Raw genomic sequence first — 68,188 nt, forward strand, 5'->3', positions numbered from 1 at the left:
GGAGGCAACTGCTGATAAGGCGCCTGGTCTTGCATCCTCCAGCTGCTCCCTGGCGGGGCCGGGCCGGAGGGACAGCCCAGGGAAACGGGACCTTGGCAGTGGGCCGGCTAGGGCTTGGAGGAAGTGGAGAGGTCTCGGCGCTGCACGGGAAGGCGGGGGACTGGGGAGCTTGGGGATGGTGGTGGAGAGGAGGAGGTGGCTTGGGACTGACAGGATGCTGCAGATGGGATGTAGGGGCGCTGGGTGGGGCCCCATGCCTGGGCTAGGCGGTCAGGATGCCCTGGAGGAGATGAAGCAGGAGTAGAGCCTGTGGCTGTGGTAGGGTTGCCGGGGAAATCCCAGAGCTGGAGTAGCTGGGATTGCTTCAGGCCAGGCCGGAGGGGCATTGGCAGAGCTGGGTGGGAGGTCCCACCCCCAGAAAAGCCAGGGTGCTGCAGGCCAAGACTGAGGAGCATGGACAGTTGCTAACAGGGCTAAGAGGGGGCTGCCGCCTTCCTTTTAAGGGCTGGTACATCCACAGCTCCCGCGGGTAGCAAGCAGGCCCTCAGGAAGTTAACTCAGAGCACCTCATTGGCCCTGTCCCCTCGCCCAGCTCCCTCGGCCCTCATGGCCTCCTTGTGTGAAAACGCCACAGACCAAGCAAGCTGCTTTTCCTCACAGCCTCATTGTTCCGCTGGGCGCCTGTGTCCTGATACCTAAATTTAGCCAGCCAGGTCCATGCTGGGCCGGACGTGACTTCCTGGAGAAGAGCTCCAGGGCCAAGCGCCTCCCCGGAGGTTTTTCTTGCAAAGAAAACTCACGCCAGGGAGAGTTTTTTCCCACCCTTGCGCTCCTCCATCCTCAAGGCCTGACCAGAGCTGGAGATGGCTCCTGGCTCATTGAGAACAGAAGACGACAGCTTTAGAGAGAGGCTCCCGCTGTCCAGGCACACAGCTCCCCTGGGAGAAGGACCAGATAGACGGCAGCTCATGACACAAAGATTGATTCCTTCGGGAATGTCTTCAAACGAATGGGAGACCAGGCTGCTTGATGGCCAAGAATCAGGGCATTTGCTGTAGCAACCGCTGTTAATCAGTACAGTCAACCTGTGGAACTCCTTGCCAGAGGATGTTGTGAAGAACGGGAAGAACAGGGTTCAAAAAAGAGCTAGATAAATTCATGGAGGTTAGGTCCATCAATGGCTATTGGTCAGGCTGGGTAGGGACGGTGTCCCTGCCCTCGGTTTGTCAGAGGCTGGAAATGGATGACAGATGGATCACGTGAGGATTGCGTTCTGTTCACTCCCTCTGGGGCATCTGGCATTGGCCGCTGTGGGCTGGATGGACCTTTGGTCTGACCCAGTGTGGCCGTTCTGATGTTCAGTAGCTATCCCCAACTCCTGGGGTCCACCTGAGGCACCGGTGCTGAGATACCACAACGATGAGGTAAAGATGGATGGTGAAGACCGACAACAGCTCAGTCACATTAGCTCTGAAGGCCAGATCACCCTACGGTCGGCTCCCTCCTACCTCATACGTAGAGCACTGTACTGTGTCAGGCTCCTGCACCCACCACTGGCCCTCTCCCCATCTCGGAGACCCCCGGTTACATCCAGTGGTGAGCAGCACCCCTGGCGTGGCAGGATCGGATGGTGCTTTCTACATGAGCCGCAGGGCTCAGCATGGTCCCCACATGGATCCAGTCAGCCGAGGGGCCAGGAAAACCACGTGGGAGCCCAGAGCTCGTCAAGGGGGCAAGGGCCCCGTCCCAGCAGTGCTGAGGATCACGGACTGGACGGGACCTCACTGGGTCACCTTGTCCAGGGTCCTGCACGGATCTAGCTTACAGGCCAGACTTCAGCATGCAGCCAGGGCATGCCCTGCATCACAGCACGGGGCCTGTTGGTGATGGAGGGCACAGCGCCTTGCAGGGCTTGCTCAGCACCTCACTAGATTGGGCTCTGCAGCTCCAAGGCAGGGCGGACTGTGGCTAGCTCCATGTGCCCGCAAAGGGGAAATGGGAGAGCACCCAGGAGCCTGCTGGGAGGGGGTGGCGGGTTCTCAGCATGGCGCAAGCGAGCGGGACTGCAGGTCCCTGCCGCCTCCTGCCTAGGGGCAGCGGGGGCCGCACACGAAGGCTGGTTTGGTAGGGTTTATTGTGTAGCAGTTAAACATGACCAGCATGGACATTTAAAAAAACAACAACACCCACAACCCAACAAACACACACGCACACACGAGAGAGACAGACACTACGGGGACAGGGCATGGCGTCTCCATGCCTACGGGACATGGCCTCTCACACCACAGGCCTGGCGCGAGGCCGAGGTGATTTAGGGTTGACTTCCAAGCCAGTCCCCTTCCCTTGGGCTGACGGAGGCATGGATGGGAGATGAGGGGGTCAGAGGCAGCTGGCCTGGGGACACGGGAGGTCACCACCTCGTGTTGGTGCCCCTCAAGCTCACATTTAATGGGGTCTGAGGCCCAGACGCTGGCAGCGAGGTACCTAAATTCCTCTGCCTCAGGGCCCGACTGCCCAGAGCTACCCGCTGGCCTGCCTTGCCCGCGCTGGGTGAGCTGGCTGGGCCACTGAGGCACAGGGGCCCGAGTCTCCTGGCATGGGGCGCACCCTGGCACGGTGAAAGGACCCCCGAGGCACACGTGCAGGGGGTGGGGGCCGTTCCAGCAGAGCCAAGCCGCCCGGGGGAAGGCGCAGAGCGAAGGGGGCGCGGGGCCAGCCCTGACGCTCTCTCCAGCACACACCTGGGTGCTCACACACAGAACAACGTTCCAGGCGTGGAGGCCAGCGGTTCCGCGAGGGCTGGCCCCGCGCCGGCGTGCAGCTGGCCGCAAGGCGGGGGAGGCTTTGGCGGAGGCCCGCTGGGCAGGCTCCAACTGGAAACGGCTTTTTCCAAACAAAAGGTGACCACATGGGGGCTGGCGGGGAAGGGGGAGCCTGAGCTTTCCCAAGGAGGGGGGAGGTGGACGGGAAGGGAGCAACGCCTGCTACGCTCTGGGGACCGCAGGCCAGGGCCTGAGACCCGCCTGGCCGCTCTGGATCCTCACACGGCCTAGCCTGCCCATCAGGCAGGGCAGCCTGAGGAGCCCCCCCCCCCATTTCCTCCTGTCTCTGCGCGGGGGGGGCAAAGCAAGTGAAATGAAACAGCTCAGCACTGCCCCCCCAGATGCCTCGAGGCAGGGCAGCAAGATCCGCGCTAGCCCCGTCAAGCTGCCCTGCCCGCGAGGCACCAGCGGGAACGGCTCCCTTAGCCCCCGCTGGCAAGACCTCGCCCGGCCCTGGCTAGCCACTGTGGTGGGAGGGGGCAGGCTGCCAGGGACCTCGCGGTGCCACCTCACGGCAGCGCCAGGCCAGGCCACCCATAGGGGCGATGCTGGCTTACACCAGTGACTTTTGATGGCCTCTCTGTTTCTCTTTCAGCCCAAGCTGCTGTTTGGGCCCTGGGGAGGTGGGGTGCAGGGCACCCCCATGCTCCGTGCCCTGGCACAGCTGCCATGGAAACAGACTAGCCCAGGCCCTGGTTTAATGGCTGGCCGTTGGCCATCATAACAAGCCCCCTGTGGAAAAAGGCAGATTTTGCCAGGCCAGTTCTGGCCCCCGGAGACAGTAAATCCCAGCTGGCGCCCATGGGGGACGCTGGGGTCATCTCCCCGGGTCAGGGCCAGCCAGTGGGTCTGGTGCACGAATGAAGCAGGGAGGAGGATCTGCTGTAGGGACGCTGCCCTCTGGGCCAGAAAGGCCTCAGCTCCCCTGCAACGGCTGCTCTGCCCAAGCACAGTGCCTGTCCCTGGGTGCCCGAAAGCTTTTATCGGGCAGGGCCTCTGCGCTGCACGCCCTTCCCCCCCATGACGGCGCGCTCAGCCGCGAGCACCCGTGTGCGGCTCTGGGGCCTGATGCCTTCCCAGCCCCATTTCCCACAGCCCCCGGGGGACTCTGTCTGTTTGGGAAGTGAGGGGCGGGGGAGGAAACAGCTGAAAAGCAGCTACAGGACTTCCAGCGTCAGAGCGTCTTCCCAATGGACGGAGGCCCCCCAGGGAACCAACCAGCAACAGGCTGGGGCCGGGAGAAAGCTCCTGGCCGGCCTTCCCAGGGCAGGTCTGAGAGGCCTTTGCTATCTTTAGGGTCCTTCTCCCCCTCGGTTCCCAGCTCCAAGCAGTTCAACAGGAAATAAAGGCAGTGAGGTCACCTCCACTGCATCTGCCTGGGCCAGAGAGCTCAGCTCAGCGTGCCTGGCCGGCCAGCCATGCCGGGGTAAGCAGCTGCAGCCTCAGCCGCCAGAGCCCGGCATGGGCTGGCGCAGGTGGAGCCAACTTCTCTTGCACCTGCAGCTCTGCCAAAACCAGGCAGCCCAGTCCCGTCCGTCAGCCCCCCTGGACAATCTTGGCCTGTCCATGTTAAACTCCTGCCGGTTTGGGGGGGGGGGGGGGGGGGGGCGCTGAGCTCATCAAACTCATGTCACCTGTGAGCTGAGCCAGGATTGGAAAGCGGATCTCCAGCTGACACCTGCACCCCCAGCACCCTCCCCCTCGTTGTACCTGGGCCCCGAAACACCCGGAAAGCCTGGATGCACAGCCCAACAATCATAGACTCCTACGGCCGGAAGAGACCTCACGCCACCACGTCCAACCCCCTGCCCCGAGCTCCAAGCAGGACCAAGCCCAACTCAATCAGCCCAGCTGGGCTTGGTCAAGCCGGGACTTAAAAACCTGACGGCCCTGGGGAGCAGCTCCGGGAAGAGCCCTGGGCCCTGCCGCCAGCTGCTGCTCGAGGGGAAAAGCTGCTGCTGGAAGTCAGCACTGAGGGGACAGGGAGTGAGAAGTGGGGACAGGGGGACGGCGTCCCATAACGGCAGGGCAGTGTGGCTGGCCGGGAGGGCCAGGGCTGCAAAGACCACGGACTGGAGGAGCCAGGGATAGGAACGCTTCTGGACAAAGGCGTGAGAGCCACAGAAGGCCTCTGGGCCACGGAGCAGGGATTCTGCTGTGGCGACTGTGCCCGGGAAGAGGCGGCACTGGGGGACTGGTCAGGCACGAGCAACCCAGAGCAGGGATCCCCTCCCTCTTTTCCAGGGACCCCACCCGGACACAGGCACGACCCATGGCCGGGTGCCCAAGAGAAGCAGCCGCGTTGAGGAAGCATTTCGAGTCCTGTCTCTGCAGCTGGGCGTGAAGCCTTCAGGGAGCCCAGCGGTGGCTGAGGGGGAAGCTACCCAGCTGCCCCCTCCACCGTGGGGCTCCACGCTCAGGGCTCTGTGACATGGAGATGGGAGCCCACGGCAAACGCCCCATCCCAGCCCTGCAGCGGGGAGGCTGCAAGGCACCGCTGCGGCCTCCTGCACACAGCGGAAGCACTGGGAGCTAACCAGAGTGGGGGGGGTCTCCCCGCTCTCCCTCAGCAGAGAGGGGGCCAGAGGAGCCCTGGCTCCAGGCACGGGGTGGGGGGTGGCTGCAGGCACGGAGGAGTCGGGGGCGGGGCATCTCCTACAAGCAGACCCGGCCGGGCGCAGTCGACCACATGTGCAAAAATCTCGGTGTAAGGCGACCGGGAAAGGCTCCGGGGGCTTCGTCTTCTCAAGCTTCTTTGTTAGCACCATGGTGGGGGGTGGGGAGCCGGGGGGCGGGCCGGGAGGGTCCAGGCTCAGACCCACTCCTGCAAGGAGCGTTTGCAGTAGAGCAGCATCCGAGGGGCCCCCTTCCGGTGCATCTGGATGATGGCGGAGATGAGGCCCAGCACGCAAAGCAGCAGCACCAGGGGCACCAGCACCATGACGATGCTCATGGTCCGCGTGTACTTGTCGATCTGCACCACGACGTCCACGTCGCTGCCCCGGGTGGGGCCTGCGTAGTCCTCCTCGTCCTCCGCTTCCTCCTCGTCCTCCCCTTCACCCCTCCCCCGGTCAGCGCCCGTCCCCCCGCCCTCCGGGTTGAAGGGAGGCCTGTCCAGGTCGGGCCAGCGGTGCCCGGGGTCGGGCTCCGGTGCCAGGGCCTCCTGGCAGCCCATGAAGTCCCGCAGGATGGACTTGGGGTAGCCCGGCTCCGTCTTCAGCTGCTCATTGTCAAACTTCCAGTACTTGGTGCCTTTGTAGAAATAGGTGTAAGCTGGAAGGGAGCCAGGGAGAGGAGATTAGCACCACCTGCTCCAAACCACTCCCCCATAGTCCCCAGTCTGCTCTCCCGCCCCACCATGTCAGGGAGACCCTTGTCCGATATTCTGCCTCCTGCCATGCCCGATCGGCCCACTGCACTCTCTGCTCCAGTGTCCTCGCCTCTGGTGGAAGCCAATGACCGATGCTTCCGAGGAAGGAGAATAAAACTAATACACTGGCAAATGGTTTGTATGGGGGGGGGGAGGCGGAGGAGGGGTTTCCTTCCTGACCCCTGCAGGGATGGGCGGATGCCCTGAAGCATGAGAGTTGGTTTCACGCAGTGCATACGTAATTGATCGTTTAGTTATGCAGCACCCTCCTTTTGAAAACCCAGGCCCACGCGCTGAGCTGACTGCCCCGAGGAAAAACAACTCCCTTTGCTTAGCAGCGCAGCGCCCGGCTGAATGGAACCGACGAGGGGCAGTCGGCTGAGCCAGGCCACGCCTCAGCGACCAGGAAACGGAGCAGAGGAAATTGGAACTTCCTGTAACTCTCCAAGGAGGGTGAGAAAGCGAGGCCCGTGCCCTCCGGAAGCTCGGGGGAGGAAGGCAGCCTCCACTCCGGCACCCGATGCACCCGGCTCCGTGCCACGCTGCTGCTACAGTGACTTTTGCAGCCAGAATTGCACCCTCCCCGCTGCTGGGAGACACCCATAAGGCACGGTGGTTACTGTTACCCCTGGAGCCCCCAGGCCTGAACAGTGGGAGCAGCATCTTAGACTTGACTGGAGCTGAGCCCCGGTACAGTGGCGGCGAGTCTAACACAGGCGCCAATGGGCAGTGCTGGGTGACTTCCCGGCGGGGGTAGATGGTTCCTACAGAGGGGCTCTTGCATCTCACTCACAGGCATCCGAGCTCAGGAAGGCCCCCTTGGGCGTGGGAGGGATTCCCACCCACACGGTGATCAGTTTCGGGTAGCCCGGGTCCACGGCGTGGGTCTCCTCGTTAAAGCGCCAGTACCTGCACCAGAAGGGGCACCCCTGTGAGCGGGCGATACCCAGGTCCCCCCGCCCTCTCCCGTCAGAAAAGGGGCACCGAGGACGGAGCATGGCGAGGGCACCACCGCCCTTGGCTTCGACCCAGCAGGGGGCGCCCCGCCTGCTTCCACAGCCAGATGCGCAGGGACACCCACGAAACTGAGTGCACTGGGCAGATGTGGAAGGAGCAGCAGCACCCCCCAAGTTTCCCAGGAGGGGAAACTGAGGCATGGAGCCTGGCGGTGCCTTGCCAAAGTCAGTGGCAGAACCCAGGCGGCCTGCCTTCCTGGTCTGTGCTTCTGCCCCAATGCACCAAAAATCACTGGCTCCTGCCCGCAGAGAGCAGACAGCCCCCCCGGAGGTCTGAGCCCCACAGTGCTGCAGAGTAGGGGTGTGGAAGCGTGACGGGGGCCAGTGGCAGAGGGAGCCCTGAGGGGCCAACGCCTCCGGCTTTCACTCTGCCTTCCCATCAGACCAGGGCAGCCTTGCTCCAGCCAGGCACCGGGGCAGCGATACGGGAGGCAGCAAGAATTTATTTTCCCAGATCCCCATTAACGGGCTGGGGAGCAGAGGAGTACAATGCTGTTCTCTCCTCCCTGCACAGCCCCATCCGGCCTGTGTTCCACCTCAAACCTCCCCCTCTCCCATTTCCTGCTGCCCACCCCAGCTCCATCATCTCCCCTTCGTCACACGGCGCTGCCCGCCCAAGACCAACGCCAGGAGAAAGCCACAAGGCTGCAGTAACGTCTCTCAGGAGATGTGGCAGAAGGACTGGGGCTCAGGACGTTACATGTGGGGCTGGGCCCGAGCGCTGGGGACTCTACTGCAGGAAGCAGGATAATAAACGACGCTTGGCACAGACGGGGAAACTGAGGCACAGCACGTGGCCCAAGGATGCCCAGGGAGTCAGTGGCAGATCTGGGAATAGAAGCCAGGGGTCCCCACAGCCAGACTGCTGCTCTGACCCCCTGCCCACCAGCATGGCCCACAGGGGCCAACCCACCTGTCTCCGCGGAAGAAGAAGGTGTGCCCCGTGGGCTCCCACCAGATGGCCGTGTCGATCTTGTCATAGGGGATGCCCTGCCCGTAGCTGGTGAGGGGCTGCGGGTACCCGGGCTCCAGGTTTGCCTCGCGGAAGAGCCAGTATCGGTCCCCTGGGAAAGCAGAGAGGGCAGGAGGGCCACGAGCCACGTGGCTTGCGTGAGACAAGTCACCCTACCTTGCCCAGCATGCTGGAGCCCGCGGGCCCCCCGGCCTGGCACCCGGGCCCACACACTGCTCTGGCACGGAGACACCAGGTGGGCTCAGCTCAGCGCCTGCCTCCTAGCACCCGGCCCTCCCTCCCCGACACACGGCCCCCCAGCAGCAGCACCCCCTGCTGGCCAGCACCCCTCCCTTGCACGGCTACCTCACGGGGCTCCGCCTCGCCCAGCCCGGGGGGTGCTGTCCACAGGCCCTAAGCCCACCATTGGCTTAGCTTGGGGTAGCCCAGGGCTGGGATAGCGGAGTCAGGGCAGCGGGTCAGGATGAAGGGCACTGGTTGGGGGGAGGGGAAGCTCAGGGCTGGGATAGCGGGGTCAGGATGAGGGGCACTGGTTGGGGGAGGGGAAGCTCAGGGCTGGGATAGCGGGGTCAGGATGAGGGGCACTGGTTGGGGGAGGGGAAGCTCAGGGCTGGGATAGCGGAGTCAGGGCAGCGGGTCAGGATGAGGGGCACTGGTTGGGGGGAGGGGAAGCTCAGGGCTGGGATAGCGGGGTCAGGATGAGGGGTACTGGTTGGGGGAGGGGAAGCTCAGGGCTGGGATAGCGGGGTCAGGATGAGGGGCACTGGTTGGGGGGAGGGGAAGCTCAGGGCTGGGATAGCGGGGTCAGGATGAGGGGCACTGCTTGGGGTGGGGGGAGCCCAGTGCTGGGGCAGGGTTGTGGGTCAGGATGAGGGGTACAGCCCAGTGCTGGGGCAGCCGGAGCAAGGCTACGGGTCAGGACTGAGGGGCACTGGTTGGAGGAAGCCCAGGGCTGGGACAGCCAGGGCAGGGCTGTGGATCAGGACGAGGGGCACTGGCGGGGGAGGGGCCCAGCTTGGGGAGCAGCAATTTCTCCCCCCCCACCCCCCCCGGAAACCCCCGCTCTTCCCTGGCCTCTCACCTTTGAAGAAGACGAACTTGCCGTCGTGCCTCTCGTAGGCGGCATCGATGTCCCCCGGGAGGCCCCTCCAGAAGTGCCCGATGGGCATGGGGTAGTTGTCCAGCACCCGGTTATGCCGGACCCTCCAGAACCATCGGCCCTGAAGACAACAGGCCGCCAGGCTGGGTGGGCAGCACAGTCCGGGGGCCCGGCTGCCCCCCCCCCTCCCAGAACCCCCACGCTTGGCGGGAGTTAGCCCCTGCTGCCCGGGACCGCTCCCTGTGCCAGTGCGAACCAGGGCTCAGCCCCAGGCTGGGGCAGCCCGGGACACAGCTCACTGCCCCCTGGGGTGCAGACCGGGGCAGCAGGCCAGGCCCAGGGCTCCCCGGCGTCCCTGGGAACGGAGAAGGGACCGGAGGAAGGACGAGGGAAACGAGAGGATGGGGAGACGGTGCCGGGTACCTTAAACACAAACATCTCCCCGCGCAGCACAGCCACAGTGTCGAAGTCCCCATCGCAGATGTTGGGCCCGTACTGGTCGGGCCGCTCCGTGGTCCTGGGCCCGTCCGGGCTGCCTGGCTTCGGGGGCCGATCTGGTTTGCCGCGGGGAGGTGGCTTGGGGGGTCTGTGGTCCGGCTTCCCCGGGCCACGGGGAGTCACCGTTGGGAGGGGTCGGGTGGGCTGGGGCTGCCCATCGGAGGCACCTGGGAAAGAGGAGGGGGCAGTGAGGAATCCCTCCCCAGGGGCCCAACCACGCTAGCCATGTGTGGCTATTTGGCCAGGCGAGTGTGGGTAGCTGGCTCCCAAAATCATGGACATTTTCAGAACCAGGTGGCTAGTTGGTTAGTGGCCACCGCTTCAGAACTGGTTGCACCCCCTGGGTCTAAACCAACCCAGCTGGGCAGGGGCATATAGGCCGTGCGGGTGCAAATCTGCAGGCCTCTGGGCCCCACCACCCTGGGCCCCCATTTCTGTGTGCTGCACAGAGTCAGCAGGGACGAGATCTCGGCCCTCACAGCTCCAAGAGACAGGCCCTTGTCGCTCCCGGGGAATCACTGACTGCAGTACAGGGCCTATGACACAGCCTGAGCAGGGTACTCCCTAGGCAGGCCCAGGGTGGTGCCAAATTGCGTTGCGACAGGGGACAGATGTTCCACAAGCTACAGCTGTGCGCCTGGGAACACCCTGACTGGGGAGAGAACGGGCCAACTCCTTACTGCCTGTCGCAAACGGCGCAGAGCGTTTCGCTGTCCCTCTGGTGGCTCCGAATGCCTGGCCAGGTTCCCAAACCACAGCCCACGGGAAAGCACCGGCCACGCTGGGCCAGCAGCCCCCAGCCCTGTGCTCCACCCCCAGCGTGATGCTCACTAGGGCGCGGCAGGGTCTGGACCACAGTGGGCTGCCACTTCCAGCCGGGACTGGTGCCGGGAGGCTGCTCTAGATGGAAGAGCAGGGGCCTGTCTGAGGAAGGGGCCAAGGGGCACCTCCTGCCCCGCCCTCTCTGGCCTGGAGAGAAGCCAGGGGGCCCGGCAGCCACTCGGGCTAGCTGCGGCCGCGAGGGGCTAATGCTGTGTGCAGGGGCAGGGGCTCTGGCGCGGCCCCTCACTCACCGTACAGCTGCTGGATCCCCTTGAGGTCGTCTTCAGGCAGCTGGAAGTCCTCCGTGTCCATCCACTGGTAGAAGGGCGCCATGATGGCGCTGGGGTTGCTGGAGTGCTCCAGGCCCAGCGAGTGGCCCAGCTCGTGCACGGCCACCAGGAAGAGATTGTTGCCTGGGTGGGCGGGAGGGAGGGGCGGTTGGACGCAGGTGCCCACGGGGTTCACGGTCCATCGCCCTCACCTCCCTGTGCCAAGGCAGGGGGCGCTGTCCCAGGCTCTAGGGCGGGCAGTCCCTTTCCCATGGCTCTCCCCGACCATGAGCCAGAGGGGGCTGTGCTTGGGGACAAGGCGCCACGGCGAACAGCATGCCCCACGCCTCGGCAACCCCTCCCACCCTCACCACCGGGGCAAGAGACAGCTGCCTCCGCCACCCGGGCCAGCCAGGGCCCCACCGGCGTAACACTCAACTCTGGAGTCCTCGCTGCTACCGCCGGGGCTGCAGTGATCCCCCAAGGGGGCGCCCCTGCAGAAGGCAGGCCAGGAAACGAGCCAGCCCATAGCTTATGGTTGAGCTAGAGCAGGGCTTTTAACGACCCTCCCTCTGAAAAACTCTCCCCGTGTGCCAGCCAGGCTGTGTCTAGCGGCAGCTTCCTGCCAGGCCTTTTCTGGCTAGAGGAGAGAGACAGCCGCACTGGAAATCTCTTCCCAGGGGAGGCTCTTGTACCCATAGCGATCACTTAACCATCTCGTCTCTTTTCCGAACCCTTTCCAAGCTGCCAGCCCGCACGCGCAGCAGAGCAGCGGCAGCATCTCCGTCCCCCCATCCACGTGGCGCCTTTACCGAACGTGACCCCGCGGACCGGGCCCTGGTGGCTTGACAGACACAGCCTGGGCGTGGAAGCAGCAGGGGGCACAAAGCCACACAGGCCCTTCCTACGAGGGGTGGAGCTGGGAGGCCGGGGTGACTGGCTCGCCAGTGAACGCAGGGATGCTAACCGGCCTGCGTCGCTGTCGCCGGGAGGAGTTCTCTAGCCAGCTTAGGATCCGAGAGGCCTGGGAAAAGGAACCCAGGGGCCCGGCCATCTCAGCCGCACGCCTGTTTCTCTTTCCCCGACTCACGGATTCGGCCCGGGATGCGCCCGCCCCACGCGCCCCGGCGCCAGCCTGCCCCACCTGACACGTCCGTGTTCTCCAGCGTCCAGGGCTCGTCCGAGTCGAAGTGCGCGTCCCCGCCCATCCCGGGGCCGGGGAAATACGCGTGGGCCAGGAAGCCCCCCACGCCGTCAAAGGGGGAGCTGTCGCCGTGGAAACCGGAAGCGAAGAGCACCATGATGTCGGCCTCCTTCCTCCGCTTGTGCCGGATGTCATCGTACGGGAGCTCCTGGAAGGCCAGGGGCGTGGCCTGCTCCCACACCCGGAAGGCCCGGCGAATGGCCTCCGACGAGTGGTACCGCCCCAGCTTGTCCATGTAGTTCTGGATGCTAGAGGCACGAAACCGCGTGTTCGAGGGGGGTGGGGGAAGGAGCGTGCAATCGCTGGTGGGGCACAAGGGGCGGGGGCAGAAGAGGGACTGGCCGGGCCATGAGTTATAACCAGTTTCAAGCTCTTCTCCGGCTCCAACGCAGGGGGAACCGGCTCCCGCTGATGTCAATGGCAAACGGGCCGCTGGCTTCAGCGGGGAAGGAGCAAGCTCCCCGCGTCCCCGAACGGCCGCGGAGCCGGGAGCAAGCTCAGGGGCAGCCACGTGGCGTGGGGTGGGACCCAGAGCCGGGCCAGCGGGATACCCCAAGCTCTGTGATACCCTGGGGGCTCATGTCTTTGAGTTCTGCTTGTCCCGAGGCAGAAGGCCTGAGATCGCCGTTATCGCCTCCTTTCGTGCCTGGGGCTCCCTCTCCCAGCACTGCCCCGTGCTCTATAACCCCTTCCCGGGCTGGGGGCAGAGGCAGGAGGGAGCAAGGGAAGCCACAGAGCCCCGGCCCCGGAAGGGAAGCCGTCGTCAGGAGGCCATTTGCCAGGGAACAGCAGCGCTTGGGCAGGCAGCCGTGGCAGCGGCTTGGGGGGCTTGATTTGCAGCCAGGCCCGGACAATGGGCCCTCTGCTGTACGTGCCTCGGCTGAAGTATTGCCCGGGGATTGCAGACTGATTCGTGGTTGCTGGACCCCACCCCTCGGCAGAGCAGATTCGGGGCCCTCCCCCCGCCGCCCCACCTGGGGGGTACGCCCCGGGCAGCACCCCACGGCGGAGCAGGAGCAGCCCCGCTGCCGTCCGTGGGATGAGGGGCCCCCGAGACGGGCGCGAGTGAGAACCGGGCCCCGCAGGCCCGGCCAGGCGAGGGGGGCCAGGCCGTGCTCCCCACGACACGGCTCGCCCGTACCTGAAGGTCAGGTGAGACTGGCTCCAGCGCCGCCCGGTGAGCGCGTACCGCTTCCGCCGCAGGTTGGCTTTGAGCTGGACTCCAAACTGATCCGGGACCCCGCAGCGGGGCCGCTTCATCCACCTGGGGGAGCCAAGCACAGCGGCCACCAGCTGAGGACAGAGCCTGGGACTGGAGCCAGGATGCAGAGACCGGGGGGCTGGGGCAGGAGGAGCCCAGCCCCCAGACGCTGCGAAGGAGATTGAGGGGGCACCCACCGGTTGCCCACGTCCCCCCATTGGGGGGGTGTCCGGCCGTGGGGAGGGTCCGGTGGCAGTTGTGGGTGGGGAGATGAAGGCGAGGTCTGGCAGATGCAGGGCATGGGGAGCTGGGGTCCTCTGGGGCTGCCGGGGGAGGAGGTCAGCACCCTGGGAAAGGGGCCCTGGGCCACTGCCTTGGGCTGGCCCTCCCACCCCCACCTCTGGGACTGCACAGCCAGTGCCTCCTGTGGGCGCCCCAGGCCCAGGCAGGAGGGGAGGGGAGGGGCGGGGGGCTAACGCCAGCCCCTTCCCCGGGCTTACAGCTTGGTCTCCTCATCCAGGACGCCCGTCACCGTGATCCCGTAGAACCTCTGCATCTGGGAGAGCGCGGCGGCGAGGGTCTGAGCCGAGCGCATGGTGGACATCTGCCGGCTGGACTGCGGGAGGTAGCCGTAGAGCCGGAGCCAAGCCTGCAGGGAAGGCACGGGGGTCATAGGCGGAGCCTTCCCCATCCTGGGGAGGAAACGGCGAACCCCCCACTTCTAGCTCAGGCCTCGCTGTGGCTACCAACCTGGTCTGGAGCCAGCCCGTTACCCCGGACGGGAAAGTCTCCACGGCCCCATTTCCCTTCCGGCCCACAGGAAACAGCCCCCTGGGACAGTCCCCCTCCATCTGCCCCACCACCAAAGCAGCAGATCCGCTTTGCCTCGCATGCGCCCCAAGCTCCAAAGGGTCCGGTTGAGCTGCTAGTCCCATGCTGGGAACTGTTCCCCCTAACCCTCCCCCCACAGCCCCAAGGGAGGAACAAGGGGCAGGGGCCCTTTGGCAGGTACTAGGGTCACGCAAATCAGGAACTCCAGAGGCCTGGCCCCCTGCCTGCTGTGGGGGCGGTTTCATTCCAGGCCCAGGCGGCTCTCAGGAGCCGTTCCTCCTGCCCTTTGCTTTTATACCTCCTACCTGCCCCCTCCCTTTGGCACACCCGGCTCTGCCAGGCTGCGGGCCAGCACGGCTCCCCCCCCGCCAGCCGGGATCACAAGCCCGTACTCGGGCCTCCCTGCTGGGTGGGAACAACTGGCAACCAGCGTGTTTGTCAGAGGGAGGGGTGGAAAACCGGGCTCCGGGCCAGTCACGTGGCCGGCGAGATGCCAGGAAGCACCAGCCTGTGGGCATCAGTTTGACGGCAGCAGGCTGGCCGGGGATATCGCCCAGGAGTGGCACACCCAACGGGGGGGGGGGGAGCTGGTTGGGAGGTTACATTCATGGATCTGTGCCACGCCACCCACACCAGGCCGCTGCCTTGAGTCCTGACCCGGATCCCCAGCAGCACGGTTGTTTCCTCACTTCTCACTGGGCTCTCGCCACGCCCAAGAAGCCATCTATAGACCAGAGAGCCCTGCAGAGCTCTGGGAGCTCCCTACACGGGCAGCTTCAAAGGGGGCTGCGTGCTGAAGAGGCAGATTAACGCCTCGGTGAGTGGCAGAGAGAAAACGCAGAGCAAATGGCAGGCTGGGAAAAGCCGGCGTTTGATCTGATGAGGTGCGCCTGACGGTTCACAGGGGGGAGGCAGCGCTGGGCACTAGCCTGGGAGATTAGAGAACTGGGATCTATTCCTAGCCCTGCTGGGGAGGCGCAGCAAAGGAAAACCTGCCCACGCCGGCCCGTTCAGGCTCGCAGGACTTGGCTGCAGGGCTGTTTCTTCGCTCTGACTTACAGGCTTGGCTTCGAGTCCAGGTTCTTGGACCCTGTGAGGAGGGAGAGGAGCCCCACAAGCCCAAGTCAGTTGGCCCGGAGCAGCTGCAGGGTTTTTGTTGTTGCACAGACGTACCCTGGGCATGTCTCTGGCCAGCAGGTCTGGAAATCTGACCATGGAACTGAAAGTCGGGCCCCTTAAAAACCTCCTTTTCAGAAGTGCCGAACCTCCATCCCCAGCTAGGGATGCTCAGCGCCCATGCAAATTAGGCTGCCTACTATGCTGCCTCAGTTTCCCCAGGAGTAAAATAAGGACCCTGATACCTGGTATGGTAACATGCTTTGAGCTCTAGGGGTGGGAAGCAAATCAGAGCCCCAGCCCTGCGCTGAGGGGTTCACAGCCCAGGCTAGACCCCAGGGAAGAGGACAGAGGGAGGACCAGAGGGAGTTCGGGAGAGGGATTGTTTTTGCCCGGGATGCTTCCCATTAGCTCAATTTCTTGTAATATCTGCAGGGTGGTAACCGGCGCCAACACCGCAGAGATGGGAGGGCGGGTTTAAAGGCAGCAGCGGGGAAGGAGGCAGCTGCTTTGCGTGAAACACCTGGCTCCTCTCCTGAAGCAAAAATCATTGGCCCGAATCCTTCCTAATTCTGTCATGGAGCTGCCGGGCCTTGACAAGGGGCCGAGGGCCGAGGCAGCCAGGCGGTGGAGCACCCCCTGCCCCACCCACTGGGTCGGCTGGAGAAGTGCTTGCTTCCTGCCCCCAACCTGCCCGGTGCCGGATCGCAGCCAGGCTCACCCTTTCCTTCCATGGCTGCCGGGGACAGCCCCAGAGGGGCAGGGAGACTGGAGAAGCTGCAGCCGGGATCCGCATGGCGGAGCCACGAGTGGGAGACTGCCACGGAGCTAGCTGCCCGGGAACCGGCCCCCCGGGCCTGGCTCTTTCCACTCTGCTTCGCCGGCCATCCCCGAGCGAGGCGAGCAGCCCGCCCCGCATCCAGGGCTGCCTGGCGACAGCCCAGGCCGGAACAGCTCGGCTTCCTTAACATCGCCTTGGCAGAGCCGAGGGGTCGAGCGCCACGTCCCCCACGCGAGGCCTGGCGGGATCGCAGCGCACCTCAGGATCGGGCCCACCCCACATCTCCATTAATCCCAGTTGCCTGGCAACCGCTCCAGATCAATAATGACCTCAGGGGCCTGCCACAGGAAGGACCCCCGAGTGCGTCGGGGCTGCGCTCGCACACGGGCAGGGTCAGGCCTCTTGCAAATCCCGGCTGGGAGCGAGGGCGGGGGAGAGGCTCTTGGAACCCATTAGGAGCAGGGATCATGTTTCTTCTTGCGCTCGTATGAGACAACGGCCTGCGGGGTTTCTTCCCTGCTACCGGCCCCCCGTCACGCAGGCGGCCAGACCCCTTAGAGCTCCCCGGCGCAGGGCCGTCGGATCCGCAGGCAGGAGGGGTCTATTGCCATTTGCCCCCCGAGGGCCCTGCCGCGAGGCGCCCCGGCCCACACGCTCAGCAAGACCCCGCTTCCCTGGCAACGGACGAGGGGGAGAGGAAAGGCCCAGGCACACAGGTCCCTTGGGGAACGAACGTAGCGCTCAAGCCCCAAGGCCATCGCAAGGGAAAGTGTGCCCGGCCCCTGGTGGCAGGGTGCCACCCCCGGGCTTGGGTCCAGGTTCTAGGACCCTGTGGGGTAGGAGGGCCCCAGAGCCCCACAAGCCCAAGTCAGTCGGCCTGGAGCAGTAGCAGGGTTTTGTTGTTGTTGCACAGACCGACCCTGGGGGAGGATCTGACAGGCTACCCCACAAGCTGGGACAGGCAGTGCTGAAAAACCCAGCCCCCGTTCAGCGAGGCTCTGGGTGCCACCCATGGGCCCCCTGCAGAGAGTTGGCCACTGGGCAGGGGCTGCGGTAGGGAGCTGCTAGCTGCAACGGGAAGGCCTGGGCCTAAGGATGGGGTCTGGGGAGGAGCTCTCTTGCCTCCTCGAAGCCTGGGTGCCAAGAGGTTCCTCCCACCCCGGCGGCCAGCAGGCTCCACGCTGTAGCTGGCCATGGCAACCCGGCCCGGCTGAGGGAAATGCTACCTCTCACTGGCCAGGCTGTGTAGAAATCTCCTGGGCTCAGAGCCACGTGGTGGGAAGGCCAATGGGTTTCTACCCATCACAGACCTTTGGGGGCAGAACCCAGATCACCCGCGTGGCCACGGACTCAGCCTGCAGGCCCACCCGCCTGGGATGAGTGCCCAGGGAGGACGAAGGCATGGGCCCCCAGAGGACAGCAGCCAGGCCAGAGAGCACGCGCGGAGGCCAGGACCGAGAGTAGCTTGCTCCCCTGCTAGCACTGCACTGTGAAACCGGCACTGCATAGCGCCTGTAACCGTCCCTCGCTGTGCTACACCCTGCCAGCCCCTCAGGAGTACGCTCTGCACAGGACCCTTGCTGCAAATGGCAGCCAGTGACGGTCCCAGCTAGAAAGCTGCCAGCAGCAGGTCGGGTTTAACGCCGACGTGCGTGCACCCTCGGGGCTGGGGTATTTCCTCACACAGCTGCAGTGTCGTCCCCCCCCGCACTCGCTACCTCCCTGAGCTGAAGAAAGCTCACGCCAGCCTGCTAAAAAGGGACCTGGACTCTGCCCTGGCTCCAGCACCAACGGGCCGCTGAGAAATCTACCCGGCCAGGGGCAGCGCCCCGGCCACGCTGTGAGTCCCCCTTCTCGCTCAGGCCTGTCTTGCCGGTGCGCTTGACCCCGTCAGCTTAGAGCAAGATCCGAAAGCTGTTTGAGGAGTCTGCTTGAAGAGCCTAGGAGAGTGCAGCCATCGGGCAGATCTGTATTGGGCCCTCACTGTGGGGGGGTGCACCCCACCGCTAAATCCTGCCCAGCAGCCCAGGATTCAATAGCACTGAGCTGAGGTCTGCAGAAGTTTCTCTCATATCCAATACTAGAGGGCACGGATGAATGACATATAAAACTGAATACGAGCACTTGCAGTAGCCCCTTGCTAGTTTATTTATCTGATATTATCCCCAAACTTAAAATGTTAATGTTTTTGCACTGATATGAGGGGGATGGCGAGGGGCCTGCTACCAGGGGTGGGGGCAGCTAGGAGGTCCAAGCACTTCGGCTGGCTGTTTCTGCTAAAACAATCTCTAATGAAATCGATCAAACGGTGATATTTTGATGGCCACCATTAGGCTTCAGGGTTAACAGCCCCGCTCGAAACATTCCAACCTCTCCGAGCTATTGGTGCCGGCTATCGCCAGACCCAGGCAGACCACACACCGCATTGGTGTGTCTGCCATCTGCATGTTTAAAGTTTCCCCTGTGATTGTGAGGACTAGAAGCAGAACCTTCAGTACTAACACATCCCGAACCTGGAGCACAATCCTGCAGCAGGCAGCGGATTCCACGGCAAAGGACCACTGAAGACGGGGCCTTGGGTTGTACACAGAGGGCATTTGATTGTCAGCTGCCACTAGGGGTTGGGATGGCTGTTTCCCACGGATTTGCATTGGAGGAGGGTGTCCAATCCTGCAGCTGGTACTTGTGTGCCCACGTGACTGGATGCTCACACCAGGACACTGTGCAAACGGACTGATGTAACTAAGACCACTTAACTGGGGGTCTGAATCTGAGGGGAGCAGCGCCCTACAAAGCCCCACTGACTCCAACAGGAGCTGCCTGCCTCCTATCCAAAGACTCGCTACTAATACCTAGCTGTTGGAGCAAAGTGCTGGCAACAGCACGCTGTCACAGTGCCTGTGCAGGGCACACCTGCATTGCCATCTCAAAGCACTAGCGGAGTTTAGTCCCATTTGCAGGAAAGAAAGGTACAGAAAGGGGAAGGAGCTTCTGCAAGATCCCACAATGAATCAGCGGCAGATTTCCTGCCACCACTCCTGCTGCTGTGACCACTAGGTAACCCTGCCTTCCACACACCTGGGAAAGGGAAGAGCAGCTTTTGTAGATATACAAACATTTAAAAACTCAACGTGGATGAGGTTTTGTGCCAGATGGGTTGTGGACAGTAAAGTAAAACCCACCCAGGTCCTCCCCTGGGGCACACTGAATACCAAGTGGAGAAAATCAGACTTTATGGTTTTTGTCCTACACGGGGGCTGCATCTAGACTGCCATGATTTTGCGCAAGAGAACATGGAAAAGTTTTTCCATTAAACGTATTTGTGCAAGGGAGCATCTACACTGGCATGTGCTTTTGCACAAAAGCATCCGTGCCAGTGTAGACGCTCTCTTGTGCAAGAAAGCTCCGATGGCCATTTTAGTCATTGGGCTTTCTTGCGCAAGAAATTAACGTTGCTGCCTACACTGGCCTCTCACGCAAGAGGGGTTATCCCTGAGCGGGAGCGTCAGAGTATTTGCGCAAGAACCACTGATTTTGTACATTACAAAGTCCGTGTTCTTGCGCAAATACTCACGGCCAGTGTAGACAGGTGGCAAGATTTTGCACACGAGCGGCTGCTTTTGCGCAAAATCATGCCAGTCAAGACGCAGCCAGGGTGTTTTCACCACCACGTCAGTGTAGAAGCAGCAATTTCCTATGCATGGGAACAGCATCCCCCCTGTATTGTAGCGGATGACAATCCAGTGCAGGGACTCAGATTTATTACTGTTAAACCAGTGTTTAGCTGCCCAGTTGTGCAGCTGCCCAGTTGTGCTGCACATACTCATGACAAGAGGTGTATGCCCTGAAGCGCTTGCACACTGTTATGGACAGGACAGACAGGGCGAGGGAGACTCGGAGAAGTGATTTGCCGAAGGTCACACAGCAAGTCAGTGGCAATGCTGGGACTAGTGCAGTGACTGCACCAGTGGTACGAGTATCCTTAAGGATTCTGGAGAGAGGGGGAAGAAGGAGGTGGGTATGTCAACACAATTGAAATTTGGAGAAAACTGGATTTGTTTTACGTTTTACAGTGCTTTCTTATTTTTGTACTTTTTACACCCCAAAATTCCATCGCCCACCCCACTGTGATTAAGTTGTTTAAACAATGTGTAGCAATAGTAGAAAAAAAGTGTGTGTGCGCGCGTGTGTGTGTGAAGACTGTGGGTACTGGGAGTGTTCCTCTTTTTTTTTTTAAAAAGGGGTACTTTATTAAAAAAAGGTTGAGAAACACCGGCTTAGAGCACGCATTGCGTGACTCCCACCTCGCCGGCCATCTTTGCCTTTCAGCGATCTGACGCAACTGAGCCATGCTCATTTCATAGCCCAAGCCCTACCACAAAACTCCCATTGTAACGCAGCTCAGTGACACCCACGCTGTAATGCCCAGCATTTTACAGCGGGCAAGGGCCGTTGAGTGCAAACACTTGCTGGAGCCGTAACCCTTTCCAGGCACCAGGCCCGATGCTCAGGCAGCTAGTTATTACTTGTTTGGTCTTGATCCATGCCTGCAGCTCCATAGTTCAGCTACAAGGCAGTGTTCCCTGTAAACGGTGCGCTTGGGCCGCCACTCAGGAGAAAGGCAAATGCCACCTAGCTGATTAGCAGTGTGCCCACAGACAGGCTTTTTGTTTCTATTGGTGGTGCACATTCACACCTCTCCCGTGCAAATAATTTATTCCACACATGGATGGACAAAATTAGAGAGAACATTGATCAACATTGTTCTAGGAGCAGTACAAACACAGGTCAAAACAATCCCTGGTCTTCAGAGGAAGAATGGGAGGTTGCACTGAATCCATCTGATAAAAAAACCACTGCTCACTGTGTCCTGCTATTGCTACCGCATCCTAGTTTCTAGTGAACTCCCACTACAATGCCGCTCGTTTTCAATCCAGGCCTGGAGTGAGCATTGTACAGTCTGCTGCCCCCTACTGGACACCTGGCCTCCTGCACGCTGTGAGCTGCCTTTTGGCTGGACGTGGCTGTTAGCTGCTTGCTTTTTGTTTTCTCTGTAATTCATTTAAGATTTGTAGAGGGCGGAAACAGCAAAGCACCTTTCATTTGTTTGACATGAATTTGGCCACTGGGGCACAGGAGAATGAGTCACAATTGCACAGCAAATATGTGCACCGTGTCACGATGCTTGTGCTTGCAGAGGACCACGTGCAATCACTAATTGTGCGTGCTAATCGAACACACATTTTTATGCAGAAAACAAGGCTCTCGGGAAAGATCATAAGCTATCAACCAAAGACAGCCACACGTGCAGGGTCCTCTAATCCCACCCCATGTCTGCCACCCATCAACCGTCACTGCATATACTAGAGGGGCCCTCCGTTCAGCCAAGGTGACCCCCTGAAGCATGCTCTCAAAGGTGGGTTGCTGCCTTGCCTGACAATTCCCAGAGAGCAGGAATTTTGTGCCAGAGCCATTGTGGGTGGCAGCTGGGAGCTGGGTGCTACGGAACGCTGCTGCTGCTGACCCTGCAGCTGAGAAGGGCTCACTATGCTCTCCCCCCTCGCCATGCTTCCCGCAGCAGTGGAGGCCAGACTGACCGCTGGGATCCGGCCAGTGACAGGAACTAAGTGAGCCCCACTGGAACCTCCAGGGTTCACGACGAGTTCACCCAAAGGATGGGCAGAGATTTGGTAGATTCCTGGCACGGGTTAGGGCTGGAGTCTATCCAGACTCCTAAGCACTAGTCCCCGGGTAAGGGCAGGTTCGGGCTCTGTGCATTTCCAGAGTGGGCTGCGCTCCCAGGCAGGGCTAAGTGACAGGAACCGGCTGGGCGGAGGGGGAAATCCAGCTCTGTAATCCGAGCCCGGTAGGAATTCCCTGCCCTACCCAGCCCAGCTCATGACAGTCAGGTCAGGACTTGGCAGCTGCTGGGCACACCGGTCCAGGAGTCTCAGAGTAGGGCCCCAGCCAGAGCAGAGGGAAAGACGCATCCAGATTAGACTGGAGACAGGCACAGCTTGCGAGCGGTGATCTCCCTGCACCAGCCTGGCGTACGCTCCACGCACACGGCTCAAGGGCAGCAGCCAGCCAGACACTCGTCCCCAGGGAAACGGCTCTATGCACCCATGTGATCCTCACGCAGGGCCCGTCTCTCCTTCCCCAGGCTCTTCAGTTGCTGCTTTCCCCAGCCTGGCCAAACTCCGAGGCGCGTGCACTGGTGTTCTGCCCAGATTGAAGGATGGGAGCGTCATGCCAGACGGACTCCCGCTCGGTGCGGCCACAGAGCCAGCGCAAGCGTCCCCTGCCATGCCCAAGCCCAGTTATCCCCCGCCCCCAGCGTGAACCGGGACAGGACAGCTCCATTTGTAGGCCCAGCCGATCCTTTGCCTCTCCCATGTAACCACCACCAAGGGGCCAATGTGCTCGGGGCACCTAGTCATTAGCTCCTGGCCGGGAAGAACGGTACGGGCACCATGTCACACAACTACTGGTTGGCTGCTAACGGGCAGGTCGCTAACCCGCCTGCAGCTGGAGCGTTCGAGAGGCCTGCCAGGTGAACGACGCTGGCGGCTGTTCCTCACCCCAAAATGAGTCCCCCACCCTCCTCACAAGAAGGGTCAAAACATGATTTTTTAAAGTCTTATTTCCTTACTAAGCCCCTGCTCTCAGGGCTGTGGGGGAGGAGGAGGTGTGTGTGTGTGTGTGTGTGTGTGTGTGTGTGTGTGGGGGAAATCAGAGCCACGCCGTGGATCAGCCTGGGCCCGAACTGCAAACACATCTCGCTCAGCTCTACTGCCTCACGCCACACATCTGCTTGTGAAAGACTCCTCCCCCCCACATCGACTTCCCTGCGGTAGAAGGCTCCCCTTGAACTCAGTGGCGAAACTGCCACACATTTGCCCCGTGCTCCTTGTTTGAGTCTCAGGGGCAAGAAGGGAAACACTTCAGGAGGCACCGGCCTCGCTCCCGGCTGCTGTGACTTTTCGGAGCTGGAGGGTAGAGAGCAGAGCCCCTTGGGCAGGGCGAACCTCTCCGGGGGTGGGCAGGACAAGGGACTGCACCAGTATAAATCCGGAGGAATGCTTCCTGCCTGCCCCAATCCCCCCTTTGATTCTCCTATGCACAGGAGGACCGTGGGGAAAACAGGACACTGCCCTGAGCCGGGAGAGGCCGGTGCCTACAGTCATTCCCCGGGGCAGCTTTCGCCTCCCCTAAAGTTCAACCATCTCGGCTCCATCCAGCCCCTTCCTAGTTTAGTTGCGGTCTCATCACAGCTCCCCCAGCAGATTGGAGTCCTCGTCTACAGCAGCCCCTGCTACTCCAGTGCCCAACCAGGCCACCCCTCGCTGTCCCAGTCCCGGCCCTGCGGCACCTCAAGCCTCTGCCTGGCCCACGGTGAGAGACCATCATGATAGAAGCCAGCCAGCACAAAGGGAGGGACTACCAGACTGTGTCCTGGTTCCCTTTCAGACAGCCACCTCCCATCTCACCCAAACACCACCCTGCTCCATGGAACCGGAGCACGAGACTAAATCCAGCCAGGCGGGTCTGGTGCACGGCCACGTGCTTCTGTGGCCGACCACCTTCCCCGATTAGGCCACATGTCAGCACGTGGTACGGATCCCTTCCCAGAGCCCCGTCGGCACCTTCTCTGCTAACTGCCGGAAGGGGTCCCCCTGGTGAAACAGAGCTGCCACCCTCTTGCAAGATCAGCTGCATGAGAGCTCGAGGCTGAGACCAGGACATGCCCTCTCCCCTCCTGCAAGGCAGCAGCTTCTGCCTTTGTCTCTGCACCGGGAGCAGGTTGACTTTTCTTGTGCCACTTGGCTCACACCCCCCTCCCTGCGCACACATGCCCTTGCGCGAGTGATAGACAGGAGGCTGGGAAGAGACTGTTCACAGCAGCTCACAGCTGGTGCAAAGGTGAGGAGGCGAAACTGAGACAGGGGAGTGGCCACCAGCCAGAACCCTGCGAAAGTAGCATCTGCCTGGGAAGAGCGAATCCAGTGAAGATGGGATCCAAAGGTCTTGTTACAGCTACACACAGAACTATCGAGGGGATCGCCCAAGGGGGCAACAGGCTGGAGACGGGAAACGTTGACAGACAGACACTGGGGCAGCGCAGGGCGTTCATCCCCAAGGCCCAATCAAACCCCAGGACCCGGTTCTTTTCCTTTGTCTGTCCATAATCATTCAAAACTCCACTGGCTTTTCACGGATCTAACCCCCCAGCCCTGGCACAGCGACTGCCCGCCACAGGTCTCGTGTTGACCGAGCGCTGGGGCCAAGGAGACCGGCCGGTCGGGGCGCTGAAGCCGGGCTCGCCCACCCTCGCTGCTGCCCAGGGAGCTTGTGTAATGGGTGGGCAGAGCGGAAGCAACAGGCAGGGTCCCAGCACAAGTGCAGGCACATCAAGGCGAGCCCGGGAGAGGGGCGAGTGCCGGGCGCTGCGCCGGGCAGGGCGCACACACGTCGGGGCTGCCCGCCCCACACCCGCAGTCCCTCCCCAGGAGAGCCAGCCCCCGGGCCACTCCGCCACGGGCAGGCGAGCGCCCCTTGCGCCCCCGGGGCGAAGCAAGGGGGCTCCCCGCTGCCCCTGCCCTGCGCCCCGGGGCCCTACCTCGGCGCGGACGTCTCCATCCCCCGCCGCCTCGCCGCGCCCCACGCTGGCCAGCAGCAGCAGCAGCAGGCTCCAGCCGGGCAGCCCGGCGCTCCGCAGCCCGGCCCGGCGGCCCATGGCGCTGCCCGTCGTCCCGCGCCCCCGGGGGCCAAGGTCGCCGCTGCCCGCCCGGCCGGGGGACGCCGCGGGAGGCTCGCCGGGCCCCATGGCGCGGGGCCGCCGCCTTTGTCTGCTGCTCACGCGCCCCGCGGCCGCTCCATGGGGCCGGGCCGGGCCTCGCCAGGCGCCCCGGCTGCAGCGCTCGCGGCCTCCGGCTCCGTGCGGGCGGCCCCGCCTGCCGGCCTGGGCGGGCTCTTAAAGCGGCAGCCCCGAGCGGGCGGGTTACCCCCGCCCCCGCCCCGCCGAGAGCCAGCGGCCCGCCCCCCCCCCGCACCCGGCCACACCCCGACACAGACCCCCCCCCCCCACTCAGCCACACCCCGACACAGACACCCCCCCCCCGCACTCGGCCACACCCCGACACAGACCCCCCCGCACTCAGCCACACCCCGACACAGACCCCCCCCCCCGCACTCGGCCACACCCCGACACAGACCCCCCCGCACTCAGCCACACCCCGACACAGACACCCCCCCCCCCGCACTCGGCCACACCCCGACACAGACCCCCCCGCACTCAGCCACACCCCGACACAGACACTCCCCAAACTCGGGCACACCCCGACACAGACACCCCCCCCCCGCACTCGGCCACACCCCGACACAGACACCCCCGCACTCAGCCACACCCCGACACAGACACCCCCCCCCCCCGCACTCGGCCACACCCCGACACAGACCCCCCCGCACTCAGCCACACCCCGACACAGACACCCCCCAAACTCGGGCACACCCCGACACAGACACCCCCCCCCCCGCACTCGGCCACACCCCGACACAGACCCCCCCGCACTCAGCCACACCCCGACACAGACACCCCCCCCCCCGCACTCGGCCACACCCCGACACAGACCCCCCCGCACTCAGCCACACCCCGACACAGACACCCCCCCCCCGCACTCGGCCACACCCCGACACAGACCCCCCCGCACTCAGCCACACCCCGACACAGACACCCCCCCCCCGCACTCGGCCACACCCCGACACAGACCCCCCCGCACTCAGCCACACCCCGACACAGACACCCCCCCCCCGCACTCGGCCACACCCCGACACAGACCCCCCCGCACTCAGCCACACCCCGACACAGACACTCCCCAAACTCGGGCACACCCCGACACAGACACCCCCCCCCCGCACTCGGCCACACCCCGACACAGACACCCCCGCACTCAGCCACACCCCGACACAGACACCCCCCCCCCCCCGCACTCGGCCACACCCCGACACAGACCCCCCCGCACTCAGCCACACCCCGACACAGACACCCCCCAAACTCGGGCACACCCCGACACAGACACCCCCGCACTCAGCCACACCCCGACACAGACACCCCCCCCCCGCACTCGGCCATACCCCGACACAGACCCCCCCGCACTCAGCCACACCCCGACACAGACACCCCCCCCCGCACTCGGCCACACCTCGACACAGACACCCCCCCCCCCCGCACTCAGCCACACCCCGACACAGACAGCCCCCCCCCGCACTCGGCCACACCCCGACACAGACACCCCCCCCCGCACTCAGCCACACCCCGACACAGACACCCCCCAAACTCGGCCACACCCCGACACAGACACCCCCCCCCCCGCACTCAGCCACACCCCGACACAGACACCCCCCAAACTCGGGCACACCCCGACACAGACCCCCCCCCCCCGCACTCAGCCACACCCCGACACAGACACCCCCCAAACTCGGGCACACCCCGACACAGACACCCCCCCCCGCACTCGGCCACACCCCGACACAGACCCCCCGCACTCAGCCACACCCCGACACAGACACCCCCCCCCCGCACTCGGCCACACCCCGACACAGACCCCCCCGCACTCAGCCACACCCCGACACAGACACCCCCCAAACTCGGGCACACCCCGACACAGACCCCCCCCCCCGCACTCGGCCACACCCCGACACAGACAACCCCCCCCCCCGCACTCGGCCACACCCCGACACAGACCCCCCCCCCCGCACTCAGCCACACCCCGACACAGACAGCCCCCCCCCGCACTCGGCCACACCCCGACACAGACACCCCCCCCCGCACTCAGCCACACCCCGACACAGACACCCCCCCCCCGCACTCAGCCACACCCCGACACAGACACCCCCCAAACTCGGGCACACCCCGACACAGACACCCCCCCGCACTCGGCCACACCCCGACACAGACCCCCCCCCCCCAGACACCACCCCCCACTCAGGCACACACTCAGCCACACCCCGACACAGACACCCCCCAAACTCGGGCACACCCCGACACAGACACCCCCCCCCCCCCGCACTCGGCCACACCCCGACACAGACACCCCCCCCGCACTCAGCCACACCCCGACACAGACCCCCCCCCCTCCGCACTCGGCCACACCCCGACACAGACCCCCCCCCCCCGCACTCGGCCACACCCCGACACAGACACCCCCCCCGCAATCGGCCACACCCCGACACACAGATCCCCCCCGCACTTAGCCAAACCCCAACATCGACACCCCCACATTCGGCCACACCCCGACACAGACCCCCCCCACACTTGGCCACACCCCGATACACAGACATCCCCCCCACACTCAGCCACACCCCGACACAGACACCCCCCACACTTGGCCACACCCCGATACACAGACATCCCCCCCACACTCAGCCACACCCCGACACAGACACCCCCCACACTCGGCCACACCCCGACACAGACCCCCTTCATGCACAGACACAAACCCTCAACTCAGACACCCACCCACCCTCAGACATGCTATACACAGTCACTGCCGTACACACAGGCACAGTCTAGACCCCCTACACACATACTCCCAGTCACAGACACCCATACCCACACTCTGACATACACAAATACACACTCACACTCGCCCACAGACATGCACACAGCGGCACCCTCAGATTCACACACACATACACATTGAGACCTCTACACACACAAAGACACAGCTCCAGCAAGGCACACAACCAGAAGCACTTACAGACCCTAGTCACACACAGCCAGATCTGCAGAGTCAGTCAAATACACTCCCCATCCTGTCCCTAGACCCAGACACTAGCTTACAGGCCGACACATGATGTACACATACTAGCACCCCCTCCAGTCACAGAGTCAGTTCTATTCATTGAGGATGTATTGGCCAGCCCTTACACTAGGTAAATGCTTTTGTGGACCCCTTGGGAGGATGAGCTTGTCATTTCATTCATTCTGACTGCTGGGAGATTCCTGCTAGATCCTATCAGCAGCAGCTCTGCAGACAATCACACTGCTGCGGACCACTGGTCACTCTCAAACACACGCACCCACCCACCGACAAGTCATGCACAGAGCTTCCCACATGTGCATACAACCACAGCTATGTGCAAACACACAGACGGGTAGGCTAGACCAGAGAGATACTGTACCAGAGCTGGGCTACACTCAAAACCTAGGTGCATATAACTATGCCCTAGCTATACCAACAGGTGCTGGAACTGGGCGTGTTACTGCTTCCCCTCTCCCGATTTGAAGTGATTCCCATCATATACAGGGTTTACAGTTTGGCTCAATGGTTCTCAGCACCCCCCACTATACAAATTGTTCCAGCGCCCCAAAGCTATGCTGACCTATTCCACCCTGACCCCACACCGTCTGCTTCCTTCAACCATCGCCCAGGGAGGAGTGTCTACAGCGAGGGAAACCCCCTTTCCTGAGGTCACAGTGGCGTAAGGCTGATTGAGTAGCTCTCCGGTAACACACGCGAAGGAGCCAGTGAGGTTCGTATAAACTAGCCAAAATAGTCTGATATTTGGGGCTATCTGGGGCCTGATTTTCAGCGGCACTGAGCATCCAAAAGTCTGGGGAAGTCAGGGAGAGCTGCCTGTCCTCAGCAATTATGGAAGTTTCTCAGCAAAAAACGCAAAATGCAGCAAAAAACGGAGGCCTTCAGTACCAGGGCTCACGTTTCACAACAGCAGTCAGTGTCTGCAGAACATTACTTGCCTAGGTATTACGGTGCAGCAAGCATGGCCCGCAGTAATGAAGGAAGCATTTCCATTCCAAGCCTTTGTCGTGGGCATCAGATAACTTAGGCTAAGACGTGCCAATTTCCTTGCTCTTTCTAAGGTGAATGCTCTTGAAAATGTTAAAATTCCATCAAGATGAGTGTTAAGTTGTCTCCATGTGGGCATGGGAGGGCGGAGAGGTGTGAAAAGGGTCTTCTGGCTGTAGAGGCTGTTTCTCTTTGGCTGCATCTAGATTGGCATGATTTTCCGGAAATGCTTTTAACGGAAAAGTTTTCCATTAAAAGCATTTTTGGAACAGAGTGTCTAGATTGGCACGGACGCTTTTCTGCAAAAGCACTTTTCGCGATCGGGGCTTTTTTGCGGAAAACAAATCTGAGCTGTCGACACTGGCCCTTTTGCGCAAACGTTTTGCGCAAAAGGACTTTTGCACGAACGGGAGCAGCATAGTATTTCCACAAGAACACTGACAGTCTTACATGAGATCGTCAGTGCTTTTGCGGAAATTCAAGCGGCCAGTGTAGACAGCTGGCAAGTTTTTCTGGAAAAGCGGCTGATTTTCCGAAAAAACTGGCCAGTCTAGACACAGCCTTTGTGCATATCGTCCGCTATGTATTTTAAATGCCTGGACTGTGTCCCCCATACAGGCCAAAACCTCTGGGGTGTTTGAATTTGGTTTAGAAACATCAAAGGTGTAGGGTTTGGAAATCATGCACCATTTGTTAACTAGATCATTTGAGTTTAGCAGCCCAATTGGGAGGCTGCTAAAATAAACCTTGCCCATTTCTCTCTTTCTCTTTAAGGATTTTTGCCTTGCTCTCCATCACTGTTATATCTGGGCACCGCCCACAAAAATAGATTACCAACAGCAAAGTACTGCAGATTGAATGGAGTCTCTGGCTTGTTCTCCCTTTTCTGGTTCTCAGAAGCTCTGCTTGGGATAGGGACTTCGGTTAGCAGGGAGCAAGGCAGCAGCTGATGCAGTGAATGCCTCTCTGGTTACAATGGTAAAGCTTCAGTTTTATTTCATTTTAATGTACGTCTCAAGCAGTGTCCCTATAATCTTTTCCATCCATGTGCATATTTTTTCCTTCCATGTGCGGAATACTTTTATGCACACCAAGACATGTGTGAATGTGCACCACAAACACAAAACCAGCTGGGCGGCATTTGAATTTCTCCTGGGCAGCTGCACAAGCACAGAGCTTACAAGGAACACAGGCTCTCAAGTATTTTTTCTCAGGGGATCTCAAAGCACTTTATAACCAATAATGAATTAAATCCAAGGCAGAGCCCCTGAAGCAAGCTTTTGGTGATCAGGCCCCTTGCATGTCTCTGGTCTGGAAATTCTGGCGCAGATTCAGACAAAATAAAAATGATATTTTTATATATTTAAAGTTATATATATTGAAATAAATATAAGCTTGAATAATACAGTTCCTCTCGAATTGCTGCTGGTTTGGAGTTTGATATTGGAGTCCATTTAATGTATCCAGTCCCCACAATTTCAGTTTGAACTGGCGATAGGACTGTGTATTGAAAATGCAGAGTTGGAGAGTGGTGGTTGTCACAGGGCAAAGTGTGTGTGTGTGTCAGTTGTCTCAGGATAAAGTGTGTGTAAGTGCATGTGTGTGTGTGTAGGGTTATCACAGGGTAAAGTGTGTGTGTGTGGGGAGGGAGGGAGGGTCATTTGGTACTGTCAGGTTGGCCATTTCTGCTAAAAAGTTTGGCAGTGAAATAGTTAACATTGTAAAGCATCATTAATATGTTCCAGAGTCAACACCCCAGTGAGACAAATGGGAGTTGCTCACACCTCCCTGGGCTATTGGCTCAGGCTCTCTGCAAATTCCCAGGCATCATTGCATCCCTCACACTTGGGTCACGGTTGGAAGATTTTGCTTCTCAGCCGTCAGGGGTGGGAACGGAGCTTTTAATAAAACGAAAGCTGAGACGCGGGAGCCCAAATCTGCAGGAAGCCCCTTAGCCAAGGCCGAAGGAGGCACCGGACACGCCTCTCCGCACAATCCTTCTGTTTCTCGGGCTACCAGGGACGTCCTGCTGGGCTGTCTCCCAGCAGGTTTATTTCCGTGTGTGATAAGCTGTGGCTGCATCAGCTCTTTACATCCAGTTACTGCCCTTGCTGAGCCAATGACATCCCCAGCATACCTGCCCTGGTGCCTCCCCGGGATGTGTTGTTAAAGGGGTGATGACTTGAATGCTCTTTCTGGAGCATGAAGCTCCAAGTGGCTGAGCACGTCACTCCTTGGCAGGGATGAGAACTCCTCATCCCTCCCCCGAGGCAGCTCCTGGGAGGGACCCCCACAGCCTTCCCAAAGCTCTGGGGGAGAACGCTGATCTCTCCTAAATGGGGGAAGGGGCACCCGATAACAAAAGGAGCCGCGTGCTCTCCGCACTGGTGGAAGCCAGAGGGCGAGGATGCTCAGCCCTGTGTGTGCTGGAGCCCGAGGACAGCCAGGAGAAAAGAGAGAGGTCACAGTCCGAGCCATTCAGTCATCTGGCCCCCGGCGCTGGATGTCCTGAAAGTGCAAGGCGAGCCCCCGTCCGGCCACACTGCGCTCTGCCCGTCGCACCACCAGGGCTGGACTCAACGGCGGCGCCCCTGGGTAAATCCAGACCATCTCCCTGGCCTCCCCAGACATCACTCTCTGCTTACCGTGTGCCAGAGCGGGCAGGGCTTCTGCCGCACCTGCGAGAACCCGCCACGCTCACAAAGAGCAGAGCAATCAGACAGGGAGTGCTTCCGGAGACTCGTTAAACGGCTGTTTCTCCAGCTGGAGGAGGCACTCATGAGGCTGGCGCAGACAAGGAAGCAAAGACGGGAGCCAGGTTCGTTCCAAGGGGAAAGAAAGCCTTGTTTGCCAAGGGTGGCCCAACCTGATTTCCTGGTCTGATCCTGCTCGGTTTCAGCTGATTCCCATGAACGCCGTCACAGAGTGAAGGCTGGAAGGGCCCACTAGATTAGCGAGTCTGACCGCCAGCATTTCACAGGCCACTAAGCAAGACCAGAGATACGGACCTCTACCAAGCCAGCCTGTCCCCACCCTCCCTGGGTCTCTTAGCTGTCATACCCGGAAAGCTCTCCCCACTCTTCTCGCAATCCCGCTCCCATCATGCCTCCTGCCCCGTCTACATGGCACGTGCAGCCCTGGTGACAAACACCCCCCACCCCCGGAGTTCCGCACGGACAACAGCCGCTTTTTTCACCAGTGACCTTGGGATGATCCTGCCGTGCCAAGCCCGTGGCTGCCTACCTGCGTCAGTACTGATGCATGCTGGGAAAGCTGGCCAGGGAGACATGCACCAGCCACCTGTGGAGCAATGACCTCTGGGACGCCCTACCACGCAGCGAGCTGGGAGAACAGAGGAGGAGCCAATCTGTTTACAGAGGCAGACAGGGAATGCTGCCCGCACTGCAAAACCAGGACAGGAAGGCTCCATGTGCTGGCATGATGCTCTGGCCAATGCTGCCAAGGTCACCAATTGAGCATTAACCCCAGTAAGAGTGGAGACAAACCACGAGGAAAGCTGACCAGGAGCAGACTGTTCAAAAGTGACGGCAGATCCGCCATCTCCCTGAAAGTCAGGGAGTCTTGACTGCTACGTGGCTAATACACTTTGCAACTAAGACACAGGGGCTTTTTACCCCCCTGTCGCTAACGGGTTACAAACGAGGCCAATCAGATGAGGGGGAAAAGGCCACGAAATTAAACTCCAGGAGTGGTTGATCTGGGCAGAATTCCTAGACCTGCAACTGATTCATTGGGAGACACTGGGAAAGTTACTTCGTCCAGTCTCTAAGGATGCTCATCCATGACCATGGTGTGAGGGGGCGGGGGTTAGTTTGGTATTATTGTGTGTAAAGCACATTGAGATCTGCGAATGGCAGAGCATAGAAATGTACAAAGTATTTCCACCCCCGACACCAGGGAAGTCCTCCCACGTTCCTCATCAGGAAGTCCATCAGGTCCTCCTTTCCTCCCACCTTCCTGATCAGGGCAACCTCCTAACATCACCAATAGTGCAGAGCCATCGATGCAGTTGTGCATGACTGTGCAAGCCGCACGCACGTGGACAGAGCGCCATGCTGTGGGCATGGGTTGATGCCACCACATTCTCTCTGTGATGGGGCGGGCATACTCCGCACTAGATTGGGAGGGGTGAAAACCCTGTGGGCGGAGGAAGTCCCGCCCCTCCAACCCGACTGGGCATGCTCCAAGTGCTGGGGCAGTATAAAAGGCCAGGGAGCAGCTTCACCCGGGCTGGCCAGCGAAGGGGAAGGTTCTCTAGTCTAGATGGAGCTCCAGTGTGGTTACAGCCTGCAGTCCAGATAGAAGGAGCTGAAGGGCCCGAAAGCAGCGATTGCTCATCCTCCTACAGAGACCCGGGGAGAAGCAACTGCTGGGGAATTGGGAGACCCAGTAGCTATGTGGGATGATGCCTCAATGGGACCGGTAGGAAGCAACCCAGGGAGGGTGCAGGAGCCAATACTCCCACCCAGGTATCCTCAGCATGTTTTGGCCGGCGCCCCCACTCATAGAGCCCAGAGTCGGGACCCGGGTCCCCCTACCAAGGGCAAAACCCCCACCTCTTTGACTCTGGCCATTGGGCCCTACTGCCCCGCAACCAGGGGCACTCTTCTGTGAAAAGGATGTGTTAAGGCCCACCCAGTATATGTCAAATGAGCACTAATTTAGCTAGGAAAGTAAAAGGAAGGCAGCATTGTCAAGATACAGGAGATGTAAGCAAAAACCCAACATTTGATTGGATAAGCAACAATAATCCTCTTTTAGGGAAGTAAAAGTAGACGAAAACTGAAAAAGCAGCAAAGTACTGATAACCCCACTTTTAGGGAAATAAAAGTAGACAAAAGTTTTAAAAAATCCCCAACCCAGCTCCTAAAAAAGCAGCATAAGACAACAAAAACTAACGTCAGCATAGCCAGGCAAGAGGAAAAATACTGAAACAGGGTATATTAAGGTTGAACTAAACAGACCAAAAATGGACAGGTTGCGAATCCGAAAAAGCCAGGTCTGATCCACCAGGGCTCCCTCCCAGGCGCTGAAACTCACTGCCGCTCCGAAAGGGGAACACTGGTCTTAAGTTGCAACGAAAAATCCGAAAGGAAAAACATAAGAATATCTCCTGATTCTAAACAATGCTTCTATCCAGCTTCATGTAAGTATTATATAGGTATGTCTGATAACTCCTCAAACTGTTCAAAGGTACAGCTGCTCCCCGAGTTACGACCACCTCCACTTACGCCCATCCGCACTTACGACCAAAGCGTTCATAAATATGGATCCGAGTTACGAACAGCGATCCGTGCTTACGAACAGCGCGGTCGCCATGTAACTCTATGGGATCCGAGTTACGAACACTTCGAGTTACGGACCAAGTGTTGGTCCGTAACTTGTTCATAACTCGGGGAGCGGCTGTAACTTTGGAGGATATAACTGCAGGAGGGGTTATTGTTCTCATCTTAGTTGTACTGTTTTTTCCACTAGTTGTATGTTACGCTGTCTTAAAAGAATTAAAGATAGTCAATTGATTTAAATGAAAAATTAATTATAAAAGTAAATAAAAATAAAGTCTTTGGTTAACCCTAAAAGAAAGCATCCCTCTGTCCGTGGTTTCAAATCCTTTAAAGAATCAATCACCGGTTACCAAAATCTTCGACTCCGGCCATTAAGCCTTGCTGCCCCTGAAGTAAGGGGCATGCGGCGACCGAACTCTGGAACAGTTCTATTCCTGTGATGGGGTGGGCAGATGCCACCGCACCATCCAGCAGGGCCACGCTCATCCCGTCGCAAGGGTGGACTAAAATGCTCGTGTCACCGAAGCATTCACAAATGATTACTACACTAGAGTCCGGATTATCCGACCTTTGGTGATCCGACATTCCGCTTTATCCGACCCTGCAGCTCCCGGGGACAAAGCGGTGCTGGCAGGAGCAGCATCAGCGGCTCCAGGGCACGAGCCGGGAGAATGGCCCCGCTCGCTGCCTAGTTGCTCTCCTGGAACCGCTGATGCTGCTCCTGCCAGTGCTGCTTCGTCCCCGGGAGCTGCAGGCATCAGCGGCGCCAGGAGAGCGACGGGGCAGCGAGCGGGGCCGGGCACCCGGGAGCTGCAGGGAGGGAAGGCGCCAGGGCCAGGCAGGGGTGGGGACCAAGTGGCCCCAGCTACAGTAGAGTCCCTATCATCCGACATTTTTGGTAATCTGACTACCTGTCGGTCCCGTTTAGGTCGGATGATAGGGAGTCTACTGTACATGGAGTGGTGGTGGTGGTGGGGGGAGGGGCAGTGTTCCTGCTAGCCACAAACAGTGACGGAGCATGACCTCCCAAGGTGTCACTGTTGGGGAACAGCTGATCGATCCCGATCCCTGGATTATTTTAGGGAAGAGAGTTGATCTGTTTCCCACTCAAGGTAGCTGGCATAGCTGCACGCCTGGGGTGAAATCCTAGCCTGCTAGAGGCAAATCTTCCACTGGTCCCCAAGGTCTTACCCTTAGACTCCGTGGACCATGCGCAAGTAACAGAGCACGGCTGCATAGGCAACGGTGATCTTTGGCAGAACTCGCTCTCAAGGCAGATTGTTTACGGGCTTGGGAGAAAGTGAGCGCGTGTTAGATTTCAGTTCGTATGAAAACACAGGCACCAGAGGCAGGAAGAGAAAGGTTTATTCATAAACGTTTTGAAGCTGTGAATTTCATCTTCTGGCCCCTGCAAACCCAGCAGGGAACCTGTTAAGAATTTTTAAAATTGAATACTGCAGGTAAGAAGTCGATACACGTACAGGGTGAGATTTTAAATGGCAAGGAGTCCCGTGATACAGGATTCTCTCAATGCCACGTTGGTCAGGGATACCACCCCCCTGCTGACCCTGCCCTGGAGAAAAGGGGCACCGAGGGGCGGATGCTCAGAAGCGCTCGACAGCCACAATTTCCTTGGAAGTCAAGGGCAGCGGCAGGTGCAGAGAATATACCAGGAAAACAGCTTTGTGGCAGCTACAAACCAGCGTTGATTCTAAACACAAAGCTTCAGGTTCTGGCAGGCAAAAATGGGGTGAGGGATACCAGGCCAGAAGGCTGGAGAGGCCAACCACCGGTCAGCCGAGGGCAGGAAAACACAGGCTGTTCGCAGTCCAGGGCTGTCCTTCCAGGATGCAGAGAGTGGAGGAGGGGCTGGAACAAGGTACCTCCCGCCCTGCCCCGGAGACCGATGTTCTTGGCTTGCCCAAACCAAGTTAAACAGCAGCCCGTGATTCTGGGTTTGGGTAGGAGCCACGGGCTGCCAGATGCCCTTATTGTTAGCCAGCTCATGCTGCAAAGTCAGGGAGCAAGAAAGCCAACACTGCCCTCCTTTGGGCATCTGGCAGTACGACAAGCCTCCCGCGTCAGGAAGAAAATCTGCCCTTTAAAATAAATTCTCTTAACAATCTGTGCCCAGCTGCCCTTCTCCTCCCCAAAGGCTCTCTGGGCATCGGCTTAAAGCGGGGATGGGCAAACTGCTTGGCCCACAGGCCACGTCTGGGGAGGGAAATTACATGGCAGGCCATGACTGTAGGACTGGGGAGGGTTAGCGTGTGGGAGGGGGGCTCAGGGCAGAGGGTTGGGGAGCGGAATCAGGCCTCTATCTGGGCACCCCTTACACTGGGCGGCTCGTGGGTGGGAGCAGAGCAAGGCTGAGGCAGGCTCCCCTCCAGCCCTGGCAGAAGCGGCCGGCAGGTAGGGGGCTGGTCTCACCTACAGGCGCTGCCACCACAGCTCCCATTGGCTGTGGTTCTCCGTCCGCGGCCAATGGGAGCTGCAGGGTTGGCACCTGCTGGTGAGGGCAGCATGCAGCGCTCAGGGACCACAGCGATGTCCCGGCTGCCAGAGAGGTAACCCTAAAAGCCAGATTAAAAGCCCTCTTGCACTGCGGGCGGCCCACGAGCTGTCGTTTCCCCACTCCTGGTTCAAACTCTCCGCTTGTCCCGAACGGGAGGGAGACTGTTCAGCAAGGAAAGTCCAGAGCCTCCCCCCCTGCCAGATTTAACCCCACCCGGACTTGGAGCGAGGGTCTGGCATTCAGATTCGCCAGTGGGGCCATAAAAGCTTTGGGGAGGAGAAGCCTTACTAGGGGGCGTGTTCCCACTGAGCTGCAGGCAAAGCGATTCTCCGGCTGTCCTGAGAGAAGGATTTCGCTCCGCACCCATGGATCTTGTGGTTAACAGCCAAGGGCTCAGGACAGTGGCGCTGCTGTAGATCCCCATACGGCTAACGCAGCGCCATTTCCAGCGGTGTGACACTCGTCCTCCATCGACCCACACGCATCTTCACGGGAGGGTGACTATGGCTTAAAACACCAGGCCTCTGGCGACCACAGGGTGGTCTGTGCTGACGGCGGCCTACGCAGCACAGTAACTTAACCGCCTCATGTACACGCACCTCCCGGGTCCAGCGCCTGCACACACAGGCGGCCCGGCTCGAGGCGCCCAAGCTCCCTCGGCGGAGGAGCTGAGAACAACTGGGCGCAGGTGAGTGACACTTCAAACTGTCCCACGGTTGGTGGAGGCGCCCGGGCGGCTGGCTTCCTGTCTCCTACTTCAGGGGGAAGGAGAAGAACTTGTTCCCCGACTTGCAGCCGATCTGATCCCCCTGGAACCGCAGCGGGAAGGCAGAGTCCTCAAATCCATCCGCAATCCCCTGGAACACACACCCGGGCCCGTGAGGGAAGCGTCAACGTGCGTGAGCAGAGGCCTCCCATGGGCCGGGCCGGTCGCTCACAGCACACGGACCACGGCTCCCGTACGGAAGCAGTGCAGAGACGAGGCAACGGTAGCAGCGGGGTCTCCTCAGGCGTCCCAGGCGGCTCATAGAGAAAGCACCTGAGAGGGGCGGAACTGAACTCCAACTCCCACCCGAAAGGTTCTCATCCCTTGTCTGAGTTTTACAGGCCAGTCACCTACAGGCTGCTGAAGAGTTACCCAAATCCCTCCCCATCCCTGGAGACACGGGGGCCAGTGGCATAGCGGAGGAGTTCGGGAGGGGGGCACTTGTCCCTGAACACCACGCTAGGGGGGTGCCAATTTAATCCCCCTCTGCTCTCCTTGTCATCCCTCGGCTCGCCTGCTCCTCCTCTGCCCACTGCCGGCGGCTGGAGCCTCCTCCCTGCCCCCAGCCCGACCCTCCTCCATCTCCACCGGCCTCCTCCCAGGGTCGGGCTCAGCTGTGCACCAGGTTTGGGGCCCTGCCGCACAACAGTGGTGGTGGGGGGGTCAAATTTTGCTGTTGCCCGTGGGGACATAACACCCTCGCTACGCCTCTGACTCGGGCTGGCGAGTTACTTGCATCCCCTCCCCCCACCGCCGTGCTTTCCTCGGAGAGGGCTCCCTCTGGAGTTACCTGCAGCTCCTGGAGACACTGCCCTTCCAGCCGGTCGCTCAGGTCCCCGGCACACCAGGCCAGGCTGATGTGGAAGGATGGGTTCTGCACAGAGAGACACAGCAGCTCAGCCAGAGGAAGGTGCAAGGTGGCGGTCACGTCTGGGGGCTGGCGTAACGCAGCCCTGCAGGGTCCCACCACCCAGGGCGCTTTCCGGGCACGAAGCCCCGCAAGGCGCTGACACAGGGAAACGCCATTAGCGCCACTGTGCAGGCAGGTCCCCGAGGTGAGTTGGGGACAGGATTAGCCACCGCGAATCCTGGCTCCCTGTCGGCCTGCCTGGCCTAGCGTCTTTCGATGTGCTCCTGACTGCGGGGAAACGCCTCCCGCACTACACAGGCCTCTGAGTGGAGGTTTGACGCCTCCCAGCCGGACACACGCTCCCAACTCAGCCCATGGACCAGAGTTTATTTAAAGCCCTTCCCCGAACCCTGTCAGTGAGTTTAGGCACCAGGGAGAGGATGCTGGGTAGGCAGCTCAGGAGACTGTCCAAGAAAGGGACCTTCCTGCACAGCACCCTGCCGATGAGCCTCAGCCCCGACCGAGCCGAGACACTCCATGGCCCCCACAACCAGAAGCCCTTCTCCTGCGAGCAAGGTGCCTAGGAACGAGGCTCAGAGCCAAGCCACGCAGCTCACAGAAGGGCCATTGGAGGTAGAGTCCTGGGTTGGATGCTGACGTAAAAGCCTCGTGCTCTCCTGTGGAAATGGTGGCAGTAGAGAGAGGGGACTGGAGCAGGAGGCGAGTTCACATTTCCCCACTCCCCTTTTACTGGCTCCTTCTCAAGGTCAAGCCTCTTATGAACCTGTTCCCCCGGGCTCCATACTGAAGCCAGCGGAGCAGCGCAGAGCCCTGGGCGCCTCTGGAGATTTTGGAGAGGAGGAGACAAAATTGCCGACAAGAACCGAGACATTACTTTGTAGAACGTTGGGAGATCAAACTCCTCCATAACTTTATCCACCTCTGAGGCCAGATCCAGCAACTGAGAATGTCCACACGAGACCTCCAAGCCCACAAAAGTCCTGCACAGAGACCGGAGAAAGACCTGAGTGCTGGCAGATCTGCTAAGGAAACCTGTCCCACAGGAAGAGCAGTATTAATGCCCTACATGAGAGTCCCCCTGATGCATTTGGGCAGCCTGTGGAACTCCTTGCCACAGGATGTTGTGAAGACCAAGACTAACAGGATTCAGAAAAGAGTTAGATAAATTCATGGGGGTTAGCCAGGATGGGTAGGAATGGTGTCCCTGGCCTCTGTTTGTCAGGGGCTGGAACTAGATGACAGGGGATTCCCTGTTCTGTTCACTCCCTCTGGGGCACCTGGCATTGGCCGCTGTCGGCAGACAGGACACTGGGCTAGGCGGACCTTTGGTCTGATCCAGTCTGGCTGTTCTTATGCCTGTCCTTCTTACTTGTGTGCTTTGTTCAGCAGTGACACTGTTAACTATCTCAACACTTTAAATCAGTGTTGTTAGCTTCAGAGTGAACACGCAACAGAGATGACTGAGGCAGCTCTTCCTTCGGTCAGGGCTGTTCATAAAATCGTAGAGCTGGAAGAGACCTCAGGAGGTCATCAAGTCCAGCCCCCTGCCCAAAGCAGGACCAACCCCAACTAAATCAACCTGGTTTAAGTCTTGTCAAGCCGAGACTTAAACACCTCTAGGGATGGAGGTTCCACCCCCTCCCTAGGGAACCCAGCCCAGCGCTTCACCACCCTCCTAGGGAAACAGTTTTTCCTAATATCCAACTTAGACCTCCCCCACTGTAACTTGAGACCATTGCTCCTTGTTCTGCCACCTGTCACTACTGTGAACAGCCTCTCTCCATCCTCTTTGGAACCCCCCTTCAGGAAGTTGCAGGCTGCTCTCAAATCCCCCATCACTCTTCTCTTCTGCAGACTAAACAAACCCAAATCCCTCACTCTCTCCTCATAGGTCTCTCCTGTTGTTTCAGGCTCTCTGCAGACTCAGGCAGACATCAGTGCATTACACTAAAGTCACCTTTGGCTAGAGACAGTTTTTTTTGTTAACAGGTGGAGGCTCTGCAGTGCAAGGTGAAAGATACCAGCTCAAGGAGCTGCCAAGAACTGGCCCAGTCAGGTAACTGGATTTGTTGATGTATTTTGGGTTGCCAGTGGTTGCAGCCCAGGATCAAAATGTACCATCTAGGACTATGCCTGGCAGTGATGGGGGGGCTGGGAGGATAGCTCTGAAAAGCAGCAGGCTTTTGAGACAACAGGATATGACACGTCCATGGCGGGGCTTTGATTACGGGGTCTGTGCACAGCACGAGCCGCTTCCCGTCCACCCCTCCTCCTGCCAGTTTTGCCCTACTCCCCAGGGCTCTCTACAGCTAGGCTGCTGTGCTACTCACTCACCTGGTTTTGTACTGGTTGGTGTACGCCTTCACCTGGCTGGCCGTACAGAAGAACCTGAAACAGGGGAAAGAAACAAAGGAGGAGAAGTCTCAGAGGGGGCGTTGTGTTTGTCTGGAATAGAAAAACCTTAGACAATGAATAGTCCTGCAGCACCTTAGAGACTAACACAAAATGTAGACAGCATCATGAGCTTTCGTGGGCACAGCCCACTTCTTCAGATGTCTGGAGTGTTGGATGTCTAGAAACAAAATAAATGAGGGAAGAAAGGGGAGGGAGGAGGGAAGAAGAAAAAAATGGGGCAGAGGGACAAAGAATGAGGCAGAGGGTAGATAAGTAAGTATCAAAGAGAAAGCTGAGTATGTATGTAACTGGAAAAGGACAGATAGTCTAACAGAATAGTCAGTTTCCATGCTACATGAAGAGGGGTTCTACGTACTCTTAAGTACCTGGTGTTTGGTGTCATAAAAGGCCAAAACCAGGTACAGGCAGTCCCCGGGTTACGTACAAGATAGGGACTGTAGGTTTGTTCTTAAGTTGAATTTGTATGTAAGTCGGAACTGGTACATATTGTAGAGGAAACTCTAGCCAAACATTTCTCCTGAGCTCAGTTTTATTCTCCCACACCTCACTTCCCTCAGTCCTTTATTCTCAAGCTGAGGTGTCTGCTGAGAAAAGCCGCCCCGCATCTCCCTGGTCTGCTGCGGGGGGGGGGGGGGGGGGGGGCGCGCTAGCTTTGCGTCTCCCTGGTCTGCTGGGGGGAAGCAGCTTGTTGCTGGGTTGCCTCACCCCGTTTGTAAGTAGGGATCCGATGTAAGTTGGATCCATGTAACCCGGGGACTGCCTGTACTTAAGAGCAGTGTTTCTCAACCTTTTTGTACAAAGTACCACTTTAAGAAAAAGTATAAGTACCTCCACTACCTACAGTTTTCAGACACAATTTTTTTTCTACCATTACAACACATTTGTTTAAACAACTTAATCATAGCTGGGCAGGCAATGACATTTTTGGGTGTAAAAAGTACAAAAATAATAAAACGCTGTAAAACTTAACACAAACATTCAGTTGTCTCCGAATGTCAGTTGTGTTGACGTACCCCCCAGACTTCTCTCAGTACCCCTACGGGTGCTCGTACCACTGGTTGAGACACACTGCTTAAGAGTACTTAGAACTCTCTCTCTCAGCTTCAGGTAGCATGTAAATTCTAAAGGAGAAAGGCAGGCATCACTCGTCCTCTGTTGCAGAGGGGCTTCCCTCTTGCTGGCCAAGCAAAGGTCTGTTTCTATCAATGGTGAATCTGTACAAACTGAACACCCTTGGGGGGTAGATCAGTTGTTACCCCCCCTCCCTTGGCTGCCACTCTACTGTGCACTTCCTCGGCCCAGCCACCAACACAGCATGGGCCTGGGCAGTCTCCAAGCCAGTGGTAAGCACAGAACTCACAAGAGACCTTTGAAAAAACCAAAAATGGTCTGGGAGCACTTTATATACTAACAAAACATGTAGGCTGTGTCTACATTGGCGCGATCTTGCGCAAAAGCGGCCTCTTTTGTGCAAAAACGTGCTGCCTGTCTACACTGGCTGCGAGTTCTTGCGCAAGTACACTGACGTTCTACTGTATGAAATCAGTGCTTCTTGCACAAGAACTCTGACGCTCCCGCTCAGGAAGAAGCCCTCTTGCACAACTGTTCTTGCGCAAGAGGCCAGTGTAAACAGGCAACATGAATTTCTTGCGCGAGAAAGCCCTCTGGTTAAAATGGCCATCAGAGCTTTCTTGTGCAAGAGAGCATCTACTCTGGCGTGGATGCTCTTGAGCAAAAGCACATCTCTTGCGCAAAGGCACATGCCAGTGTCGACGCTCTCTTCTGGAAGAGTTTTTGCACAAGATCATGCCAATGTAGCCGTAGCCGTAGATGGTATCATGAGCGTTTGTGGGCACGAAAGCTCACGATCCCATCTACATGTTTTGTTAGTCTATAAAGTGCCACCAGACCATTTGTTGTTTTGGCCGTAATAGACTAACTCGGCTACCCCTCTGAAGCAAGAGACCTTTGGTCAGAGATTTACAAGACAATACGCACGCTCACTGCTCTTGAACCCAGAGCCCCCTGCGTCTCAGCACAGCATCTGGGCCATTGGCCTCCTGGCCAGATTAACAGGGTGCCAGGTCCCGCGTCGGTTGAAATCCAAGGAAAAGCTCACACTGATTTCAGTGGGAGCAGCATCTCCCCACTGCACAGGGGTCTTGGGAGCAGACACTGGATTAACTGGGATCCAAAGCATGTCGGGGGAGTTGCTAGGGGTCACCGAGCCAGAGCAGGTTGCGGGGGGCTGGGGTGGCCCGAGGAGAGAGGGACAGGTGGGAAGTGTGCCCGGGGCTCCGCTGCTCCTACCTGTTGAAGGGGGCTATGCGTTCCTTGAGGGACTGGATCAAGGGGTTTATCCAGTGGTAGCGCAGCACCACGCACTGGGAGAGGCTGATGTGGAACTCCTCCATGGCGGTGAGCGACACCGTGTACCGGCGGCAGTGGGAAACGAGGAGCTCTACCAGCTCCAGCACCCCCTCCTGGATTTTACCTGCCAGGGAAAGAACAGCGGGATTAGGGCCTGACCCTCCCTCACAGCACCGGCCCCAGCAGGGAGGGGCTGGTCCCTCTGCCTGGCAATGACGTGCTCCCCGGATTCCAATGCCTGTCCCACCGCCCCTGTGGAAATGGGGACCATTCTTATCCTTATTCTCCATGCGGAAACGAATAGGCACAGACTTGGGAATAAAACCTGGGAGTCCCCATTCCCAGTCTGCAGCTCTAACCATTGCACGGTGCTGCCTCTTGGCAGAGGACTCCTCTCTTATTTTAGACAGGGAACAAGCACTGACCTAGGCAGCAATGAGTAGCTATTGCCAAGCTGCCGACCTGGTAGAATACACAGCCAGGAGGTACTTGGCTATGCGCACACACGCCTCTCTTTTGAGTCCTGCGGCAGACCCGAGGCCTCCGACCCGCTCTGTCTGAATGGGCAGAACAGCAGGGAGTGGCAGCTCTAACAGCCACAGCCCTGGGAAGCAGCGGGTGTTAGACCGAGACGGCGGACGCCATCGTGGGGAATGCGAACGCAGGGCGTCCCTGCCGGCTGGGCTCTCTACCCGTTTGCAGAGACAGGTGTGCACAAGATTTGCCCCACAGGTGATGTACGTGGAGCCCTAAACCCGGGCTATGTCACTCCCCCTGCTCCACTCCCATGGGTCTCTGTCCTTCATCTGTTCCACCAGCCTCACACTGGTACAGAGAGCTCCTGCTCTCACCCCAGAGCTCTGACATCCTCCCTTGCTCTAGAACAGCGGTTCCCAAACTTTTCAGCATCATACCCCCTTTCTGATTTTTGAGAAACCCTCAAGAGCCCCCCCCCAAAATAGCAGCAAACCTTGAGAAAAAAAAGTTGCCCTTTTAAGAGCAGAGCTGGCATTGCCTTTTTAAAGTGGCCATTTTGAAGTCTGCCTGGGACACTCCATCCTCCCCCTGCCCCAGTGCGGGCACGGGAGGGGGGGGGATGATTGACAGGGGGCTGGGTCGCCTGGAATTTCTTCATGCCTCCCCCTCCCCCCCCGGGAACCTATGCTCTAGAACTCACTGTTCTACCCGAGGGGACAGGGTGGTGGGTGACAGTAAGGCTGGGGGAGGCAAGCCCCCAACCTCACCCTGAGCCCCGCCTCTTCTGCCCCAGGACGCCCCAAGCATCCTGTGCTGGAGGATGGGGAGGGTGGGCGCTTGCGAGCTATAGTCCTATAGTAGGCGTCCGGGGGCAGAGTATAGGCGGGGCCGGGCTGGCAGTTTGGGAAGTTAAGATGTGGGTATATGACTCATGGTGTAATCGATACAATGCTTATCAACGACACAATCAGTCGATAAGGGAAGGCGCTCAGTCCCGGCTCCTGCCAGCTCCGGGAACTACCCCCACTGCGGCTCCACAATTTAAATGTAGTAAGTAGGGATGTGAATGATGAGTGGACTAGTCACTTCCCCTCCGCTTGCTACCTCTATCGGAAGGAGGCAGCAAGGGGGAAGGGAGGGGTACTTCAAAGCGGCAGTGCCGCATGGAGCCCGGGGTCAGCTGGGGACTGCTTGAGTCCCCCACTGACCCCGTGCGCCCCACAGCGCTTTAGCCCTGGGGCTGTTGCTACACTTCAAAGGCAGAAGTGCCCTTATTGACTAATCGAATAGTCGATGCAAATTGCGTCAATTATTCAATTAGCCAAAGAATCGAAATTTTACATCCCTAGTAGTAACAGCCTGGCTGGCTGGCTGGCTGCAGAGGCTTTGCGCCTTCCCCTCCCCCCGCGTTACTGCCTCTATGGGGGGAATGTGGCTCTGGTTCCTGCTTCCTCCCCTTGATTCCTGCTCCCCCCCCCCCGATACAGAGGCGGTGGGGGAGGGGAGAGGAATGTGAGCAGTCGAGTAGTCCAGTGTGTCTCAACCAGTGGTACAAGTACCCATGGGGTACTCGAGAGAAGTCTGGGGAGGAGGGTACGTCAACACAACTGAAATGTGGAGAAAACTGAATTTGTGTGTTAAGTTTTACAGCTTTTTATTATTTTTGTACTTTTTACACCCAGAAATGTCATTGTCCAGCCCGGCTACAATTAAGTTGTTTAAACAAATGTGTTGCAATGGTAGAAAAAAATTGTGTGTGTCTGAAACTGTAGGTACTGGGGGTACTTCTAATTTTTTTTTTATGGGGTACTTTATAAAAATAGGTTGAGAAACACTGGAGTAGTCGACTTGACCGCCCGATAAGCCTGTACTTGACTACTTGCATACATCCCTAACCTAGACAGGGCTGAAGTTACCTACAGGGCAGGTAGACGTATGTTGCCCAGTTGCCCCGCTCGTGGGGAAAGTTGCGTACTCGTCCGCCATGCTTGGTGTTGTCATCCGTGAACTCCTCTTCCTGGTCCCTGAACATGTTTAGCACGCTGTCTGGCACCGGGAGGCGAGGAAGCGGCATGCTGCAGGAAAGTTGGGGGGAGAAAGGAGGAAATTAGCGAGCATGGCCACCCTGAGAAACACGTGTCCTTGGCCAGGTGCACCACAGACAACTGCGGGTCCTTCCCCTTTTGCACAGACATGCAAAGGGTTCTGGAGCCAGGAAGGGTTCCCCCTTTCTCAGTGCCAGTCCCCTGGTGCGGGGCAGCTGACCTGTCAAACCTACTCAGGACACAATCGGGCACAGCCATCAGGCCACCTTGCCAAGATCCAGAAATAAACTAGCCAGGGCCATGGGGGCTGGGAAGGGGGAGTCCAGGCCTAGCTTAGGAAGTCCTGCCAGTCAGGACTGGGGAGGGGCCAGCAGGTCTTCCGAAGTGGATTAAAGTGAACGCCACAAGGGTGCGCCCAAGAAGAGTGAGGGCAGGGGGCGTGAATAGATACCGCAGTGCTCAGTGTGCACCCAGCTTATTCCACAAACCAATCCCTTGTAGACAGGCCTTAGATCGGCCAACCTGCAGCGCCTCCCGATTCCCGCAGGCCCGGACTCGGCTACTACACACCAGCCAGTAGGGGCTAGGGCCCGTGTAGACAAGGCTTAGCGCGGGCCCAGGGCAGCGCACCGGCCCCGGGGGTCCGGCCTGAGGGCCCGGGCAGAACCGGGAGGGGCCCAGGGGGCGGGGCGGACCCGGGTGGGAGGGGGGCAGCTCGCGCTCTGCCCAGCTCCTCGCGAACTCCGGTGTCACTCCGGAGCCGGGCGGGGAGCGATGCGCGCAGGGCCCAGGGCCGCTTCGCTCCACCGCGCAGCCAGGCCCACCTGGCTCCGGGGGGCGCCGCCTCCCCCGCCGCGGGCTCCGGAGATTCATCCTCGGAGCTGCTGCTGCTGTAGCCCACCAGCGCCGCCCCGCTCATGGGGCCGGCTCCGGCGCCGCCTCGCTCCCTTCCTCGGGCGCGCCCCGTGCGGCAGCGAGTCGCGTCCCCCGGCTCGCCGCGCTCCGGCCCCGCTGTTCCAGCCCAGGCGGGGCGAGGCCTCCGGGCTGCAGGGGGAGGCGCTCGCAGGGAGCGGGCAGGAGGCGAGAACCCAGAGCGCGTGGGGCGCTGCCGCGGGGAAGCGCCCGGCCCGGGGTATCCGCGGGGCACCGGGCAGAGAGGGGCTCGCACTCGAATTTTAACCCCCCCCCCCAGCACTGGGCTAATCCCACCAGTTCGTCCAGGCTGCTCTTGTCCTGCCCATTGGGGTGCTTGGGGAGGGGGGCGCTGTCCTGGTCGCAAGACGCTCACAGGGTGGAGGGTCTCTTCCTTGTACCTGGGGGCACCTGAGCCGCCCAGCAGAGCTGCAGACACCTCCCGGGGAGCTGGAAGGCAGCTGGTGGGAGCCCTCGCAGTCCCCGCCCCCGTGGTACCACCCCCTGGTGAGGGGAGCAAGGGGACCCAAAGCCAGACCTGTGCAGGAGAGCGGGGGGGGGGGGGAGGGGGAAGGTGTTTCACGACTAAGCTGTGATCTACTCAAGAAATCCGGCCAGCCTCGGCCTTGGCCCCCAATTGATATGGGGCGTGGGGAGTGGGGGATTTTGCAAGGAAAATGGGACAGATGAAACGGGGCTGAGATGAGCGCAGACCCCTCTAGGGCCATGGCATCAGAGCCAGCTGGTCCGAGTCTGTCCACAGAATCTGTCTAGTCTAGCGGGGAGCCATACACCAGCCGCCCCCCCCAGTCTGTCAGGGGCATCAGCCCTCCCCCAGTCTAGCGGGGCAGCCATACACCAGCCGCCCCCCCCCCAGTCTGTCTGGGGCAGCCATACACCAGCCGCCCCCCCCAGCCGCCAGTCTGTCTGGGGCAGCCATACACCAGCCGCCCCCCCCCAGTCTGTCTGGGGCAGCCATACACCAGCCGCCCCCCCCCAGTCTGTCTGGGGCAGCCATACACCAGCCGCCCCCCCAGTCTGTCTGGGGCAGCCCTGCATCAGCCCTTTCCCCTCCCACCCACTCTGTCAGGGGCAGCCCCCCCCCCAGTCTAGCGGGGCGGCCATACACCAGCCCCCCCCCCCCCCCCCACCAGCCGCCCCCCCCCCCTGTCTGGGGCAGCCCTTTCCCACGCCTCTTGGGGCCAAGGCTATAGCGGCTCCCCAGAAGTTCCCGCCGCGGTCCGGCAGGGGGCGGTGGTGCGGGGGCGCAGTTCCCGCCGCGGTCCGGCAGGGGGCGGTGGTGCGGAGGCGCAGTTCCCGCCGCGGTCCGGCAGGGGGCAGCCCCACACCCGGCCCCGCCTCCCGCTCGGCCTCCCTCCGTCCCGGGGCTCGCAGCCGCCGCCCAGCGCCGAGCGGGCCCCACCCGGCAGCGGGACCCCAGCGCCGCCCGCCGCCGCCTCGGCCCCGCCCCGCGGGTCGCGCCGCCACGCCAGCCCGGGGATCCGGAGGCGCCCGCAGGCCGCGGCCTGCCCGAGGCCGCCCCCCGCCGGGCCCGGCCTGCAGGTGAGGGGAGCCCCCCCCAGTGCCGGCGGGTCCCGGGCCAGGGGCGCTGCGGCCCGGATCTCAGGCGGGTCCCCAGCCGGCGCTGCGACCCGCTTCTGCTCCGTCCGCCCTGCCCCCCACCCCCGGGGGGCCCCGCAGACCGGGCCCGGGCACCGAACCGGGCCCCTCTGCCTCGGCGGATCCCTCGTGGCGTCTCGCTCCTCTCCCTTCCCCCGCAGTTTTGTCCCTTCCCACTGGAGAACCCCCCCCCGGGACCCCGTCTGGGGGGAGGGGAGCGGTTACTCCTAAGGACGCCAGCCCCATTTCTTGTCTGGTTTGCAAGTGACACTTGGTGCTTTGGGTGTCTCCTCCGAGGGTCTGGTGGTGCAGGGGGCGTGATAGGGATAGGGCAGAGGAGGACGCTGCGGGGTTATTTCCTGTCCTGTTTCTAGGCTTTATTACAAAGAGGACTTTCAGTAGGGTATTTGTAGCGTTTCTGGCTTCTTTTTGCCTATTTTTTACCTGTCCGGCGAGTTCTCCGTAACGGTGTGGTTTGTTCTAGTGAGCAATGGTTTGCCTATGACCCCCCCGGGGTGAAGGCTGGCTAGAGGACTCTTGTATGGGGTAGCTTGTGAATTATCCACTAAAAAAGTAAAGATGCCTCTGAGGAACCGGTAGCAACTGAGGGTGCCTGGTTTTGTCTAAAGATCTAGCTGTATCTTCTGGTGGGGAATGCCTGGAGCTCACCGTTAACATGCTTGTTAAATATGTTTAATCTTAAGGTTGTGCTGCAGGCTGACGAAAGCCAAGTCATTCAGAGGAACACTTGTGCTGGAATTAATTGAGGTACAGACTGTTCCTGTGATTTCTTCTATGCCCTGTGCTGCTGTAATCTCCTTGGCTTGGAGTCTGAACCCTTCTGTCTTGCCTGTCACCTCTGCTTTGGGCCTGCACTCAGGAGTTATTCTTCTCTTCCTGATGTTTTGTTTGGTGCTGGGATTGCGACTTGGAAGCTGAGCAGAAATGAGCTTGGGCCTGCAATGGAAAGGTGGTGATGAGAACACAAATAGGTTCGTAACAGACAGGCAAGAGAAGTGATGTGCAGAAGGTGGACCAGACGATGATTCACAATCTATATTCCCTCCTCTTCTCCACTTTTGAGAGTGCTTCTCATTCTGGCACGCTTGTTAAATTGTCATCCTCTTCTGTGTCCCACCAAGGGACCAGCTAGATTGAAAGGCTGCACTAATTTGCTTATGTTTATGTATATAGTGCAGTCTGTAACGGCTTTGTTTATGTGGGTATTACCTAGCAGTTTCCATGCTGCATCCGACTATAGTCCACGTCTCTGCCAAGTGCTTATCTATGAAACCGCACAACAGCCAACTACAGAATAAACTTGCCTACAGGGGAAGATTTTTTTTTCTTCTCCCTGGGTAATCAGTGGTTGCCTTATACCCTGAAACATGAGTCTCTTCTTAAACTCTTACTCTAGCTAGTGTAACTGCAGATATTCTTTTAGTAGAAATCGCTCTAAATTAATGCTGGGGATGGAGTGGAATATGTGGGACTGGAAGAGGAGTTTTCCCTGTGAAGTCGCCAGCCCTAAGAAGTTTGGTGGCTTTCCTGAATTAAATATTAACTGTTAAATATAGCGTCGTAAGGCAAATTGGTTAGTGAAGCATTCTATTGATATTGGAGTGTCCTGTTGAGTATCAAAACAGTGCAACTCTGGGTGAAGTTTTGGGTTGATTTTTGACGCTTGTCCCTGACGTCTGAGACGTTTCCAGCAATGAATGGGAGCCATCAATTGCTGCTGAATCCAAAGTCACCTCTTAATGAGAAAATAATATGAAGATGAAGCTTTTGAGTGGGGCCTGGGATATGGTCCAGTAGGAATATTGCTACCCGTAGAATTCTTGCCAGGGGATTGTCTATTCCTGGGCCTTGCTGTTATCCACCATCCTTCTCTTGTATCTGCTTTTGGCTCAGGCTTCGTACTAGAAGGTGTTTGGTGCGTTTTCTTAGGCCCCTGTGTTATGCATCTGGAAGGATTACAACTCCTGTTGCTGCTTGATTGTAAGGTAAAAAACATGATAACGTTCATTGGGCCAGTGAGTAAATTCTGCACAAGTTTTTAGGCTCCAACGATCCTCCTTTCAACAGTTTGCGTCTCTGTAATCAGCCAGTCGCATTATCTACTGAGGCCATGTTCGCTAAGAGACCTATATAGCTACAAACTCTTTTGGGTTCTTTGATCTGTCTGTAAATGGGTCTCTGACTAGTCTAATTGGTTAATGTTGTGTGGCCCATTATGAACAAAGTATGTTCTTCCTAGCTTTTTCAGATAGTATGCTGCAGAAGATGTTTTATTGACTTGGATCTGCTCTGGAGTGAGGCTGTTTTATTTCTACAGCTGGGGTATCGGGTTCACTAACAAAGCTGGGGACTGGAAGTATATCCTGACACCTCAGAGGTGGTTTACCCAATTGAGCCTTTGGTACTCTGCCAGTCCTAACTGGATCAGACCAGCCTCCACTTCCCCAGGGATGCTGTTGTTCTGTGTAAAATTTGATTGGCTCTTAGCATGCAGCAGTGTGTATCTACCTGCACGATAGGGACACCGCATTTTGGTATTAGTAGATGAGTAGAACCCCAGGAGTTCCTGTCCCGCTCCTGTGCAGAGACCTTTTTGTGAAGAGTGGCATTTTCCATCTGACAAGGGACTGCGTGTCATCTTGAGAAGGTTGGGCTTGCCTTGTGGTTAACAAGAGACTTCACCATCTCTAGCCAATGGATTCTTAACTAGTGTCTGCCCTGGGAGTTGAAATTAAAATACAGGTGAATTTATTGCAATTGACTATGTGCTCAGTTGTCTTTGAGAATTTAGGGAAGAGATGGTGATGTTCTCAATGTGTGCCCTAAATTTGGACAAAAGAACCTCCAAACTCTTCCTAAACGGGAAGAGCCACTAGACGCATATACACATGCTTCCCTTTCGGGACTATCATACTTGATTGGAAATGCAGAAAGCCAAAAAACCAAGACAGACGGTCATTAGGAAACAGCCTGTTTTAACGGGGTTAGGTATTGTGAAGGGGCATATGACTGTCACGGAAGGATGTGGTCTCTACTGGTCCTAGGTCAAACTTGCCCCGGGTGGGTCTGGTTGCAGGTCTCAGGAATGTGTTCCTCCTGACTCAGTTAGTTTTCCCCTTTTATGTTACGTGTGGCTTGCATAGAACTGATTATTTTTAATCTGCTCCAGGGGTCTGCAACCTATGGAGTTCTCATCTGTCCCAAAATACATGCAACTTTTAAAATTAAAATGAAAAATTAATTCACAAATTTAAAACCACACAGCTACTCATGTAGCCTGCCTGACTGCATGCATGAACCTGAATTTGACCGGTTATGATGCAAACGTCAAAGAAATGCGCGGAAAGATGCAGCAGCCGAAGTCCCATTAAATAAAATCTGTGAGTACGTTTCATTGAGGCTGTTAACCATCGTGTCAATTATCAGTAGTATTAAGCTGTACATTTTCAGTCCTGCAAATGGGCATCCTTAGGCGGCTCTTGGTTCACCGCTCGTTCTGACCGTCGATGTCGTTTGGCTCTTTGGTTTGAAAAGGTTGCCGACCCCTGGACTCAAGGGTTGGACGTACGGTTAGCTTGCTTGCCTGTGGGACCTGACGTGAGCTCTCTTCTTTCCTTGCAGAGTTGCTCCTTGGCGAGTGTTCCCCTCCTCTTCAAGCGTGCGAGCGTTGGCTGAGCATGGACAAGAGCCTCCGGTTGTCTTCAAGACACATTTTTGCTTCCGGTTTCTGTTGAGTTTGTCCAAAAACCTCTTGAGAAATGGTCTAACAGAGCCGCCTGGCATCTGAGGTCCACAGCCTGGGCTGGATTCTTCACCCCCAGTTCAGGCCAGCCGCTTGGGCTCGGTATCTCGACAGAGTCGGTTCCCTCGACTGGGAAGCTGAAGCTGTGTCTGCTAAAACCCCATTTCTTTTTCCCAAGCATGTCAGAAAGCTGGCAGCAGCCCCCACCACAGCAACCGCCAGCCCAGCAACAACACCACACGGGGGCAGCAGCCCTCTCCGAGCACGCCATCCCGTCGAGCACCGCCGAGAACCCTTTGGGTTGCGCCGTCTACGGCATCCTGCTCCAGCCGGACCCCAGCCTGCAGCACCACCAGCACCCCCCAGTCCAGGCGGGAGAGCCGTCCCACAAATGCGGGGTGTGCGGCCACGACCTCACTCACCTGTCCAGCCCACACGAGCACCAGTGTCTGCCAGGGCATGACCGCTCCTTCCAGTGCACCCAGTGCCTGAAGATCTTCCACCAGGCCACTGATCTCCTGGAGCACCAGTGCATCCAGGTGGAACAGAAGCCCTTTGTGTGTGGGGTCTGCAAGATGGGCTTCTCCCTGCTCACCTCCCTGGCCCAGCACCACAACGTCCACAACGGCAGCGCCATGAAGTGCTCCATCTGTGAGAAGACCTACAAGCCGCCCGAGGCAGAGCCCTCCCAGGCCCCCGACCCCACGGAGAAGCCCTACAGCTGCTCCATTTGCCAGAAGACCTTCAAGCACCTCTCGGAGCTCTCCCGGCACGAGCGCATCCACACGGGCGAGAAGCCGTACAAGTGCACCCTGTGCGACAAGAGCTTCAGCCAGTCCTCGCACCTGGTGCACCACAAGCGGACGCACAGCTCGGAGCGGCCGTACAAGTGCACGGTGTGCGAGAAGACCTTCAAGCACCGCTCGCACCTGGTGCGCCACATGTACGCCCACTCGGGCGAGCACCTCTTCAAGTGCAGCGTCTGCGAGCTGCACTTCAAGGAGTCGTCGGAGCTGCTGCAGCACCCGTGCACGCCCAGCGGGGAGCGCCCCTTCCGCTGTGGCGCGTGCCACAAGGCCTTCAAGCGCCCCTCGGACCTGCGGCAGCACGAGCGCACGCACAGCGAGGAGCGCCCCTTCAAGTGCGACCTCTGCCAGATGAGCTTCAAGCAGCAGTACGCCCTCATGCGCCACCGCCGCACCCACAAGGCGCCGGAGCCCTTCAAGTGCAACTTGTGTGAGAAGGGCTTTGTGCAGCCTTCGCACCTGGTCTATCACCAGCATGTGCACGGCATCGAGAACCTCTTCAAGTGCAACGTCTGCCAGAAGGGCTTCAACCAGTCCTCGGAGCTGCTGCGGCACAAGTGCGTGCAGAACGCGGAGCGGCCCTTCAAGTGCACCGTGTGCAACAAGGCCTACAAGAGGGCCTCCGCCCTGCAGAAGCACCAGCTCTCGCATTGCGCCGAGAAGCCGCTCAAGTGCACGCTGTGCGAGAGACGCTTCTTCTCCTCCTCAGAGTTTGTGCAGCACCGCTGCGACCCGGCGCGCGAGAAACCCCTCAAGTGCCCGGACTGCGAGAAGCGCTTCAAGTACGCCTCCGACCTGCAGCGGCACCGGCGCGTGCACACGGGCGAGAAGCCGTACAAGTGCCCCTCGTGCGAGAAGGCCTTCAAGCAGCGCGAGCACCTCAACAAGCACCACAGCGTGCACGCCCGGGAGCAGCAGTACAAGTGCATGTGGTGCGGGGAGCGGTTCCTGGACTTGGGCCTGCTGCAGGAGCACAGCGTCCAGCACACGGCCGAGGGAGCGTACCAGGTGGCTGCCTGCTTGCCGTGAGCCTCCGCCGCGGGCTTCAGCTTGCCTGCAAACTTCCTGGAGCAGCCCTCTCCCCTCTCCCGATCAGACAGGATTCACGCCCGCCGGTGGGAGCAGAGCCGTGCGTCTGCTTGGCAGAGATCCGGCCTCGGTGTTCTCTCCCAGCCGTACTAGCGTCATCGTGATTGGACGGACCCCGTGGGAGAAGGCCGGGGGGGGTGGAGGAGAAGGGGAGGAAATATCGACAGCAAATCGCGCACTTGCTTGTCCTTTTCCAGACTGCAGTTTGCACTGCCCCTGCAGTTCAGCGCGCCGGGAGCGTGCGGGTCTCTGTCCCGCTGCCCCCGGGGACTCGAGCCCTCGGTCCCTTGAGCGAGCCGGCTGCCTGGCTCAGGAGCAAGCCAGAGCCACCGCCAGACTGCAGTGCTGGGAGCCGTCCGGCTTGTTAGTTCAAATACAGCAAAGTTGCTTACAGGCAGGTTTGGGTCACTAGCACTGGTTGACCAAATGGGCCTTACGGCAACCCAGACACACTTCAGTAGAGTGAGCGAGGGGAGGATGGGGGACGTTGGCTTGTCCCAAGCCCACCGCTGCTTTTCCAGTGCCTGCTGGCTGGAGAAGTCTGCACAGGACCCTCTCCGCTCCCGCCAGGAACACTGAGGGTTACCGGTGTGCTGCGTGGGGTTTGGAGAAGTTGGCTAGGCCAGGCCTGCAGATGGCCACTATTCCTGGCTCTAATTGGCCGAGCACCTTAAGTTTACAAGCTGCTCGCCTGGGGAGAATTTCTGAATTTGCTGAGGGGCATAGCTCTGCTCTTGAGTCTTAAATCTGCTGCCAACGCCAGTCCTTCTCGGGTAGTGATGCACTTGTGCTGGGTATGTACTGCCCGCCGCCGGGGGCTCTGGGCTTCAGTGGAGAGCTCTCGGGGTGGGGAAAACACTATTCAACCACAGCTTGGAAAAATCGGCGAGAGAGAAGCTTGTTTCAAAAATGAGGGTTTGGGAGCTAGAAGACTGTAACCCCCGTTCCGATTCTATGGCATTAAATTGTGATCCTTTGCCGCATAGCCTCTTTATTCTGATCGTGCCGCGAGGAGCAGAGATTTCGTTCTCTCCTGTGTAAACGGCGTCTCGGGAAGGGCAGGTTAGCAGAGGGTCAGGGAGGAATGCCTTCTCTTCTGGGTGTCCCTGTGGAGCCCTCTCATCGGTCCCTTAGCCTACCGGCATCCTTCGTGGGAATTGCATCTGTACATTGCATGTTCAGAATGGACCTCTCTAGTCCAGCGCCCTCGGGACCTGACCAGTCCCGGATGAGGGATTTTGCCGGACCAGGAGAGGTCATATCTGGCTCCCTTGCTACTGGCTCCTCCCAGCCCTGGACCAGCCACCGGCTTCCTGACTGACTCCCCCTTGCCACCAGCCTCACTACCCTGCCAGTGTGCCCCCCCCCCTTCCCTGCTATGCTGGGCAGTTGAGTTGCCTGCATGCTTGTCCCCTCCGGGCTGCCCCGCTACAGTGCACTGAGCTCCTAGCCCCGCTGGGCAGCCCCTTTGGGTTGGGCCTGGCTGCCCAGATGTGGCGCACCAGGCAAGCCCAGCTGCCAGGAGCCTAGCCACCAGGAATATCTGGTCCTGCCGGACGACGGATGTTGCCGGGCCAGGGAATCCTGGATAACAGAGGTTCAACCTTTTTTACAGCAAATCTCCAGCCTCTGTTCTCCCATTTGACAAAGCTGGTCCAGCCCCAGAAGCCGTCTGGAGAATACCGTTGGCTTCTTACGCCCAAGGGTTCTTCCGCTAATGCGTGGCCCTTCCTGCGCATCACACACAACCCTTCCTCTGCCTCCAGCTCGGGGGCCTGTCGGAATGGGGGTTGTAACCAGGGAGAGCAGTGGTGGTCACATGTCCCACATGCTCCCCAAATGGGCAGAGACACCAGAGCGGTTCCATTGTAGGGGCCAAACACCCAGGTGAGCCATGTGAAGGTTACATCCTGCTTGCTTTCCCTTAAAGGATCCCCCCTCCCTGTCCACTTCCAGCACCATAAAGAGGAACAGTGCTGATTTCCACTGGGGAGGTTGGAAAAGCTGAATGAACAGGTCCTGGCAGCTTTAAGGCGTTGAAATGATCCCTGCCGTCCGGCACCCCTGGGGGAGGGACTGATGCTCTTCATGTTTCATTCTGCCTCTCAGATGTAGAACCGATTTCTACTGAGCTTTCTGTCTGCGTTTTTTTCTATTTTTTTTTAAAGCAATTTGTTAAAATCCATTAAAAGCAATCCTGCCTGGTTTAATCGGATGTCATTTTGCATCTTTCAAAAGAGACTCCGTTCTAGGTGGCTGTTTGTTGATGTGACTATGTCGAGTTCAGTGTCTTCTTAACTACAGGAGTAAAACTGAAACAAGCAAGAAAAGCTCATCTTGTTCAGGGTGTCTTTATGAGTGGGGAAGCTTGGGGAGGCAGAGGAAGCTGGCTTTGGATGGGACATGGCTATTGGAACTTTAAATTCAGGATGTGTTGGGGTGGAATTAAGGAGCCAAATTGTTCAACGTGCAATACAGGCTGTCCTCTCTGGCAGTCCAAGATACGTTCCAAAAAACTTGGACTTACAGCGAAACAAAAGCGGGGAGTTGTTTTCCCGTGGCTGACTTCCATTGGTGCAAATTGGGGGCTTTTTGGCGCGACTTCAGAGTGGGGAAGGGGAGGACTTCTAGCGCATCAGTTCCTACAAGCGTCAGCAGTGTTAGTGCGGAACGGATGTATCCCGGGACGCCCTGCACACTTGGGTATAGAGACTGTTTTTGTTCCCTCTACAGAGCATTTTACCATTTGCACTAAGCGCACGGGGCATCCCTTGGGACCCACCGATGCTTGTGAGTTGGCTCTTAAGATAACACACGCCTTTGAAATTAAAAATCAAGAGGGTCTCCCAGTGTCACGCTGTGACTTACATTGACGGCCAGAAGTATTGATAGTTCAGAACCTACAGGTAAACGTGCTGCTGTGCCCTAAGGAGCAGTAACAGACTTTCTCTCAGTGCGCCGCCTGCGATTGTATTTAACTCGGTCGACGAAAGAGCAAACCATGGATTAGAAAGTTTCGCTGTAGTTAAACAGCAAGCAATATTATGGGTGGCTGATATATCACATCACACCCTGCTCAAGAGAGGAAGAGGGATTCTGTAGAGGTGGATCTGAATGTACAGTCGGCAGCAGAGGTATGGCATTCACAGTCTCCAAATGGCTTTCAAGGAGGGAGATAAATTATTGTCCAGCTACTCAAGCTCCCTTCCTGTTGCAACTCAAGTTAGTTTCCCCTTTTTCCTCTGCTCCCACTCTGGTTTCTGTTAGGGATGTAACAGTGTAGTTGATTGGCTGTTAAGCAAAAGCTCATTGGTTAACGCTATAGTGTTTCTCAGCCAGTGGTACGAATACCCTTAGGGGTACTCGAGAAGTCTGGGGAGGGGGGAACGTCAACACAACTGAAATTCGGAAAAAACGGAATTTTTGTGTTAAGTTTTACAGCGCTTTATTATTTTTGTACTTTTTACACCCCAAAATTTCATTGCCCGCCCAGCTATGATTGAGTTGTTTAAACAAATGTGTTGCAATGGTAGGAAAAAAAAATGTCTGAAAACTGTAGGTACTGGGGGTACTTATTATTATTATTATTTATTATTTAAAAGGGGGGGTACTTAATAAAAAAAAGTCGAGAAACGCTGCTATAGACTATGTGCACCCCACCCACTGCTAGTACATTTTTTAGCAGGCTGGCCAGCAGCCCAGCTCAGTCCTGGCTTGCGCCGGGTCTGGCAGCTCAGACCCCCCCCCCACCAGGACAGGGGCTGCTGCCACCCTGTGCTGCTGCCTCTGTATCAGAGGCAGCAGCACCGAGTGGCAGGGGGCTCCTCCCAGTGAGGCTGGAGCACACTGTCTGCTGACCCCGCCCCTGGGGACAATAGACTAGTCGAGTAACCAATAAGATTTCATGAGGTTAATCGACTAGTCAATTAACCGATATTTAACATCCCTAGTTTCTGTCTTGCCCATTACAGAGCAACAGCTAGCTCTGGATGTGCAGGGTCTGCACTCAGCTCAGCACCTCTCTTGCTTTGGAGCAGTTTTAAAGTATGTGAACCCAGGCTAACCCAGGCGCTGCTGCGCTCTCATGCTGCGTTTAGCTGTCGGTTCCCGCCAGGAAGGCAATGGCTGCCGAGCCAAACCCTCACTGATGTGGCCTCTGACTGAGAAGGAGAAAGATCCTCCCCATGTTCCCTTTGCACCCCAGGACCTAGGCTAGTAGATTTCATGTGCTTCAGCCCTGGGGTGCGGCAGCAGGGGGGCTGGAGCGCCAGCGCGGGCTCCCCAATGCTAGAGGGAAACCCTGAGCCTCGGGGGCCAGATCCAGGCAAGCTGGGGGCCGCATGTGGCCCCCGGGCCTGAGGTTCCCCACCCCTGATGTCTGCCTATAATTGCCAAATCTCAGCGGGGTCGCCATGTGAGTCTGTATCTGCAAAAACGATGACGAGTCCTGGGGCAGCTAGAGGCTACTAAAAGCTTATGCCCAAATAAATCCATTAGCCCTTACAGTGCCACGGGACTCCGTGTTTTTATAATTGCCAGAGAGTCTTCCTTTGTCAAGTAAATAGCTGGTAATACCCAACAGAGGCCCGTCGTGAGGCCAGTGGTACAAGAGTGTTAGGCTTGTTCAGAGCGGCTAGCTGAGGGGGTTACTCATTTCTACCCCCTTTAAGGCCCTTCCGTGCTGCCAGAACCGAATCCGGTCCAGGATCTCTCGAATGTTTGCAATATGTGGAAATGTAGTTTGTAACTACAAGCTAGAGAGCTGCATTTCTTAGGTCTGTACCCTGCCAGGGCGGTTACCCAGTTCCCTGGGGTAACGAGGGTGCATACCGGGAGCCTGAATACTAAATGTGCAGGTGACAATATGACGGCAAAGGTTTGGGGATGGTGTGTGTGTGTGTGTGTGTGTGTAGCCGATCAAAAATGGAATGAATCAACAATATGATCAAACTGCAAAACAAGGGATACGCTACCGGGGTGTGCTACGCAAGACACAGGAGGTAACTGTCCTGTTGTCTCTGCTTAGGCCCCAGCTGGCGTATTGTGTCCAGGTCTGGGTGCCGTGCTTTGGAAAAGACGAGGGCAAACTGGAGAGAGTCCAGGGAGAGCAACAAAAATGAAGTTTATGAGACCTGACACGGAGAGAGGTTAAAAAGCCCAGGCACGTTTAGTCTTCAGGAAAGGCTGAAGGGGGGTTGAGGGGAGGATCTGAGTCTTTGGCTGTGTCAAGAGGCGCTACAAAGCGGATGGTGACCAGTTGCTCTCCATGTGCCCTGAAGGGTCGGACAAGTTATGGGCTTGGTCTGTGGCAAGGGTGATTTTAGGAAAAGCTCCTTTGCGGTGAGGGAAGTTTAGCTCTGGAGTGGGCTTTCAAGGGAGGTGGTGGAAGTTCTCCAGTTTGGACAAATACCTGTCGGGAATGGCCTAGATTTAGTTGGACCTGTCTCTACCAAGAGGTCTGGATGAGATGGGCTCTTGAGGCCCTTTTCCCTCCTCGACTTCTGAGTGTGGCTTCAGGGCTACCGTTAGCTTGTTCAGTTTGGTAACTGCCATCCAATTCCACTTCCCTAACAGCTGATAATGGGCTGTGTTGTAGGAGCCAATTATCGGTCGGTTCTCTGTGGCTGGACCTTTGGTTGCAGCGTTAAAATGCTGTCCCAGAGAGGAGGTCAAGGCGAGGCCAAGTTGGGTGGCAGAACTGATATATCAACCACGGGTTTTTACAAGGCAACGAAAACTTTGTCGACAAGCTGTCCCATGAAAATGTTTTGAGTGGGGAGAAGAGGACTGGTCTGTAGCACTGTGCCTGTCGGTGTCTGATTGTTTCCACCTGTGGTACAACACTAGAAGAGACCACCCTGGTTCCCCCGTTGGAGGCTTTTGCCGCGGTACAACAGCCGCCGTTCTGAAGGAGGTTCCGATGAAGCCATTCTAGTGGGCGGAAGGGCTCGTCCTTTGTTGACTGTTGGCGTTTAACTTTCAAACCAAAGAGCATGTGTGTGGGTGGGTGGAGGGTAGCCCCACACAGCCGCTCCTTGTCTGTTCACGGTACCTAACAGGCCTCGCCAGCTTTATCGCAGCCTTCCGAAAATGTGGACTGCTGAGGTTTCGCTGCCTAGAGTGTGGGATGTTTGACCTGGAAAGCCAGGCCCAGGCGCTGAACAGCTGTGAAATGTTATTGGCTGAGTGGGCAGTGGTCCGTCTTAGGTGTGGCTGTGTGTTCTAACGTGAAGCCCTAAAAAAATGGAAGAATAGGAATAAAAAGATGAAACTTTTGGAAACTTGAGAAAAGATTGGACGGGTAGGGCAGGGGGGAGGGGTAGAATCCTAGGGCTGGAAGAGACCTTAGGAAGTCAACGAGTCCAGTCCCCTGCCAAAATAGGATGAACCCCATCTAAATCAGCCCAGCTAGGGCTTTGTCAAGCCGAGACTTAGAAACCTCTAGGGATGGAGATTCCACCCCCTCCCTAGGGAACCCAGCCCAGTGCTTCCCACCCTCCTAGGGAAATAGTTTTTCTTAATATCCAACCTGGACCTCCCCCACGGCACCTTGAGACTGTTGCTCCTTGTTCTGCCACCTGTCACCACTGAGAACAGCCTCTCTCCATCCTCTTTGGAACCTCCCTTCAGGAAGTTGAAGGCTGCTACCAAATCCCCCCTCGCTCTTTGCTTCTGCAGACTAAACAAACCCAAATCCCTCCGCTTCTCCTTGTAAGTCATGCGCTTCAGCCCCCAAACCATTTTGGTTGCCCTCCGCTGGACCCTCTCCAATGCGCCCACATCCTTCCTGTAGTGGGAGGCCCAGAATTGGAACCAGTCCTCCAGATGTGGAACCAGTCTTCACCAGAGCCGAATAAAGGGGAATAATCACTTCTCTAGATCTGCTGGCAATGCTCCTCCTAATGCAGCCTAATATGCCATTCGCCTTCTTGGCTACAAGGGCACCCTGTTGACTCATCTCCAGCTTCTCATCCACTGGAATCCCCAGGCCCTTTTCTGCAGAACTGCTACCTAGCCAGTCAGTCCCCAGTCTATAACAATGCTTGGGATTCTTCCGTCCCAAGTGCAGGACTCTACACTTGTCCTTGTTGAACCTCATCTGATTTCTTTTGGCCCAATCCTCTAATCCGTCTTGGTCACTCTGGACCCTCTCCCTGCCCTCCAACGTATCTGCCTCTCCCCTGGTACTTGCGTCGTCAGCCAGGAGACGACCTTCCAGACAAGGTGTTCTGTTCTTCCCAGCTGCATGTTTGTTTCCAGGAAGAAGAGTCGTCCTTGTTCATCTTTCTGCCCTTTTCCTTTCTACACATCCCCAGGATGCCTCCATCTCTTTATTTTCTCCCTCTCGTGTCTCTTGTGCAGACTTCATTACCGCCTCTGGGTTTCTTTGCACCTCTTACATTGGCTGTGCTCTCTGTGAACGATGGTACAGTCTTCCCTGTTGCCGGATTCTGCTATGGATTACCCCTAGGAGAGGGGTGGTAGTTGTCCTTTCCCGAAGGCCTCTGCAGGGGGGATTTTGGAGGAACCTGATGGGTTACGGTGCCATTGAATTCCACGGGGATTTGAGCAACTAATTCACCTGCGGCCCATCACGGCAGTGCATGGACTGGGGCAGCTGGCGGAAGGAAAGGGTTTGTGCAGCTGCGTTCGTTCAGGGGTCCGTTCCATTGTGGGCGCACCCGGTCAGCCTGCGATGGGGCAGGCTAGGGGGTATTGGCAGTACAGTACGCTGCCCGGGCAAGTGGTGAGAGTGACTCGTTGGAAGCTCCTGGGATGGCTGTGATGAATTGGTGGCATCTAGTGTGAGACGCTACGGGTGTAGGGAATTTAGAAACGTCAATCTCTCCTTTAAAGGGTGGTTCCTACTACTGTCTCTGGGACTGTGGCTCTCGAAAGGCTTCACCCCGATGTCATATGTACCCCCTACGTGTCCCCTTTCCGTGCCCTGAGGCCAGTCGTCGGGTCTCCGCCCCATATTCAGTGGTGGTTTCGGGGCGTGATGCGGAGGGAGTGTGTCTCTCTCTGAGCTGGTCTCCTGTGGAGGCCCTAGGCTTGTTGGCTTGCTGTGTGGCTACTAGAGAAGTTGGTGCTGATGACAGTGATCAATTAAGGGAGAACTGGAGGATGGCTGAGGATGGGTGCGGCCTGGGACGATGGGTTGGCACAGACTCCCCTGCAATTGCTTGACATTGTGGGGGAACAGAGCACTTGATTTCCTTCAGGCATTTCAGTTGAACCGGGACTGCAACCGGTAACTGGATATTAACGAACAAAGCAAGGAACGTAACCCATAGCGTTCATTATCTTGACCAAGCTGGGGCGTGCCGAGTTAATTCGCAGGAAGATTTCTGTTCCTGTCTGGGCACTAATGCAATAATGACAGCAAGGAGGAATGCTGGGATTCCGCTCCTCTGTGGAGTCGGGCAAATTGATCTTCTCCTGTGACTTGGGATTCACTTTGTTCCTGCATGGCGCTTTCTGAAAGTGCATTATGGTCATCTAAGAACTGAACCTCACAACAGCCCTGAACTTCGGAGAGTGACTCCCTTTGCCAGAACTCCAGGGTGGAATTCTAATCCCAGACTCCAGGTGCTTGTCACTAAAGTTTCATATGATCCATGGGTCTGGCTCCTTTTCAGGGGCAGTTCTTTGCTGCAGTGGAGCCAGGTCAATAGTAGAGGTCCAGCCATGGTCTCTGATGGGGTGAAGTTACAGGCGGAGCCGCATAACCTTTGGTTTTGACTCCATGCCTGGGAATTAGCAGGGCTGTGTGAGATCGTACCCGTGAGCGACGAGGCTTCTGTGGGGGTCGCAATGCCTTTAACACTGCTCTCTGTGTGCTTATAAGCCAGTCTCCCATACGTGTGTGTGAATGTTTGACTTTACTAATAAAGTAAAGTGTAGGTTTTGCTTTACTAATACATTTATTATTATTTATACCTTCCTGCGGATCTGTACGGTTTCTAGAGGGGGCAGGCATTTACTCTCTTTGTATATCTGTTCCTGGTGCTGCTTCTGGTTTTGAGCATTTGTGGAGGAAACCGTAGCTTGTACTGCTGACCCAAAAGGTCACCCGATGGGAGAGCTGTTCAGGATTCCAGCCACTGCAGCGAACAGCAGAGAAGAGAAAGTTCGGGTGCATCTGAGGGCTGCTGTCCTCTGTCTCCTCTCCTGGGATGGAAGGCTATGGCCAAAGTCTTCCTGGCTGCCCGCTTAGCAGTGATGGCTCAGAGGCAGCAGCGTGGGGTGGCAGCAGCCCCTATCCTGGGCTGGGCTCAGAGCCCCTGGACCCGGCGCAAGCCAGAACTGAGCTGGACTGCCTGCCCACCCGGCTCTGAATACACTTTAAATGCAGATCTTCAGCGGGGGTAGGTCCTGGACCTGGTGCAAGCCAGGAATGAGTCAGGCTGCTGGCCAGCCTGCTAAAAAAATTTACTGGTGGGGGCGGGGGGGAAATGCATGTGGCCAACAGCATTAACCCATAAGCTTTTGCCAATCAGTTAATTGACGACACTATCACATCCCTAATCCAACCTCCTGCTTATCTTAGAAAAGGATCCGTCCCATTATTTGTAAATTGCCTTTTTATTATCTGTCTTAACTTGCTTCATCCACCTGCCACGGACCGTGCTCTTCCCAATCTATCTCCCTCTTTCATCCTCCCTCGACAGCCTGCCTCTAGTTATTTAGCCAGTCCACTCTAAGCTGCCCCTACACACAAGACTACCGTACTTGCCAAAACACACAGACCCCGGCAGGATGCGCAGTTAGCTCATCGGTTACACACAGCACTGCTGCCTCTGTACTAGAGGCAACAGTAGGGAGTGGGAGGGTCCGCAGAGGTGGCTGCACAGGAGCCTGTATGTGTGGGGACCTGGCTTAAAAGCCAGCTCCCTGTGCTTACTGGCTCCTGCTGTATCAGAGGCAGCAGACCTGCTTAAAAGCCGGCAAGTTCCTACCTCTTCCCCCTCCGCCCAGCTGAAATTCTCTGCGGTTACACGTTTCCCAGAATAAATGCATTTTAACCTCGCCGTTGGCAATGCCTTGTTCCCTGACGTTGGCGGGCTGTGAGGTGGCAGATAAGCCTCGCTGCTGCTCTTGGGTCTCGCCAACCAACAGGAAATCGCTCAGAGGGCTACGCGATTGCTCCAAGCAACGAGGCCGAACTGGGGCGCCCGCCTGCTCCCTTCTGGGCCAGACTGTGCCGTCCGTTCTCACAGAGGTCCCCACCTCGGCAGGTAAATCCTAGTGCTTCTCAGACCAGGGCCCACCTTGTGCTGTGTGTAAACGGGGCGTGTGTGTGTGCCACATGAAGGAGAGTGAAACGGAGACTGGCTAACCCTCATTTTACAAGGCACTCCGGCCTTCCTCACCACCCGTAACGGCTCACGCCGGGTCCAGCAATGGCCGCCTGACGGCTTTTTAGTTGTTGAATTCCCAAAAAGCATTCACTGCACCTGGTAGGACTCAGAGGCTGTGTCTAGACTGACCAGTTTTTCTGGAAAATCAGTCGCTTTTCCGGAAAAACTTGCCAGCTGGCCGCCTGAATTTCCGAAAAGCACTGACTTCCTACTGTCTGAAATCAGTGCTTCTTGCAGAAATACTATGCTGCTCCCGTTCAGGCAAAAGTCCCTTTTGCACAAAGCTTTTGTGCAAAAGGGCCAGTATAGACAGCTCTGATTTGTTTACTGCAAAAAAGCCCCGATCGTGAAAATGGCGATCGGGGCTTTTTTGTGGAAAAGCGCGTCTAGATTGGCACGGACGCTTTTCCGCAAAAAGTGCCAATCTAGACGCTCTTTTCTGAGCATTTCCGGAAAATCATGTCCATCTAGACGCAGCCAGTCACTTGGCCTGGTGTTTAAGGGGTGAGGCAGAAGGTGAAGAGCTCGTAGCTACGCGACCGGCACCAAACCTGTGTCTTGTGACTGGGCAAGGCGCTGACTAGATAGTAGGGTCTCTTCCTGCCCTGGGCGCCGTGCTGCCACAGGTGGCTGGATTAGGAGGGTAGCGTCACAGTACAGCTACCCTGTTAAGAGCCTCCTGCGGTTGGGGTTGCTTTACAGCTGTCTCTCCCTCCCCCGGCCTGTCTCTGGCTGTAGGTGCATCACCCTATTTGTGCACAACAATTATGAGTGTTGCCCGGAGGTTCCTGTGCATATGGGGCTAGATGCTGGATGTGAAACGTTCCCTGTCCTGAACACCCTGCACTTGGACAGCCAGGGCCCTACCAAATCCACCGTCTGTTTTGGTCAATTTCATGGTCCGCTGAATGGGCCTGGTTAACATAGGCCCTACACATGCTTGGTAACCCCCTTCTTCTGAGATGCTTGTGTGTTCTATATCCCTGCCTCTGTGACGTCTGCGCCGTGCACCTGAGGAAGTGGGTTTGACCCACGAACATCGGTTGGTCTGTCAGGCGCCACGGGCCTCCTTGCTGGTTTTACAAATGCAGACTAACATGGGAGCGACTCTCAGACCTGTCGCCCCGTGGTATGCAGCTTGCGCCCATCGCTGCCCCGTGCGGGCGGCTCGCCACGCCTGCGTTTTTATCCTCGCACCACTCCCGGCAGGCAGGGCAGTGTGACTCTGTCCCCATTTCACTGAGAGGAAACTGAGGCACGGAGCTACCCAAGTTCAAACACACGCTGGTGCGGCCTAGGCCTGGGCCCATTTTAAAGACACCTTCCGACTGCGGCCGAGTCTGCTCTCCCGGCCCCGGGGTGCAGAAACGTGGTGGGAGGGGAGCTAACAAGCAGGCGCCGAGGTGGGCGGGTGGTAAGAAAACGGCTCTCTTGCTGGTGTATCTGCAGGGAGGGATCTGGAGGTGGCTGGATGCAGGAGCGATGAGCCGGTGAAAGACTGGAAGTAAATGCTGGCAGGTTAAGTGGTAGGAGGAGTGGAGTGGAAGAGGGAACAGATCTTGGGAATCTAATGGACAGGACACCAGGTTAAGGGCTGCCTCTGTGTCCAGGATCCCCCGTCTGAGCTACCAGTGGGTGGCAGGGACGGAGAAGAGCCTCTGAGAGACGTACAGTATCTGGCACGATGGCGCCCAGAGGCTTGATTGGTGCGTCTGCGTACAGCTGCCCGGTGCCGCTCTGGCAAAGGGCCAGCAAAGCGCTTCCTTCTCCAGCTTGCACAACGCCCTGGGCCTGGTTCCGTTCATCTCTTCCTCGCAACTCGGGCAGAACCGCAGGGCGGGGAGAAGGAGGTCTGACCCCGCCCCTCCCGGAAGCTCCTCCCACAGCCTCTCTTTGGCGTATCCATTTTCAGAGCGGCTTTTATTGGCTAGGAAGTGCAGCGGGTATCCTGCCTTTCTCCTGGCGGCCTGCCGGTCTCCTGCGCCCCTCGGGCTCTGCACCCCTTCCTGGTTCCCGCTGCCTAGCGCCAGGGCTGGAGGTAGTGAGAGCGGCTGGGGAGGGAAGCAGATGCAGCATGTGATGAAGCCCAACAAATGGCGGCACCGGATGGTCCCCCCTTCCCTCGAAGCCTTGGGAGAGGCCTTAATTCGGGGGTGGCCAACCTGTGGCTCTTCAGAAGTGAATAGGCAGCTCCTTGCCTAGGTACCAAATCCAGCGCCGGAGCTACCGGTGCCAACTTTCTTCTGGGCCGGAGGGTGCTCACTGTTCAACCCCCAGCTCCACCCTGGGCGCTGTCCCCCTCCACCCTTTCCCCCTAAAATCCTTCCACTTCCCACCCTCTCCACTGCGCCTGTCACACACATGCCTCCCTCTCCAGTGTCTCCCACCGAGAGAGCTGATCCCAGTGGGCAGGAGGAAAAGGAGAAGAGGCGCTGACCGGTGGGGCTGCCCATGGGCGGGATGTGCTGGGAGTGGGGGTGGAGAGATGATCGGGGCTGGGGACCTAGAACTGTGGCTCTTAGGCAACGTGCATTGCTCAATTCTGGCTCCTTCTCAGGTTTAGGTTGGCCACCTCTGCCTTAACCCTCCTTTCCCTGGGCCGCTTCCCTTCCCCTTGTCTGTTCCGCATAGACCCCCTCTCTCCTTCCACAGTGCCAGCCACTCCAGGGACCCTCCCCTCCCTGTCCCTTCTCCCCCAGCCTTTTTAGGGCTCAGCTATCTGCTTCCTCTGTTGCAGCAATGTAAACAGCCCCCCTGCCCCAATCATAGACCTCAGAAGGTCACTGAGTCCAGCCCCCTACCCTAGGCAGGACCAATCCCAACTAAATAACCCAGCCAGGGCTTTGTCAAACCGAGACTTAAAAATCTCTAGGGATGGAGATTCCACTACTTCCCTAGGGAACCCATTCCAGTGCTTCCCCACCCTCCTAGGGAAATAGTTTTTCCTAATTTCCAACCTAGACCTCCCCCACTGTAACTTGAGCCCATTGCTCCTTGTTCTGCCATCCGTCACTACTGAGAACAGCCTCTCTCCAGCCTCTTTGGAACCTCCCTTCAGGAAGTTGAAGGCTGCTCTCAAATCCCCCCTCACTCTTCGCTTCTGCAGACTTAACAAGCCCAAAATCCCTCAGCCTCTCCTCATAGGTCATGTGCTCCAGCCCCCTAATCATTTTGGTTGCCCTCCACTGGACCCTCTCCAATGCGCCCACATCTCTTCTGTAGTGGGGGGCCCAACTGGACACAATACTCCAGGGCTACGTCTAGACTGGCATGAATTTCCACAAATGCTTTTAACGGAAAAGTTTTCCGTTAAAAGCATTTGCGGAAAAGAGAGTCTAGATTGGCACGGACACTTTTCCGCAAAAGCACTATTTGCTGAAAAGCGTCCGTGCCAATCTAGACGTGCTTTTCCGCAAAAAAGCCCCGATCGCCATTTTCGCGATCCAGGCTTTTTTGCGCAAAACAAATCTGAGCTGTGTACACTGGCCCTTTTGCGCAAAAGGACTTTTGCCAGAATGGGAGCAGCATAGTATTTCCGCATGAAGCACTGATTTCTTACATGAGATCATCAGTGTTCTTGCGGGAATTCAAGCGGCCAGTGTAGACAGCTGGCAAAATGCTTTTGCGGAAAAACTTGCCAGTCTAGATGCAGCCCAGACGTGGCCTCATAATGCGCAGACCCAACTAACCAAGCGACTGTCGCCTTAGCCTAGGGGACCCAGGTCTCTCTCTGCTAGCAGGAGTTTGCGCAAACCAGCTCGCCGGCACTCCCAAGTAGATGCACCAGAGAGATGTGACTGAATTCGTGGTGGCACAGGATCCAGGGCTTAGCACATCCCCCAAACGGGAGGTCTCTGGAACTGGCGCAGTCCTAACATGGTCTGCGGCAGTGACTCCAAGACTGCATGCGAGGTCTTTACATGCCCTGCATGCATGTGTGCTGCTTCCGGGCTCGAAGGAGATGGAGCAGGAAGGAATTGCTAACGGCTTTCCCTGCGTGGCACTAGCTTTCTGCACAGGCTCGTGATGGGGGAAGGTTTTTTTCCTTAGTGCCAACA

General features: G+C 58.1%; 4 protein-coding genes across 11 annotated transcripts in view; 1 reads left to right on the plus strand and 3 right to left on the minus strand.

Annotated features, from left to right (window-relative positions):
• Positions 1-2,116: 2,116 nt before the first annotated feature.
• MMP15 (matrix metallopeptidase 15) lies at positions 2,117-24,958 on the minus strand. Its single transcript, XM_075940462.2, has 10 exons — positions 24,623-24,958; positions 13,775-13,923; positions 13,215-13,337; positions 12,014-12,321; positions 10,852-11,013; positions 9,704-9,945; positions 9,263-9,401; positions 8,122-8,272; positions 6,986-7,101; positions 2,117-6,095 (listed from the first exon to the last, which is right to left on the minus strand). The coding sequence occupies exons 1-10, from the start codon at positions 24,827-24,829 to the stop codon at positions 5,635-5,637; spliced, it is 2,058 nt and encodes a 685-aa protein (XP_075796577.2). The 5' UTR covers positions 24,830-24,958; the 3' UTR covers positions 2,117-5,634.
• A 10,508-nt stretch (positions 24,959-35,466) lies between these two features.
• On the minus strand, positions 35,467-46,914 carry USB1 (U6 snRNA biogenesis phosphodiesterase 1). 2 transcript variants are annotated; one of them, XM_075940459.2, is made up of 7 exons: positions 46,890-46,914; positions 45,452-45,606; positions 42,995-43,178; positions 40,604-40,657; positions 39,144-39,249; positions 38,189-38,272; positions 35,467-37,489 (listed from the first exon to the last, which is right to left on the minus strand). In XM_075940459.2, the coding sequence occupies exons 2-7, from the start codon at positions 45,603-45,605 to the stop codon at positions 37,385-37,387; spliced, it is 687 nt and encodes a 228-aa protein (XP_075796574.1). In that variant the 5' UTR covers position 45,606; positions 46,890-46,914; the 3' UTR covers positions 35,467-37,384. The 2 variants fall into 2 exon arrangements, with proteins under 2 accessions (XP_075796574.1, XP_075796573.1); XM_075940458.2 differs by lacking the exon at positions 46,890-46,914 and adding an exon at positions 46,401-46,783.
• An 819-nt stretch (positions 46,915-47,733) lies between these two features.
• On the plus strand, positions 47,734-55,976 carry ZNF319 (zinc finger protein 319). 5 transcript variants are annotated; one of them, XM_075940452.2, is made up of 3 exons: positions 47,734-48,051; positions 48,813-48,876; positions 51,751-55,976. In XM_075940452.2, the coding sequence occupies exon 3, from the start codon at positions 52,051-52,053 to the stop codon at positions 53,704-53,706; it is 1,656 nt and encodes a 551-aa protein (XP_075796567.1). In that variant the 5' UTR covers positions 47,734-48,051; positions 48,813-48,876; positions 51,751-52,050; the 3' UTR covers positions 53,707-55,976. The 5 variants fall into 5 exon arrangements, with proteins under 5 accessions (XP_075796567.1, XP_075796568.1, XP_075796570.1 ...); XM_075940453.2 differs by lacking the exon at positions 48,813-48,876; XM_075940455.2 differs by lacking the exons at positions 47,734-48,051; positions 48,813-48,876 and adding an exon at positions 48,912-49,100.
• Positions 55,977-66,031: 10,055 nt separating this feature from the next.
• Positions 66,032-68,188, minus strand: part of SPMIP8 (sperm microtubule inner protein 8) — an 11,066-nt gene continuing 8,909 nt past the window's right edge. For all 3 annotated transcript variants that reach the window (XM_025187229.3, XM_075940461.2, XM_089781421.1), the window contains one exon: positions 66,032-66,181. In XM_025187229.3, coding sequence (XP_025043014.1) covers positions 66,151-66,181 — 31 coding nt within the window. In that variant the 3' untranslated portion in view covers positions 66,032-66,150. The remainder of the gene's footprint in view (positions 66,182-68,188) is intronic.

The sequence above is a fragment of the Pelodiscus sinensis genome, chromosome 12, assembly GCF_052426305.1.
Source record: "Pelodiscus sinensis isolate ZL-2025 chromosome 12, ASM5242630v1, whole genome shotgun sequence".
Taxonomy (NCBI): domain Eukaryota; kingdom Metazoa; phylum Chordata; order Testudines; family Trionychidae; genus Pelodiscus; species Pelodiscus sinensis.

Bases quoted from the DNA above. Each gene is read 5' to 3' on its own strand.
- MMP15 (XM_075940462.2), bottom strand. From the start codon at position 24,829: ATGGGGCCCGGCGAGCCTCCCGCGGCGTCCCCCGGCCGGGCGGGCAGC. The intron at 9,402-9,703 runs GTACCCGGCACC...TGTTGTCTTCAG, and splicing joins GGGAGATGTTTGTGTTTAAG to GGCCGATGGTTCTGGAGGGT. The intron at 6,096-6,985 runs GTGAGTGAGATG...GCTCCCTTCCAG, and splicing joins CTTCCTGAGCTCGGATGCCT to CTTACACCTATTTCTACAAA.
- USB1 (XM_075940458.2), bottom strand. From the start codon at position 46,495: ATGAGCGGGGCGGCGCTGGTGGGCTACAGCAGCAGCAGCTCCGAGGAT. The intron at 40,658-42,994 runs GTAGGAGCAGCG...CCCCTGTTTCAG, and splicing joins CGCATAGCCCCCTTCAACAG to GTTCTTCTGTACGGCCAGCC. The intron at 37,490-38,188 runs GTAACTCCAGAG...TGTGTGTTCCAG, and splicing joins AGTGTCTCCAGGAGCTGCAG to GGGATTGCGGATGGATTTGA.
- ZNF319 (XM_075940452.2), top strand. From the start codon at position 52,051: ATGTCAGAAAGCTGGCAGCAGCCCCCACCACAGCAACCGCCAGCCCAG.